Source organism: Eptesicus fuscus, chromosome 15, assembly GCF_027574615.1.
Source record: "Eptesicus fuscus isolate TK198812 chromosome 15, DD_ASM_mEF_20220401, whole genome shotgun sequence".
Taxonomy (NCBI): Eukaryota; Metazoa; Chordata; class Mammalia; order Chiroptera; family Vespertilionidae; genus Eptesicus; species Eptesicus fuscus.
The window spans coordinates 77,983,869-78,052,125 of record NC_072487.1 but is presented as its reverse complement, the minus strand read 5'-3'; the positions used below and the strand labels follow the sequence as shown (position 1 = coordinate 78,052,125).

The following is a 68,257-nucleotide window of genomic DNA, read 5'->3' as shown; positions in this document are numbered from 1 at the left end:
GTAACACTGTCACTGGGCACAAGCTGGCCCAGCCTGGCTGATACAATGTAACACTGTCACTGGGCACAAGCTGGCCCAGCCTGGCTGATACAATGTAACACTGTCACTGGGCACAAGCCCAGCCTGGCTGATACAATGTAACACTGTCACTGGGCACAAGCTGGCCCAGCCTGGCTGATACAATGTAACACTGTCACTGGGCACAAGCCCAGCCTGGCTGATACAATGTAACACTGTCACTGGGCACAAGCTGGCCCAGCCCGGCTGATACAATGTAACACTGTCACTGGGCACAAGCTGGCCCAGCCTGGCTGATACAATGTAACACTGTCACTGGGCACAAGCTGGCCCAGCCTGGCTGATACAATGTAACACTGTCACTGGGCACAAGCCCAGCCTGGCTGATACAATGTAACACTGTCACTGGGCACAAGCTGGCCCAGCCTGGCTGATACAATGTAACACTGTCACTGGGCACAAGCTGGCCCAGCCTGGCTGATACAATGTAACACTGTCACTGGGCACAAGCCCAGCCTGGCTGATACAATGTAACACTGTCACTGGGCACAAGCCCAGCCTGGCTGATACAATGTAACACTGTCACTGGGCACAAGCCCAGCCTGGCTGATACAATGTAACACTGTCACTGGGCACAAGCTGGCCCAGCCCGGCTGATACAATGTAACACTGTCACTGGGCACAAGCTGGCCCAGCCTGGCTGATACAATGTAACACTGCCACTGGGCACAAGCTGGCCCAGCCTGGCTGATACAATGTAACACTGTCACTGGGCACAAGCCCAGCCTGGCTGATACAATGTAACACTGTCACTGGGCACAAGCTGGCCCAGCCTGGCCGATACAATGTAACACTGTCACTGGGCACAAGCCCAGCCTGGGTGATACAATGTAACACTGTCACTGGGCACAAGCTGGCCCAGCCCGGCTGATACAATGTAACACTGTCACTGGGCACAAGCTGGCCCAGCCTGGCTGATACAATGTAACACTGTCACTGGGCACAAGCTGGCCCAGCCTGGCTGATACAATGTAACACTGTCACTGGGCACAAGCCCAGCCTGGCTGATACAATGTAACAGTGTCACTGGGCACAAGCTGGCCCAGCCTGGCTGATACAATGTGGTGTCTACAGTGCTGCATTGCACAGAGTCCCACGGAGTGAGGGTTTCTTGGGGTCTGTGCACACCAGCTGAGTGTCTGAGAGGAGGAGCGCCCACCTTGCTGATCACAGGACACACTCCAGGGAGCACTGAGCCCTGGGCCGTGGAAGGTCCATGAAACCATTGGTCTGGCCTGCTGAGGCCTCAGGGCTGAGTTCATGAAATGTCTGACCAAATGGAGCAGGCTCATTGTTAAGTTGGTAATCTAATAATAAAAGCGTAATATGCTAATTAGACCAGACGTCCTTCCGGACGAAGCCGGGGCTGTGAGGGAAGGCGGGTCCTGGGTGCCGGAGGGAAGCCGTGCCGGCAGCCCGGGGAAGGAAGGCCTACTCTTGCACGAATTTCGTGCACCGGCCTCTAGTTTTGTTATAAGGATCCACGTGGCCCTTGGCAGGAAAAGGTTCCACCCCTGGCCTGCGGGCAGAGGGCCCAGGGGTCGGATCGCGGATCTCACGGGGCTGTCGGTGAAGACCCCGGAAGGGACCCTCCTACGTGGAAGGAAGGTTCCTGCGTGACAGCCACTCAGTGGCTGGTGGCACTCAGCAGCTGGTGGCACTCAGCGGCTGGCAGCAGGCGGAGATCCGGTGGACGGAGGCGTGAATCCGAGTCCAGCCCAGGCTCGCGCTCTGGGACAGGCGCGCTGGAGGAACAGTGCAGGGCCAGCCCTTCCTCGGCCCCAGGCCTCACCCCTGGCCCGAGGACGGGAGGGGAAGGAGGGGGGAGCCAGGCTGGCACAGGCCATGCCCTCTGCCCTGCCGCACCCCTGCTTCCTCCGGGGAGGGCTGTGCGTCCCCAGGGAGACGCGAATCTGAGTCCGGCCCAGGACCTGCCCTCGGGGGGCGCTCCGTGAGGGCAGCAGCTCTCAGGACCCTGGCCGCTGCCTCCTTCCCTCCCCACCCCCCCCGCAGCCCTGAGGTGACGTTCCCACTGGGAGGGGCTGTGTGGCCTTGGGGACACAGGATCCCCACAACCTGACCTCTAGCCCCACCCCGACCAGAGGGCTGACTCCCTCAGTTGCCCTGCCAGCCGTGCAGGCCTGTTGGGGGCCCCACCTCCCTTCCCCAACCTCCCCTCCCCCTGCCTCCCCTCCCCCTGCCTCCCTCCCCCTGCCTCCCCTCTCCTCCCACCTCCCTCCCCCTGCCTCCCCTCCCCCTGCCTCCCTCCCCCCGCCTTCCCTCCCCCAGCCTCCCCTCCCCCAGCCTCTCCTCCCCCTGCCTCCCCTCCCCCTGCCTCCCCTCCCCCCACCTCCCCTCCCCCTGCCTCCTCTCCCCTCCCCTCTCCTCCCTTCCCCCTGCCTCCCCTCTCCTCCCCTCCCCTCCCCCTGCTCTCCCCTCCCCCCGCCTCCCCTCCAACCGTCACGCAGCAGCTGGACTCTCGAGTGGCGCCCTTCGGAGGAGGAGGACTCGGCCCGCACACCGGCAGATGCTTCTCTCCAAGCCATCCGCTGGCTGGTGTGTGAGCTCTTGCTCCCGCGTCTGACAGCTGGCAGCCGAGTGCAGCTCCAGTGCGGCTTCCGGGTGGTGTGTCGGGGCTCCGTGCAGCCTGGCCCATCGCCAGCGCCCCTCCGGCCTCGGGGCGCAGGGTGGGAGGAACCGGGGCCCCGAGCACGGAGGAGGGTGTGCGGGGCTGCGTGGGTGCCTGTGACCAGCTGCCCTGGCTTCCCCCCAGAGTGGGCACCTGCTCAGGACCCTCAGTCACATCCGCGGCTCAGTGTCCCTTCAGCCAACACTGGCGACCTCCACAGCCAGGGCCCTGATCCCAGCATCCAGGCCTCCCAGCCTCCCGGCCTCCCAGCCCTCCCGGCCCTCCCGGCCTCCCGGCCTCCCAGCCCTCCCAGCCTCCCAGCCCTCCCGGCCTCCCAGCCTCTGGGCCTCCTGGCCTCCTGGCCTCCCAGCCTCCCGGCCTCCCGGCCTCCGGGCCTCCCGGGCCTCCCAGGCCTCCCGGCCTCCCAGCCCTCCCAGACCTCCCGGCCTCCTGGCCTCCCAGCCTCCGGGCCTCCCGGCCTCCCAGGCCTTGGTGACGGTGCACGGAAACGCTCAGCCCAGGCCTGCGAGGGCTCAAGGAACACTCGCTGCGCCGGCCGGTGTGGCTCAGTGGGTGAGCGTCGACCTACGAACCAGGAGGTCACCGTTTGATTCCAGGTCAGGGCGCCTGCCTGGGTGCGGGCTCCCTCCCCAGTGGGGGGCGTGCAGGAGGCAGCCGGTCCATGAGTCTCTCTCATCACGGATGTTTCTCTCCCTCTCCCTTCCTCTCTCTAAAAATCAATAAAAATAAAAAACCCACAGAACGCTCACAGTGATGACCCGTAACGACCGTGAAGAGTGAGACCAGCACCCACCCCTGGGCCCCCACAGCGGTGGCCGGGCCCCTGTGGGGAGGAGGGCTGACCTAGCTCCCCCGTTGTCCCCCCGCACCCCCGGCCCCGGCTCTAAGCCTGGCTCTCGGCGCTGTCACCTCGGCGGCTGCTGCCCGTCTGTGGGCGCCCCCCCCCCCCCCCCCAGCAGCCGCCCTGGCAGGACCCGGGGACCCGCTGGCGCTGACGCAGCGGGAGAGGTTTGGCCGGTGCTGGCGGGCGGGTGGGCAGGCAGAGCTGCTTGGCTCCCTCCTCTCCTCCGGGCGGGAGATGGGCCCTGAAGCGGTTCACTGGGGAGTCACTCAGTCACGAGCATCTTCACTGTCAGGAGCTGACGGAGCGGAGGGCGTCCCGCCTGGTTTGGGGGGACGGTCATCACCCCCCGGGTCTGTGCGGCTCTGAGGCAGCTGGCAGGTCAGGGCGGTGGATGGGCCCGGCCTCTGGGGAGGGCTGGCTTTCCCACAAAGTCCCCGCCACCCCCCACCCCCATCCCTACCCCCCACTCCCCCCCACATTTCTCACACCCTTTAATGGATGGGCTATTTTTGACCAGCCCGTCCACACCTCTGTGATTTTCTGTTCCTCACGTGGAAACTGACAAAGATGCTACATATGAGGAGGCGGGAGGGCTCCCTAGACCTGGGGGGGCTGAGGGGCTCATGGGGTGAGGAGGGGGCTGGAGGGGGCCCATGGGGTGAGGAGGGGGCTGGAGGGGGCCCATGGAGTGAGGAGGGGGCTGGGGAGGAGGACCCTGTGGGGAGGACCCTGTGGGGAGGGGGACCCCATGGGGAGGGCTGGGGAGACCCGCCGGCCGCTGGCCTCAGCTGCTGTCGGCCGATGGACGGGGACGGACGTCTCAGTGGGAAGGGCCGTCCTCCCAGGGCTCCAGGGTCCCGGGGGGCGCGGGGCGCTGGCCTCCCCAGCTCTGGACTCTGGACAGGGGAGCGGAGGGGGCGCTGAGTCCCTGAGACATGAGGGGGTCACACCCCTCCCGCTTCCTGAGGCCCAGCTGGCCGGGGGAGGCACCGTGGGGCCCGACCTGGGACCTGCCCTGAGCGCCAGGAGCGGCCTGGCTGCTGCCGGGGGAGCTGAGCCGCCGTCTGCGGGGAGCCGGGGCCGGCGGGGACCTCCCCGGACACGGCAGGGAATCAGCGCTTCCCGGGTGGCGGGTCCGACCGGGTGCCCTCCACATCCTCCCGGATTCGTGAGGGGCCGGGGAGAAACCGACTTCCCTCCCCACCGGGCGGAGGGCGGAGCCAAGGGCCGGAGCGCCGTGCACACAGCAGGCTGACCCTCACTCCGTGCCTGCCGAGACCCCGCCCTGGGCCGCCCTGGGGAGTTCCCCCGATACACCTGCCCCCCCCCCACCCCCCCCAGTGCAGCCGCACAGATGCTGTTCACAGATGGTGTCCGGGACCAGGGACCAGACCGGGCTCACCCTGCTCCTAACAGTCCCGACCTCGCCCAGTGCCCTCAGCGGATGGCGCCTCAGAGAGTGACCAGATGGCCAGCGGGGAAGCGGGACTTCTTGCCTCTGGCCCCAGCTGGTCCTGTGTCCCAGGGGCTCCGTCTGAGCCCCCAGCCCACCCGGACATTGCAGAGCCCCTGGAACGCCACCCCCACCCCCACCCGGGCCCTCGGGAGCCTGGGCTGGGCTGCTGGCCAGCTGGGCTGACCTTCCTCTCTCGGAACCTGGTCCCTCCTTCTAAATGGAGCAGGCAAGGCGGTTCTGAGGTTTCTCCCCCGTCCAGGCCCAAGCCCCAGTCCCAGCCCGCACACGACAGGCCCCTGTGGACATCCCTCGGGCTGCGCTGCCCTGCGGTGGCCAGCAGCCTGGCCTGGGTGGTGTCCCAGGCGCTGGCTCATGTCCCCCCCAGAGGCTGCCCTGGGTCGGCCCCCCGCCCCCAGGTGCCTATCCTAAAGCTGTGGCCTGCCAGCAGCTTGCAGGGCGGGGAGGGAAGGCCTGGAAAGACTGCTCCGTCTCATTGGCCAGAGCTGGTCACATGACCCCACAGAGAGCCTGGGGCTGCCCCCTGGCCCCCCCTCAGTTCAGGCAGGAGGACTAGAGGATGGGGTCTGGTGACCACCAGGACTGCCTGCTTCTCACATGTCTCATAATTCTTAAAAATATTGTTATTGATTTCAGAGAGAGGAAGGGAGAGAGAAGCATCCATGATGAGAGAGAATCGTGGACCCGCTGCCTCCTGCACGCCCCACACTGGGGATCGAGCCCGCAACCCGGGCAGGTGCCCCGACCAGAGCCTGGGGGGTGGGGGGGAGGGCTCAGCATGCGGTGGGCTGTGCCAAGAGAGGGAAGTGATGATTTAAACGATGCTTCATTCCCAGAGAGCTCTGTCCTTTAACACACACTCGAGGCCTTACTGCAGCCAATTACATCCTGCGCTTCGGGGCCTCTGAGGGCGTGAGCGGGCTGCTGGGCGCCCGGCTGCCCCCGGCTGCGGGGAGAGGGACGCCGGCCGGCCGTCCTGTGACAGCGCAGCCGCCCGCCCGCTGACAGATTGCTCGGTGAGAAACGCTGACCCCGGGCAGGGCGGTGATGGATGGCCGCGGAGGCCGCTTCAATTTCCCAGCCTCACCTGCCCGCCGCGGCCGTCCTCCGCGGGGCGGGCCCGCGTCGTTTCCCAGGCCCTGTCCATCCATCACGCGAGCCGGAGGTCAGGGGGCTCGAGGTGTTGGCGCCGGGGGAGGGGCGGGTGTGAGCGCTTCTCAGGAGCCGAGATGGGGCTTTGCAAAACGGGAGGACCCTCCTCGGCCCCGGCATCTGGTCCTTCAGCAGCAAAGAGCGGGTTATCTGCTGGTGTCCAGAGGCTGGGCCGCCTCCCTGCCGGGCCAGGCCCGGGCGCGTGGGTGGCTCTTCCCGACCTTCCCCGGCCCCCACCTTCCCCGGCCCCCACCTTCCCCGGCCCCCACCTTCCCCAGGACCCACCTTCCCCATCCCCCACCTTCCCCAGGACCCACCTTCCCCAGGGCCCAGACCGGCTCAGCCAGGACAGTGTCGGGAACTCAGGTCAGAGCCTTCCCTCCGGGCCAGGCCGCGTGCCTCCCCCTTCGAGTTTCCAAAAAGGGACACTGTTTTCACTGCTGCCCGCCCGCCCGGCAGAGGTGTGGCACGTGTGTGGGAGCGTGTGTGTGTGTGTGTGCGTGTGTGCGTGTGTGTGTGTGTGCGCGCGCGTGCTCCCGTGTAGGCTGCTGGCTTCTCTCTGTTGGCAGAGAGCAGGCGGGGAGAGCGGAGGGATGTCCCATATGTTGGTGACAAAGCTGTCTCCTGGCGGTCAGGGCCCGGCACCCTCCTCGCTCCCACCCGCACCCCTGGGTCCTTGCCCCGCCCCCAGGGCCCGCCCCGCCCCGGGCAGGGCTTGGTCGGCTCGCAGGGGCAGCCCTTGGCCTCTCGGTAGCTCAGTCCCTCAGCCGCTGGGTTGGGCCCCAGGGGACTCGTCTCCGGCCCTCGGCCCTCCCCGAGGTGCCGGTTAGCGGCCTAAAATAGCTGCGTTGTTTTCTTCCGGTTGGAAAACGAATCCCTAGTCACCGCGAGAACGTTCAGAAAACCCAGGGAGGCTGAAGAAGGACTGCCGCGCCTCCAGCTGCCCGTCTGTCAGACGCCGTGCGCGTGTGCCAGGTGTGTGTGTGGGGGGCGGTCTGCACACGCGGTTGTGACCCGCCGATTCACGGAGAGAGCAGTGGACGTCCGTCCTCGTCCGTCAATGTTGCACCACGCGGTCCCTTTCCTGATCACACGGCGCCACCGCGGAGAACAGGCTGCCCGGCCGCCGGGCTCGGTGGTGAGCATCGACCTGGGAACCAGGAGGTCAGGGTTCGATTCCCTGTCAGGGCACAGGCCCGGGTTTCGGGCTCGATCCCCAGTGTGGGGCGAGCAGGAGGCGGCCGATCAGTGCTTCTCTCTCATCACTGATGTTTCTGTCTCTCTCTCCCTCTCCCTTCCCCTCTGAAATCAATAAAAATATATTAAAAAAAAAAAAAAGACTGTCGTGGCTCGTAGGAAGCATAACTCAGTGCCCAGCATTTGTACCCCCACCCCGCAGCCCAGTCTCCCCCCTCCCCCACCTCTCCCACTGCCCCTGCCCACCGCCCACTGCCCACTGCCCACTGCCCCTGCCACTGCCACGCTGGGGGCAGGGATCCTGGAACCTGGCCGGTCCTCCCTGGGTCGTCCATCCCCCCACATGTGTTTGGGGGTCACACTGCCGGCAGCTCCCCGGTTCCTGCCAACGGCAGAGTAATTAGCACCGTGGGATCCCGGAAGCTCAGCCTCCGAGGCTCCCTGTGCCCCCCCCCCGCCCTCCCCCACCTCCCCGTGACCTCCGAAAGTGAGCCCCAGCCTCGCCGTCCGCAGCTGACAGGGCCAGATGGCCGGCGGCCCTCCCAGGCCAGGGCGCCTCCCCCGCAGGAAGGACCCCGTGGAGGGACAGGTGGGGGCACTGCACTCAGCCCCGTGACCCCCTCAGCCCGCAGCCAGGCCGGGCAGGTGTGCGGCAGGTGCGAGCAGCAGGGGCTCGGCCGAAGGGGCGGCCCTCCCTCCCGGGGTCTCGGTGTCACGGCCACGCTGCCGGGGGAATCGCGGATGCGAACCCCGCCCACGGGCTGCGGGCGGCCACTGGGCTCCCGACAAGCACCCTCTCCTTTCACTCCCACCCCACGCTAAGCGGAGGCTGGGAGAGGCGGGAACCAGCCCCCCCCCCCACATCCCGCCATCCCCCGCCTTCCACCAGGCCCGTGGGTCACGGCAGGACCCCAGGGCCCAGCCCAGCAGGCTCTGCAAGCCTCGGGGCAGCGGGACAGGTCGGGGCAGCGGGACAGGTCGGGGCGGGCGGCTCTGGAAGGGCTGGACAGGACCCCGAGCCCCTGCCACCCCGCAGCCTCCTGTCAGGACTCGTCCTCCCTGCTCCTCGGGCCTGTCTCCCAGCGAGGGGTCCCCGGGGCAGCCCTTGGCCGGAAAGGGTGCGTAGGCCACGCCTCCGTCATCACTGAGCAGAGGGCGGGCGGGAGGAGGTCCTGGCCGGGAGCAGGGGCTGATGGGACTCTGGGCCCTGCAGGCCCGTCAGCTCTGCCGCAGGCACAGCGGGACCCACCTGCTTTCTCAGGACCCGCCGCTCTGGCGACTCCTGGCCCCGGTCATGCGGCCCCGGTGACCCCGGTTGTTCCTGAGCCCCAAACCTGTCCCAGGATGGAGGGGGCTCTGAGGGACACGGGAGGCGGGGGAGGGGTGTCTCTGTCCTGGGGGCTCTGGCCACCTGGAGACAGGGGCACGCAGGTGAGTCAGCAGCTCGTGGCAATGGCTAAACCGTGCCCCGCCCTGGGGACCCACGGGGCAGCTGGCGCAGGTCCCCAGTGACATCGGCTCAGTCCCGAGACCACACGGTGTCCTGGGGACTCGAGGGGCCCCCAGTCTGCTGGCGGCTCCCTAGGCTCTGGTGTCCTCTCCCTGCACCAGCGGCTCCCGCGGGGGCGGGAGGGCGTGGCCAGAGGCGTCCTTGCTTGTTAGCTCTTAAAGGTCCCGTGTGGGAGGGAGCAGGTGCCTGGAGCGCGCCCCGCCATCACCCCGCCTCCCGCCACCATCCACTCAGGTCGGCACCGGCACCCTCCCTGTGTGACCCCAAAGAGGTCGGGGCCTCCCAGACACACGGGGGGTGGGGTGGGGGGGTGGGGGGAGCCTGGGTGCAGGGATGGCAGGCCTGGGGGTGGGGGGGTGGGGTGGTGCCTCTGAGAGCAGGCCGGAGCCACTGAGGACCGTGGAGCCGGAGGGCAGGCCGCTGTGTGCTTCTGAAGACCCGGACGTGTCCTTGCCGGCCCTGCCGGGCCCTGGGCCCTCTGCACCGGTGGGCTTTCCCGGGACGTGCTCTCAGACGGGCACCCAGAGCCGGGGACGTGCAGGATGTCGGGGCTCCGCCTCCAGGCCCCACAGCCACGGCACCATCCGTGACCATGGCGCCCTCTCCACGTGCGCGGGCGCTCCCCTCCCAGGGTGCCCTCTGACACCCTAACTGGCGAGAATGGTGGCTTCTGCTCTCGGTGCTGGGGGTGGGGGCGGGCGGGGGGTCCGGGCAGGGGTCCCGCGAGCCTCCCGTGGGGGGCGGCTCGGCTGCAGCTCTGTGGGTGTGGGGGAGGGCACACCACGCCCGCTGGCTCACCTATCCCGGCCCCTGCTACAAGCTGGGCGCTAGACGGGGTCCCCGGCCCCTCAGGCCCCACGCATTCCCGCCTGGTCACAGCCGCGCCCGGCTCACCGAGGCCGCGCCCTGAGCCGCAGTTGGTCGGTCCACAGGTGCCGGCCTCACAGTGGGCCTGGCTTCCAGGTCTAAGGGGGCCCCCAGGCTCCCCCAGGACTTGCAGGTCCAGCCAGGCCCCGGCCAGGCCCCGGGCACCCTCTGGGGCCCCTGCCTCCCGCTGGCGGCCGCCGTGCCCACAGCCGCCGGCTGCCAGCTCCGCAGCGGCGTGGACTCTTAACGACGTGAGCGGGTAATGAAGGTGAGTGCGGGAATGGCTGACAGCAGGGCTAATGGAGCGAAAGGAAGCAGCCATTTCCCGCATTAACCTTTCGGGCTGACAGCCGAGCGGAGGCGGGGGGATGGCAGCGGGAGGCAGGCAGCTGCTGGCAGGTGGGAGTCCGGGCGCCGCGGGCTGCTCCTGGCGGATCCGGTTCAGGAAGCAGCCGTGCGGCCTGGGCATCCGGGGCGGGGGCTGGTCTGCAGGGGGCAGGCTGCGGGGTTGACCTTGAGGGGTGGGTGAGTCAGCTGCCCCCGAGGACGCTGGGGTCACAGGGAGACGGCGGGCAGAGCGCCCAGAACGCGGCTGCTGGAGGGCGCCCCATCGCGGCCCCTCGGGGCTCGGCCAGAGAGCTGCCCCAGCCCCCGCTGCCTTCACTTTCGGCTCCTTTTGTCAGAAATGCCCGCCTGTGCCCAGTGACAAATGTGTGCCCGGCCCAAGACAAGAACTCGAAGCCGGGGGCTTCCTGGAAGAGGGGGAGGAACCTGCCTGGGAGGGACAGGCAGCTGGGGCCTGGGGAGTCGGGGGCCGGTGGGGAGCGGTGACAGGGAGTGGGGCTCCCGCCGGAGGGGAGGGTGGGCTCAGCTGGGCGCAGGGCCCGACTTCTCACTGAGCCCCCCGCTTCGGGTTCTTGGGCGGGAATGGACCCCATGGAGTGACCCCTCCTCACCTCGGGGAGCTGACTCGTCCGGACCCCCAGAACCCTGGTTAGAGATGGGGCCCCACCGGCAGGGCTTTGGGCTGGGGCCCCACAGATGGGCGCCTGCAACCCCAGTTAGAGACTGCGTGCAGCGGGACCCCACTGTGTGACATGCATGCATGTGTGCGTATGTATATGAGCATGTGTACATATATGTGGGTGCATGCATGTGTGTGTACGTGTGCATGTGTGTATGTGTGTGCACACGTGCGGAGCTGCAGCCTGTGTGGCGGGCAGGGTGGGGCTAGTGGGCCCCTGGGCGCTGGCTAATCTGACCGTTTTCCGGGCGCTGGGACGGGGCTGCCCCTAGCGGCGGGGGCTGGCCCCAGGGCACTCAGGGTGGGTGTGCATGGCCCAGAGTGTGACAGACAAGGAAGGAAGTGTCGGGTGTGGACACGATTAGCTGCTGAAGATGGGGAGGTGGCCCGGCTCCCGCCACGACCTGCCGGGGTCAAGAGGTCATAGAGCCCGTGACACGAGGTGGAGCTCCGGCTGCCGATTCCCAGGGGCCCAGCTGGGGGCGGGGGGGCGTGGCTGCTTCTGTGTTCCGTGGACGTGGTCCCCACACTGGGGCCGGGCAGTTCCAGGCGTGACCTAGATGTGTGACCTCCCTCTCGTCCCAGGCCATGAAACCCTCACTGTGTGGGGCCCAGCTGGGTCTGACCTGGCCGGCCACCCTCTAGCCAGAGGCCCCGTCCTTCCTTCCAAACCCCCAGGATCCCGCCAGGACTGTCCCCCCCGCCACCCTGCCCCCCGCCCCCACCGCGCCTTCACGTTGGCGGTTCGTCTGCACCCGCCACGGTGCGCTCCGGGGGGCGGGCTCTGTGCTGCTCGGTGGCTCAGTGCCTGGTACACAGTCGGCGCCCACTGTGCGCTCCGGGGGGCGGGCTCTGTCCTCCTCGGTGGCTCAGTGCCTGGTACACAGTCGGCGCCCACTGAACAGCTGCTGACGGGGGAACTCCGGGGCCGGGGGTCCTGGGAGGAGGGCCGGCCGGTGTCAGGGCCTCCCAGCCCCTCTGGACCTTGGGCCAGCAGCTCTTCTGTGCGGGGCCTGGGGCACGGGGCACCGCTCACTCAGCGGGTGAGTGAGTGCCGTCAGGATGGCTGGATGGGAACAGAAGTAACCCCCCTTCAATGCTTGTTTTCCGAGGGCGGCCCTTCTGGCCCTCCGAGACGCGGCAGGACCCTGCGCGGCCGAGTCCGTCAGGAGCCGAGTGGCCGGGAGAGAAACGGCCCGGGAAGAGGTCCCTGATGGAGGCCCCGGATGGAGGTGCTCTCCCGACAAGCAGCCCAACCCCCCAGACGGATCTCAAACCCCAGCCCCCGATACAGGGGAAATGTATGGTCGCGCTGAGATGCCGGCTGCCTCTCAGCCCAGGAGGCATCAGGGAGAGGGGAGGAGCCCCTCACATTGAAGGTCACCTGTGGCCCCAGGAACCTGGTGGTTTCCACCCACACGAGCCTCCAGGAAGGGCAGCTGCGCAGGAGCTTCTGCTGTGAGAGGAGGGGCGCATGGTCTCAGGCTCCCGCCTCCCGGCACCCGCCCCGCGGGGCGAGGGGCCGCACCCACCTGCCGGGACGTGCAAGGCGGGTCGGCGAGGGTGGCTCTACCGCCCCGCAGGCGTGGTGTCACTCCCAGCCACCCGGAGGGCGAGGAAAGGAGGGTAGCCTCTCTGTGCAGCCACACCACGTGCCTGCTGCCACACTATGTGCGCGGCCCTGCTGGTGCAGCAGAGTGGCCTGTGGCAGGTCCTGCGGCTGCAGGGTCGGCAGTAAGTCCCAGCGGCCCCCTGGGGGTGTCAGCTCAGTTGTCCTTCTCACGAGGGGCCCTGTGTTGGGGGGCGGGGGAGCTGGCCGTCGGCGCCAGTCTCCGAGTGGGGCCGGTGGCAGGAAGTCCCGCAGCACTCACGCTGCATCGACGCTCCAGGAGAGGTGGGGGGCCCTGAGCCCGGACCGGCATGTACGCCCCCCTCCCCCAAGCCAGGTCCAAACACGCCTGCTCCTCCCAAGGCCTCCTTCCGAAGCAGCCCCGCCGCGGCTGCTCACCCAGGTCTGACCCCCCCCTCCCCTGCCCCCCCCCCCCCCCCCCCGCCTGCTGGGAGCTGGCCCCACGCCCCACGGCCCCTTTCTGCGTCCCTGCGGGCGCCACGAAGACAGCTTCATTTCCAGCCGGGCAAGCGGCTCATTCCTGCTCCATCCCGGGAGGGGCCGTGTCCCCGCTCCCCGACACGGACAGCACCCCCACCTTCCCCGCCAGCGACTTCCGGTCAGCAAGGGGAGCTGGCTGCAGGCTGCCTCCTTCCCGTCCCCCCTGCTGAGTCTCTGGGGGGACACGGGGCTCAGGACCCCTGTTCCCCGCCTCCTGCCCCCGAGGACCGCTCCGGACAGAGTCGGGGGAGTCAGAGCCGGAAGGTTGGTGCCAGGCGGACCTGCATCCAAACTGTGGCTCCTCTGCGTCCCGGGTGCGTGCTCCCCGTGTGCACTGAGCTCCCTCGCCTCAGTCTCCTCATCTGTGAAATGGGACCTGAGCGGCTCCCGGGTCCCAGGACCACCCCAGGGACGAACGGGGTCAGGCCTGGAGGCCCTTCCAGAGCCCAGAGGTGTTTGGGCTCCTGGCAGGGACCTGAGTCGGGCAGGAGGCTGCGGTGACGGAGCCGTAAACTCCAGCTCCGAGGGGTTCCCACGGCGAGGAGCATCTCGGCCTCTAGCCCGGCCCCAGCCCCGGGGCGGGGGGAGGGGGGAGCTGCCCATGCCTCTGGCTCTGCCTTCTCCACGTGCTGGCCTCGCCCTCGGGCTGGCCTCCTGCTCACAGCGGGGCTGCCCGGAGCCAGCCCTTGTCCCACGTCCCTCCTTCCATGCAGGGCACCTCACTGCCTCCAGCGCTCAGCACCGACAGGCGGCCAGCCTCGCCCAGGAGCCCCGCACAGCGGCTCCCAGCCCCCCCCTGCCCCCCACCCCCCTGCCAGCACTGGAGCGGGTGGACAGCGGCCCCACCCGGGCGGGAACCAGAGCTCCGGCCTCCCCCAGGCCTGTGGGCTCCTCCCCATGGGCTCCAGGTGGTTTCTCTCCTTCTCGCCAAATAAAACCGTTTCCCCCAAACCGCCGTGTCTGTCCATGGAGGAGGCGCTGGGGACGGATTCGCGTGTCTCGGCGCTGTGCCCTGCTGGCCTCCTGGGGAGCCGATCCCCCGTGCCCCCCCCCCCCCCACACCAGCCGCTTGTTCCGGGGAAGAAGGGAGGGGCGGGGAGGGACCAGCCCCCCACCCGTCAGAGGGACCAGGAGCTGCCGTGCCCCCGGGCTGGGGACTGGGTGGAGCTCGGGGTCAGGGGCCCGCGGGGTCCCGGGGAGGCAGCAGCCCGGAGGCCGGCCCTGAGGACAGCAGGTCCAGACCCGGCGCTGCCGCCAGTGGAGGGGGCGCTGCGGCCGACACCCCGCTCCCGAGCAGGTGCCGTGGGAGAGAGAAGTGACCCAGGCGCCTCGCCTCTGCGCCCCACGGAGCACCCGGAGGCCCCCCCCCTCCATCCTCTCCGTCCACAGGCCCCGCCCCAGCCGGGCCCGGGGCCCACGAGGCACTTCCTGTCGCCCTTCTCCCCGGCCCTGGGCCCCTCCTCCCGGGCTGGCAGCGTCCTGCTGGAGAGGTGCCACCCCAAGTGTGGGAGGCGGGCACCAGGCCCTGCTGCCCCCCCCCCCCCGCCCTTCCTGCCACCGCCCCGGGGCTGCCTCGCCGTGGCAACCTCTCCAGGCAACAAGGCTGCCGCCCCGAGGGGAGGGCGTGCTGGGCTCAGGTGCCAGGTGCCGGGGGAGTCGGCGCTCGCAGTTTATTGGTGGCTGCGGGTTCTGCTCTTCCTCCCGGGGAGGCTCATCTCCGCTGGAGGGGACCAGGGGGACCAGGCGTCTCCCCCGAGGGCGAGGCCCTTCAGGCTCAGGCCGCTGGAGGCTGAGCTGTGGGTCAGGTGGCCCCAGGCCCGCTCTGCCCGCCTCCCGCCCCTGACCTCCCGCTGAGTTCTGGACCGCGCCCCCCTCCCCCCAGAAGCCCTGGACAAATCTCACCAAGTTGTGGGGTTTGTGTTTTTGGAAAGAACCTGCTGGTTTGTTTTTTTTATTGTTGTTTTTGCGTTTTTCAATTACACTTTGGAAGGAAAGAAAATGTTAAAGGCACATTACAGCGAGATGGCGAGAGGGCAGACCTGCCGCGGGGGTGGGGGTGGGGGCTCTATCGGAGCCCTGGCCCTGCTCCCCACTGTGAAGTGGGGGGGTGACCGCGGTGACCCCAGGGTCGTCCTAACCAAACGCAGGCCAGTGCGCGGGGGGGGGGGGGGGGGCGACATTCAGCGTGGGCCGCAGGGACTAAAGCTTGAGAAGCGGAGGCTAAGTGAGTTATTTTCATGGAGAAAGAAAGAGGGAGGAGGGAAGAGGGAGAAGGAAGGGAGGGGGAGGGGGAGGGGGGAGGGCCGGCGCTAAAACATCCCACACGGAGGCTCACTCAGGAGGAGCCACCGCCCTCATCTCAAAGGGAAGAAAGCCCTTAGCCTGGACTTGAGCTCGAATCCTGAGAGTTGTTTCTGGAAGTTTCCGTCGTCTTGGAGAGAGGGCGCCAAGCCCAGCCCCACGGGGTCCCAGCTCTGACTTCAGGCCGCTGTGTGATGGCCGCGGCCTCAGTGGGCGCCGAGCTCCCAGGGGTCTGGGTGGCACAGGAGCTGCTGGGCCTGACACCGTGGCCGCCAGGCTGCAGGGCGGGTTCCGGAGGCCGCGTTGGGGCGCGGGCGGACCTGCCAGGGCTCCCGGAGCCTGAGGTGGGCCCCTGCCCCGTCCTTCCCACCCGTTTCCCTCCTCCAAGGCAGCTGGTGAGGGTGCAAACCCGGGGCTTTCCAGGAATTCGGAGACCATTGTGTCTCCGGGCTGGGCGGGGGGGGGGGGGGGGGGGGGGGGGGGGGGGGGGGCGGTGCCGTGGGCCTTCAGGGAAGCCCAGCCCCTTCCCAGGGGCAGCGGGCTCAGCCTGGCCTGGGGGGTCCCCGGAGCCTCCGTACGCCCAGCTGGCAGCTGCCTGCGCCAGGTCCCTGGGGGGATGCTGACCGGATGCCCTGGCAGCCAGACGCTCCTGGTCAGGGCGCAATCTGGACATCCCCCCCCAGGTGAGCCCGCCTCCTGCTGTCAGCCCCTCCCCTGGCCCAGGCCCAGCGTCCTTCCGCCCCGGGACGTGGGCAGCTCGGCCAGGCCGCCGCTCCGGCTGCGCATCTCGGTCTCCTGGTGACTTTGCAGGAAGGGGCCGCTCAGCGCCTCCGCTCCCGCAGCGTGCGGAGGGGGAGCAGCCCACACGGCCGGCCGGAAGGGAAACGCTGCCCTGCAGTTCCTGGCGGCGGCCCCTCCGTCTTCCTGCCGCTCAGCCGTCAGCCTCGGCCTGCCAGGCACTGCCCCGAGGGCTCAGAGACCTCCTCACGCCCTTCTGTGTGCGGGCACGCACACACAGGAGACGTGTAAGCACACGGGCATGTGTGTGTGACATGCACACCTGTGTATGGGCATGCACACACGTGTGCACGTATATGACAGGTGCACACGTGTATGTACATGTGTGTGCATGACTGTGTGAGGCCACTCACTAGTCCTTCCCGGACGTTCTGCCCGTGAGCAGGATGCTGAGGGTGACACCCAGCCAGGACCTAGGTCACTGAGCCGTTAGCAAAGCCATCTCCCGGGACATCCACGGTGTCTCTTCCAGGTGCTCAGCCTTGAGCTGGAAATCGCACGTCCCTCGCCGCACGTCCCTCGTCGCGTGGACGCCACAAGAGAGCCAGGGTCCGGCTGTGCCCTGACCGAGCCCGGGCTGCCGTGGAGACTGCCGGTGTCCCCACTGGGGAAGCGCTGGGATTCGAACCCAGGGCCGCCCCTTCCCTGAGCGGGCGCTGGCCGTGGCCCTGAGACCTCCTGCAGACGGGTGGGGCGCCCCCTGTGGGCTCACCTGGTGCCGGGGACACTGATTATGACACAGCCGCAGCCTCTGTGTCGCTCAGGTGATCACCAGCCCCGTGGGGCCGGCTCTGCTTCACAGACTGGCTCCCCGACATCGGGCGGCAACCCCTGGCCGGGGTCTGGGTTTGCACCTGGCTGAGCTCGGGCCACTGTGTTACTTCCCAAGCAGGTGCGAAAGCCGCCAGCAGGCGCAGGGCCCAGCTGGGGCACTCCTGATCCTTTATTATTATTATTATTATTATTATTATTATTATACTAGTGGCCCAGTGCACAAATTCGTGCACATTGAAAGGAAATTAATTAGAAGAAATCTATATATATAAAAGCCTAAGCGACCGACCGATCGGTCACTATGACGCGAACTGACCACCAGGGGGCAGATGCTCAATGCAGAGGCTGCCCCCTGGTGGTCAGTGCACTCCCACAGCCAACCTCCCGTGGCCCCTCCCCCCACTGGCCAACATCCCATGGCCCTGCCCCCCAGCAAACCTCCCGCAGCCCCAATGGGCCCCAATCGCCAGCCAGGCTGAGGGACCCCACCGTGCACGAATTCGTGCACCAGGCCTCTAGTATTTTAATATTGCTATTCGCCCTTTATAATAGAAGTGTCAACCAAATTCACGATCGACAATGACAGATTGAAACACACACGTGTGATTGGCGCCAGCGAGAGCTTTAAATGTACCGTATGAGCCAACTTAGCCTTTTATAGATAGAGAACAAACTTGCTTAGTTAGACGTGCTTCTGATGTAGCTAAGCTTTTCCCAGCCCAGTGAAGCACCCCAACTTCTCTTCCAGGTCATTGTCAGGAACACAGCAGTAAATATCAACACGAAGCAGATTATTATTGTAGATCATGCAGGGAGAACAAAGGGTGAAATATTTAACTGCAGCCGTGTCTGACTATATTCTGTGCAGTGAGAAAACCTGAAGTCATTTTCAAGGTCCACCGTTTCTTACTTCTGTTCAGTCGGGTCAAGTTTCTAAGCTTTCTAAATCTCCATTTTCCGGCTAATGACAAGAAAATAGGATTCCACTGAGTCTCCTATCTCCCTACTCCAGGACTTCAGTGAGGGTCAAATGAGATGAGGCACGGGAAACGCTTCACCGACATTTGGTTAAAGTGTAAAATGTCTGCACCTGGATATAAAGCAGGTCGTGTTCCTGGGCTGAAGAAACTGCAAGGAGGCTGGTCGCTAGGGAGAGGAAGCCGGGTGTTGCTACGTGATGTCATTATCCAGTCGGTCGGACACTTAGCCTTTTATATATGTTTATTTTTATTAACCCTCACCTGGGGGTATTTCTTCCATTGCTTTTTCAGAGAGAGTGGAAGAGAGAGAGGAAGGGGAGGGAGGGAGAGAGAAACATTGATTGGTTGCTTCCCACAGGCGCCCCCACTGACGGGGTGGGCAGTGAACCCAAAACCCAGGTACATGCCCTTGACCCGGAACCAGATCCACAGCCCTTTGGTGCACAAGCCACCGCTCTAACCACCGAGGACCCCACCAGGCCTGACCATTATTTTAGCAAACAGTTAGTGCCCAGCCTGGCACGCAGCAGGTCCCGCCCTCCAGGGGTTCCCAGCGCTGAGGACCGGATTCCTGAGGGAGCTGGAGGGGACGAGAGGGAAGAGGGCTGCCCTCCCCGCTCTGCACACCTGGCCCCTCCCCCCTCTGCACACCTGGCCCCTCCCCCCACTGCTCACCTGGCCCCTCCCCCCTCTGCACACCTGGCCCCTCCCCCCACTGCTCACCTGGCCCCTCCCCGCTCTGCACACCTGGCCCCTTCCCCAGCCGCACAGCGGGGTCAGCCCTCAAGCTGGGGGAGGGAAGACAGTCAATGGTTGATGTCATTTTACTGGGAACTGAGGCTGTGTCTCAGGACAAGGCAGGGACAAGGGGGTTGGACCTGTCCCCTCGCTGAGTAAGTGCGGGCCCCGGGCTGCTCCAAGCCTTTGTCCTCTCCTCCGGGGACATGGCCCCACTCGGGGGCACGTTCTGACAGAGGGGGCCTGAGAGTGCGGGTCTCGCCAGCACCATCCTCTCCTCTCACCCCTCCCCTCCCCGTGTTGCTCAGTGCCTGCTCGGAGGCCAGGTGGGCCGGTGAACACAGGATAAGCCAGGCCATCGGGCACGGCTGGCACACGGCAGAGGGCCAGCTGGCACGCCCCCCATCCTGGGCTCCTGGCAGATGCCTGGGCACCTGGCTTCTTTCTCCTCCGTGACCGTGGGCGGCGAGGGCGTCTGCTCCCCGCTGGCCTTTGGGAGGAAGCCCGTGGCTGATGCGATGGAGCCGGGCGTCTGGTTGCCATGGCGCTGCCGCCTGTGCTGGTGCCGCCAGCCCGCAGAAGTGGGTCACACGTACCCCGACTTCTGCCCCGTGAACTTCTGGTAAAGCCGTGATGAACCGGACCCTGTGGGAGCCCCGCCCCCCGCGGTGAGCCCCGCCCCCTGGCTGAGCCCCGCCCTTGGCTGAGCCCCGCCCCCGGTTGTGAGCCCCGCCCCCGGCTGTGAGCCCCGCCCCCGGCTGTGAGCCCCGCCCTCGGCTGGGCCCCGCCCCCGGCTGTGAGCCCCGCCCTCGGCTGTGAACCCCGCCCCTGGATGTGAGCCCCGCCCTCGGTTGGGCCCCGCCCCCGGCTGTGAGCCCCGCCCTCGGCTGTGAGCCCCGCCCCCAGGCTGTGAGCCCCGCCCCCGGCTGTGAGCCCCGCCCCCGGCTGTGAGCCCCGCCCCCGGCTGTGAGCCCCGCCCTCGGCTGTGAGCCCCGCCCCCGGCTGTGAGCCCCGCCCTCGGCTGTGAGCCCCGCCCCCGGCTGTGAGCCCCGCCCCCGGCTGTGAGCCCCGCCCCCAGGCTGCCTCCTGAGCTGCCGTCAAGGGCCGCCCGCCTGTGAGCCGCCTCTGGGGCCAGGTCTTCTCTGTGCGGAAACCTGGCAGCGAGGCCCGGCCTCGGCCACACGCCGGCATGGCAGTCCTTCCCAAGTCTGCCCGCCGTGCCCCCCAGTCGTCTGGTGACCCGGGACGCCGGCACACACCGGTGCACACGCCGAGGGGGCACTGCCACCTGACGCCCACATGCAGACGACGGGCAGGCGGCCGCGGTGCGAGCCTGGAGCGCGGCGGGCGGCTGGGCTGGCCGGTCTCCGAGCCCCGGTGTACAGAGCACTTGCAGCCACGTGCCTGGGACACGGGCCAGGGCCCAGGGCCTCCCTCCCCCCGCCCCCCTCAGCCCCTGGGCCTGTGCTGACGAGAGGGGGTGGGAGGTGAGGCCTGGAAGATGGGGTGGCCCAGGGAGCGGAGGAGCTGGCTTCATGCCTTATCCTGTTACATGTCTGAAGGAGGTGCACTCCCCCTGGATTCGGGCTCCTTGGGGGCCAGAGGGGTGTGGTCTTTGCTTGTGCCCGCCCCATCCCGTTGGTCCGAGTGGGTGTCTGTCTGCAGGGTGTGTTAGGAGAGCCGTGCGAACTCAAACGCCGTCTCCTTCGCTCAGACCTGGGCTCTGACCATCCTGCCTGCCTCCTGCAGCCCGGCCTCACCCTGAATTCACCCCTTCACTGGGCGCCAGCCACGCGTCCTCGGTTTTCCTTGCCCCCATCACTCCCCCCTGCTGCGCCCAGGTGTCCTCGTGGCCAGTCTGGGAGCGACCAAGCACTGAGCTTGCTCACGGCTAAACCAGCACCGAGCAGATCCCGCTCAGACGTGGCCCTCGGCACCACGCCCTGGGCCTGCCCCCAGGAGCCCCCTGGGCCTGCCCTCCAGGAGTCTGCAGGGCTCCCAGGGGAGGGCGGCTGGACTCTCCAGCAGACACCGGGGTTGTCTCCGTCCTGCTCTTCCTGGGGGGGCGGGGGGGGGTGGGACCTGGGCTGCTCCTCCGAGGGCCTCCTGCACCCATCCCGCGGTCTGTGGCCTCCGGGGCTGCCCTGGGCTCCCCGCCCCCTCCAGCCCTCTGCCAGGCGGGGGTTGGGGGCCCTGGATCCACCGCTCGCTGGGTGCTGGGGGCTCAGCCGAGTTCAGCAGGTTTTTCCACGGCCCGGCCTCGCTGCAGCCTCCTCCCAGCCCCAGCGGTAACTTAATTAGCTCGCCGTTTTCCGAACAGGAAGGTGACTCAGCACTTCTGCTGGGTCCCAATCTGTCGACAGCCCCCAGGTGTGTCAGCCCGGTCCTGGGGGAAGGCAGGTCTCGGGAAGAGCAGGTGGGGTGGGATTCCAGAAGCTCTGGCCTCCAGCTGGGACCTCCGGGTGGGCAGACAGTCCGCCCTCCCGCCAGGTGGCTGCCCTGGCCCCGGCCTGGGCTCTGGGGTCAGGATGCTCTAGGGGTCAGGATCCACCCAGAATGTTCCTCCCCCTGAAGGGGCGGGGCTCAGCCCAGGAGCTGCTGGAAGTTGCAAACCAAGGTCACCATGGTGACACTATTGATCCGGCATCGGCCTGAGACGCCCTAGGGTTTTGCCTGGGCTATTTGGGGTGTCAGGCCAGCGTCCCTCTGTCCTTGCTGGGGCTTCACCCAAGAGCGGCCAGGGGTGGGAGGAGGCCAGGAGGGCGCCCCTCCCCCTCTCCCCCTCTCCCCATCGGCCCTTCCCCTTCTCCACCCCCTGCCTCCCCCGAACCAGGCCTGTGCTGGGCAGGGGGGGGGGAGGGGGGGCCTGAGGACCTGATGAGGGTGTACCTGGAGGCCAGGTGAGGGGCCTGAGGGGGAGCTGGGCCCCCCGCCCCCGCCCCCGCCCCCACGCAGCAGTGAGCCCAGGCCACCAGGGCCCTGTGTGTGCATGACGAGGGACCCAACAGCCAGACAGACCCCGTGCCCGCTCCCCACCCCCCTTCTCTGCAGTCAGAGCCCTGCCCGGCCTGGAGTGGGCGTGGCTCTGGCAGGAGGGCGAGCCCAGCCTAAGGGAGGCGTCTGGGGAGGGGGAAGGGGGGGCTGGGAACCTCGTGAACCCTCACGATTTAGCACCAGCCTCTGGGAGAGGGGGTCACGGCTGACCATCCTGTCCTGTTAGCCCTGTGACTGCGCCGAGAGGGAAACTGGGGGGCCGTCCACGGGGCCTCACTCCTCGGCCCGGCCCGCCCTCCAGCATCTCGGCAGCGGCATCTCCTCCTCCGACCTCCGACCTCCGACCTCTGCTCTGGCCTCACATCTTCTCTCTGACCCGCCTCCTGCCCCCTCCTGGGGGCCCCTGGGATGGCATCGGGCCCACCCGTGGTCCAGGGTCCCTCCCATCTGAGGACCCTCAACTCCATCACGTCTGCAAAGTCCCCGAGGCCATGTCCGGTCGCGTAGCCCCGGCTCGGGGAGTGGGACGTGGGTGTCTTTGGGGGGCTGTTATTCTGCCCTCCAGTCACAGGCTCCTCTGCCTGCGTGTGACCCCGCGTGACCCCGTCGCCCCAGCTCAGCTCAGCCTGGGAACAGCACCCCTGGGCCTGGTGACCCCCCCCATCCGGCTTCCCTGCCCCCGCTGCTGCGAGGCTGATCCCCATTAAGGCCGGAGGCGCGGGCGCATCAGAAGAGCTGGGGCGCTTGCGTTCCTGGATGCAGAACGTAACAGAACACAATTAGGGCTGCAGAGAACCACCCGCCAACACGCTGATCACTCATTAGCTGCAGATGACACGGCCGGGCGCTCCGAGCCAGCGTCAGCCCCTCCCGGCCCAAGGGGGCCAGCCAGGTGGTGCCGGGGCCCTGGGTGCCCGGTCAGGGGTCCCGGCTCCTCCCACAGGAGCTGCCCACTGGGGTCTTCTGCCAGGGCCCCCGTGCGAGCTCTGCCCGCCCCCCCCTCGGTCTCCGGGGAAAGTGTGGTCGCTTTGTCCGGAGACAGAAGGGGCGTCTGTCCACTCGTCGCTCTGGCTGCGGCCAGGGCCCCGTGCGAGCCCCTCCCCCACGGGGTGGACCGCAGGGAGGGGTGCTGTGCCCCAGTTTGGGGAGGCCAGTGCCCGGCCCGCTGCCTCCGGGAGGAGTGACCCCCTGGATCGCTGAGGCTCGGCGACTCGGGCCTCACCCTCCACCTGGTCACTCGCCCTGCAGATCCGCGGCCCCCGCGGCCCCCGCCCGCGCCTCCGTCAGCGGGACCGGCCTTTAGCCGCTGCCGCCGCTGCGCACCCAGGAGCCCGAGCGTCTTGTCAGCCGGCGCCTGATTTATACACTCGCGGCGCTCGCCTCCCAGGCGCGCCATCCCTTCTACCGGGAGCAGCGGCAGCGCACTCCCCGCAGTCACAGCCGCCGGTCAACAGCGTCTTCTGCTCAGACAGGCGGGGCGCGGGGCGGGCCGAGGAGCGGGAGAGGCTTCTGGGCCCTGAGCTGAGGCGTGGGCACCCATCCAGCTGCACCAGCCGCTGGCCCGGGCGGGCGTGCCTGGGGACCCGACCCAGCGCGGCTTCCGCAGGCCGGGAGGCTTGGAGGCACCAGGGGCCGGGAGGGACAGCCTCTCCCGTCACATGGGGGGGCAATCTGCCGACACCCCGGGCTCAGTTCTCCCCGCTGCTTGCATTTCACCAGGGCCGGGAAGCTCACCACCTGGGGCTGTTCCCGCCTCGGCCGGGCCCCCTCCCTGCGCCTGCCCCCTCGGTGGCTCATCCCTGCTCATCCGGAGGGAGGCCGAGGGCGGAGGCCAGACCCAGGTGGCCAGCCAGCTCCCCGGAGGCACCGGGCCTGTTGGCCTCGCTCCCGGCGGCCTCCTTGCATTCCACGCCCGCAGCGCCTCACTGCCTCCCTCCGTCCTCGCCCTGTGCCTACCCGCGTGTACTCCATGAGCTCACCCCTCCCTGATTCTGCTCGGAAGCCCCTGAACCCCCTGAACCCACAGTCTGCTGTGGGGAGACACGACCCCGAGCCAGCAGCACAGCAAAGCCGTGCACGGCGGGGCCCCTACAGACGTGGGGTGAGCGGTCGCTGCCACCCCGGGCACCAGTGACCGGACCCCAGGCCGCAGCACAGAAGGGCCTTAGGTCCCTGAGCAAACTGTTCCGGGTCTCGGAGCGGGCGGTGCGGGTGCACGGCGGGGCCTTGCCCGGCTCAGCCAGCCTGTCCAGGAGGGGCACCCGGCCACGCCCCAGCTCCAGGCCACGCCCAGCTCCAGGCCACGCCCCAGCTCCCGGCCACGCCCAGCTCCCGGCCACGCCCGCCTCTCGTTTCTCATGCCTGGGGGCCTGGAGAGGTTTTCGGGGCACCATGGCCAGGCCACCTTGACGAGGAGGGTCTTTGCCCACTTCCCCAGGGCCGGGCCCAGTGGCCTGCGGCCCTGACCGCCAAGCAGGGAACATTCTAGAACCCTGAGGCCTTTGCTGCGCTCGCTTGGTACCCAACGGTTTTCATATCGGTACAACCCTCTGCTCCCAGGTTCCCACAGGGGTGCCCGTCTCTGGGCAAAATGAGCCTTCGTGGCAAAGGGTAACCCAGCAGTATCTTTGGGGACGGCCCCCAGCGTGCCCCAGACCCCAAGCCAGCGGCACCCCTTGGGGATAATATTGTTTCATTTACTTTTATTTTTTAAAATATATTTTTATTGATGTCAGAGAGGTAGGGGGAGAGAGGGAGAGACAGAGAGACAGAGAGAGACAGAGAGAAACATCAACGATGAGAGAGAATCATGGATTGGCTGCCTCCTGCACGCCCCACCCTGGGGATCGAGCCCACAACCCGGGCCTGTGCCCTGACTGGGAATCGAACCGTGACCTCCTGGTTCCTAGGTTGATGCTCAACCGCTGAGCCACGCCGGCCGGGCGGGGATAATTTTATAGTCGGGGGGATTGCATGACCCCAAGGGACCTCCGTCCGTCTCGCTCGCTTGAGGGATTTGCCAGGAGGCAGGCTGCTGGGACCTGGCGGGGCCCAGGGCAGGTGGGCAGGGGGCACAGTGCTGGCTGACCCAGGGGCTGGGGACACCGTCTGGGGCCAGGGTGGGATGTTCGTGAGGAGGTGTGACTGCATCAGGGCGGTCCACTGGGCACCTCCGATGCACCCGGATGGTGCGAGGCCCGGGGACCCGCCGTGTGAGTCACAGGCGGACGTCAGCTCTCGTCCGCCGAGCCCGCGGAACAGCGAGGCCAGCCCTGCTTGCAGGAAAGCAATTGGTGAGCATTGTCCTGGCGACAACTGGCTGCGGCTCAGGAAACAGTGTTGCCATAACTCACCGCTAATTTGTTTTGAGACGAACCCGATGCGCGATGCTCGCTCGCTCCGGCGGGATTTGCTGTTGCGTCTCTGTCTCCGCACCGCCGCCTCCATCCTTCATCTCGCATTCCGGCTGCTCTGAATAATTCACGCCGAGCGGAGCTGCGCCTGAGCCTGCGACCTGGTTCCGAGGAGCCCCCGCGCCGGGGCTGGGGGGCTGGGGGAGCAGCCCGCTGGCTTCCTCCCCATCGGTGGTGGTGGTGGTGGGGGCGTCTGTGGAGTGATTTCAAACAGTGAAGGCAAAGAGGGCGTGTGACAGGCCGCACCCCAAGAGCTCAGGGGCCCGGGGTCCTCTCCTTCTGTGCCGTGACCCAGCTCTTTAGTTGTGTGTTTTTTACTTTATTCTTGGAGAGGAAGGGAGGAGGGAGAGGGAGGGAGAGGGAGAGAGGGAGAGGGAGGGGAAGGGAGGGAGAGGGGGAGAGAGAGAGAGGGAGAAACATGGATGAGAAGGAACATCGCCATCGGCTGCCTCCTGCAGGCCCCGCGCTGGGGATGAGTCCACAACCCGGACACGTGCCCGCACCACGAACAGAACTCTGACCTCCTGGTTCCTGGGTCAGCGCTCAACTGCTGAGCCGCACCGGCCTCGCTCAACTCTTAGTTCTGAGAAGCGGAACGTGTAAGATAAGGCGAGATTCACCGAGAATCCCAGCTGGACGCCCCGAGGCCCCCGAGGCCCCAATACTACACGGTCTCCCGGGCGAGACCCGTGTGCGTCAGGGGGCGAACAGCCTCTGCTGGGTCCCAGGGCTCGCCCGGCCCGGCGGGCACCCGGGAGGGTCCACCAGGACCCGGTCCGTTGGAAGGGGAAGTGGTCGGCGTTTTGAAGGCCCGTTCCCGGCGTGAGCCAGCTCCCCTCTCGGCCTCCCTGGGACCAGCTCCTCACGCCCATCGCTTACCCCGGAGGGTCACGGACCACCTACTGTGTGCAGGCCCAGAGCCGGGCCCGGGGTGCACAGAGGCAGCTCCTCCCGCGGAGCGGCCTTCTGCAGGGCAGGACAGACGGACACCGCCGGGTGGGCGGACGCCACGTGAACGCCGTGGGCGAACACGCCAGCAGCGGGACAGCCAGCACGAGGCGTGAGGCTTCTGCTGGGTGACGTGGGCGGCGGCACCCGTGGGCCCCACTCGCGTGGTTTTGAGAGGAGTTAGAAGCAGAGTGGGCGGCAGGGGGAGGGGGGAGGAGGAGCCCTGAGCCCGTTTGTAGGAAACAGGGCAGGAGAAAGGGGCCTGAAACAGGGTGTCTTTCTCGCGAGTGCCAACCACCATGTTGCCGCCAGGCCGGGGCCGGTCGGAGAGCAGCGCCAGGGGCCGGGGGGCGCCTGCAGATGTCCGGGAGGCAGAGGGCTCGGGCGCCACCATGGGGGCCCCTCCCCGAGCGGGTGCCCTGCTGGTGGCAATAAACTCCCGCCGTGTTGGAACGCCTCTGGCCCGCGGCTTCATTCTTCGATTCCGTGAGACACGACCCCGGGAAGGATTCCTGCCCCCCGGTTCCGGCATCGGCTTCTGCAGAGTGTGCCCCGTGGCCCTGAGGGCGGCCGGGGCTCCGGGCGGCGCTCTGTGGGATGCTGAGCTGTTCTGTGAGTGTAGCAACCTGCCTGCGGCCGCTGGAGGCCCCGGCCCTTCCCAGCCTGAACCCCCCCACCTGAGCCCCCTAGCCCGAGCCTCCAGCCCGAGCCCCCGACCTGAGCCCCCCAGCCTGGGCCCCCTTCAGGGATCACGGGGCTGCCCCATGTCTGCTGTTCCTCCGTCCGGGGGAGGCTGGCCGCCGGCCTGTCCCCAAGGTCTGAGGCTCTGACACCGTCCGGAACCCTCTGAGCCTGTCTCCCCTCGACGGAGACCCCAGGGCGGGGCCGTGCCCTTCACTGTGGGGCGCGGCCACAGTGTTTGCACAGGTTCAGGCCTCGGGCTAACGAGAGGGCACAGTCCTCACGGCCACGTGCAAGGCCCAGCCTGGAGGGCAGAGCCTCCCAGCACCGTTATAGCCAACAGCTGGAGTTGTGAGCGTGAACCTGTGGTCCGAACACGTGGCCCCACGTGCCCGAGTGATGTGGGCTTGGTAGAGTTCAGGTGCCTGTAGCTGAGTGGGATGGAAACCCAGAGGATGCTGTGAACACCTTGACCCGCCCTCACTGTGCCGCGTGGCATCGGCTGTAAAAGAAAGACACGGCTGGTGGTCCGTGGCGCTGTCTCTCCATCAGAGAGGACAGCGTCCCACCCAGACCCAGCTTCATTCTCTGTCTGTCTTTTCTAATCCTTCACCGCCCCCTCAGGGTCCCCGAACCTGGCTGAGCTGGCGCCCTGGGGCTGAGTGTGCCACGGCCGTGCTGGCTCGCCACACTTCACGGAGTGGACGCCCAGGAGTGGACGCCCAGGGGGGCCGTGCCCTCAGGAGCTGGGCGCACCGTGTGTGTTTGCAGAACTGCCTTGCGGGCGGCCACCCCGTGGGTCTGCAGGGACCAGCGTGGAGGGCGGACAGCCTCCTGGGAGGAAGGACGGGGACGCTCTTCGGCCGCCGCCGCCGTTCCCGAAGCCCCACGTCGCAGGCCAGGCCGCAGCCGAGCAGCAGAGGCTGTAATTGGACGTCTCCCCCCCCCCTGCCCGGGTCAGCGCAGCTCCTGCGACGGGCGGACGCGGCGGTCCTTCTTCTTCATTACGGCTGCCACGGCCAATTTAGCGGGACAGCGGCGCCAGCGCAGGGGACACGCAGCCGCCGTGCAGCTGATGGAGGAGACGCTGCAGGGAGGGGCCTGGGGCCGCGGCGGTGGGCACCCTGTCGTGTCTGGTCGCTGCTGCGGGGACAGCCGAAGGGCTGCGCTCCTGTCACTGGCACAGAGAGAGCCCGCGGGGGCGGGGGCGGGGGCGGGGTGAGCTCGCCATCGATGGCCTGTGGAGAGGGCCCTCCAGGAACGGCCAGGGTTCCATCAGCGAAAGGAAGCGGCGCAGCGCCCGGCAACATCGCTCCCGCGACCCTTTCAGCCCTTCTCAGGCGATCAATGTGGAAATCTCCGTTTCTGTTCACAGCGCCGCCGGCTGCTGGGGGGGGGGGGGGTGCTCCTTCTCACCTGGCTGCGAGGAAGACACGCGGGGGGGGGGGGGAGGGGGAGGGGGAGCTGACGGACCTGCAGTCCTGGCAGCTGGCCAGACAGGCACTCAGCAGGCCCTCCATCGGCAAGCCCCCAGCCCCCAGCTGGCTGTGCTGACCTGTGCGGGGCTAACGGGCCTCTGGGCCCGTCCTCACCTGTGTGTGTGTGTGTGTGTGTGGGGGGGGGCTGGCAGGGCTCAGAGGGGGAGGCCCCACGCAGGAGGGGCGCTGGAGAGGGCACAGGCTCTCCGCCCGGGCTGGAACCCCTGGAGGCGGCCCATGGGAAGCCTGGCGACCACCGCCCCAAGATTGGGGGCACCCCCAGCATCGCCAAGTGGCCCAGTGCCCCTCCCGCAGGCCTGGGGCAGGGAGGAGGCCGAGGCCCAGGTGGGGGTGAACTGCGGAGACAGACGGGACGCAATGACGCGGTGCGGGCTGGGCAGGGGCCTGGGAGGCCCGGGGCCAGTGGGGATGAGGCTGGGACGCAGCCGTGGCCCCAAGCGGGCGGGCGCATGGCTGCTCCCGTTGTGCAAGGAGGGGGCTAACCCACAGGAGCGGCGCCCGGTCGGGCTTGGAATTCGCTGGTGTGTGCGTGCGTGTGGCATGTGTGTTCACGGGTATACACGTGTGCGTGTGTGTTGTACACATGTATGTGTGTGCACGAGGCAGGGCAGCAGGATGGAGGGCACCTGGCAAAGGGGAGGCCCCTATCTGCCGACGCCGGACGCCAGCCCTCGGCCTCCCCTGGCCGCCCGCTTCCCCTCGGCGGCCGCATCCGTGACTCACCAGCCCGGGGCCGGAGGACGAGCCAGATCCTTGCCCAGCTCACCGTTCTAGCACCTTCCGCCGCCTGCCGTGCGATGAATAAGCGTCCGGTGACTCACCAGCTGGAGCGCCGCCGTGTGTGCCAGGGGCCGTGAGGGTGGGAGGGCAGTGGGGGCAGGGCCGGTGCTGACCAGGGCCAGCTGCGCGGACTGCGTGTGTGACATCCGTGAAATGGGGGAGTCGGGCACCAGGGACCCCCCGAAGCTGCCTCGGGACGGGCCCTCCCGTGAGTCGGAGTCGCGGGGCCTCCACGCCTGGCTCAGAGCTGAGCTCCCTGGACGCCTCACCCCAACCGCGCTCGTCCGCGGGCCCACAGAACAGCCAGCAGCCACCCCCTCGGGCTCCGGGGACGGGGACTCCACGGCCGGGGCGGGCGTCACGGTGCCCTCGCCGCGGAGGAGCCCTCCCGTCTGCGGAAATGGCTGCTCCGGCGACAGCAGCCGGACCCCGAGGCCTGGCCACGGGACCAGAGTGGTTCCGACCATCTCCACGTCGGCCCCGCCACCCCGTGGACGGTGACCCTTTCTCGGAGGGGAGATCGGCCCCTGCTGCACCGAGTGGCGTGGAGCCGGGCGTGGCCGTGGGTGAGCACAGCCGGCCGGCGCGCCGCTGTCGGCGATGAGCCCTGGGCCTTCCCTCCCCTCGGAAGGAGGCTGGCACGTGCCTGGTGCCCTGGACTCCCGGCCCCAGAGGTGACCGTCCACGCAGCGGCCTCCTCCCCCCGCCACTCGGATGAGCTGGGCCTCCCACACACTCCACACGGCGTGGGGACGCGCCAGGAGCCGGAGGGGACACCCCGAGGCCCGGCTGCTCCAGAGCTGAGGACCGCACGCTGGCCCCCTGAGCACCTGGAAGGGGTGAGGGTTTGGTTCTGGGCCCAAGTTTTAGTAAAGAAAATTCACCCCAGGTGTCCCGCCATCAGCCGGCACCCCCCGTTCCTGGAGTTGGGGGACTCCGCGGTGGGCCGGCTGCTCTGTCGGCTCGCGGGGGGACCGTTCTTCCTGCGAGCTCAATGCCCTGGAGGAATATGCCCCTCGAAACCGCTCCGCCCGAGACGGGGAACCGCCCCCCCCCCCCCACCCCCCCGCCGGGCCCACGGGCGCTCTCCTCTCTCCGGGGACTCGGAGCAGGCGTCTGTACGTTGTGGTTCCGCCGTCGGGGAAATGACGAAGGCGCCGGCCGTGACTGCGCTCGTGACAAGACCACCCGCGGTGGCCTCGGGGACCGTGTGACTGAACCCGGGCTTCTGCGGGAACCCCAGCCCCGTCTCGGCGGGAGGGCACCGCGGGCCGTCTCTCCAAGGTCGTCTGTGAACAGGAAGTGGGGGAGGCGCCTCGCCGCTCCCGTGGCATCGCGGCTGGTCCCACGCCGGCCGGTGCGACACTCGACCCCCGAGCCCGCCGGCCGGGCAGCCTGCCTTCTGGGGGCTCCTTGCCCAGGAGAGGGGGTGTGCGGGGTGTGGGTGTGGGCGGGGAGCCTGGCAGGCCGGGGGTGGTGAGGGTGGGGTCCCAGGGGGGAGCCTTGGTTCCCGTTCACCCACGGGGGGAGGGGAGCTCCGAGATGATCGCTAGGCTCGGATTTGGGGGGACGGGTGGTCAGAGACCCGGAGGGAACGTGTCCACTGTCAACTCCGGGAAGGGGGACCCTCCCCACCTGAGGGGACACGTTCGTGTGCGAGGACCCGGGAGACCCATCGTTTCAACCCCCAGACACGACCAGAGCCACACGTCTCCGACTACGTTTATTGTTCCTTAGGTAACGAGAGCACAAGTCCCCTCCGCTTCTCCAGGATACACCTCCTGCACGCGGCCCCGGAAGACTCCCTCCCGCCGGAAACGGAGTCTCCCCGCGAGCCCCTCTCCCGGGGTCCCGGGGTCAGAGGTCGGACTGGACGAGCAGTCCCTCTGCTCCCCTCGGCGTGAACTTGGCTCTCTCTCTACAAGGGCGAACACTGAGGGTTATTTTTCTTTAAGAACCACCCGCGGACGGGTCCAAACTACGGCATCGCATGACAACACCCACTGCAAACCACGCACAGTCACCACCTCAAGGAACGAGACACACTGCACAACACACGACGGCGGGCGCGGCGGGCGCCGCCACACACGCGCCACGCGCCCGGCCGCCGCGGGCACGGACACGGGCACAGGCCACGGGGGCCTCGCACGGGGATCTGAGACACGACACGTGGCCGAGGAGCAGCGCCGGGAGGGGGACACGCTAGGGGAGCCCGTGTCGAGCCTCCGGACGCCGAGCCGACCGGGGAGCCCGGGGCACGCCGAGCCGCCCGCCGGCACCGCCCTCGCCCCGAGGACAGTCCATGCGATCCCGACGGCGGGCCGCCCTGGGCGAGAGCCGGCCGCAGACACGCCGTCCCTCTCTGGTATGTCATGTGACCAAAAGGGGGCTGAAGGGGGGGGGCGAGGGGAGCCCTGGGCTGCAGTTCCAGCTGCAAAGTTGGGGGGGGGGTCTCTCCCCAAATCCGTCGCCCTCCGGCCCGAGCCGGAGGAACGCGGAGGCCGTGCCCGCGCGCTGCCCCGCGCCACGCGGCGGCCGGGCGTCCCGCATCCGTGTGGCCCGCGTCGCGAGCGTCACTTTGGCGGCCGCTCTGGCAGGATCTCCACGCGGCGGGCGGGCGGGGGGGCGGGCCGGGCCGCGGGCGGAGGCCTACAGCTCGTCGGAGCGGATGACGTGGAAGAGGGTGACGTTGTAGAGGACCTGGTGGCCGTTGTTCCAGGCGTAGAGGGCGCGGTCCTTGGGGTTGTAGTCCAGCATGGAGATGTGCGAGTACTTGTTCTGGAAGGGGATGTCGATGTACTCGTAGGTGGAGGCGTTGGTCTGGTAGGCGTAGTGCACCTTGGTGCCGCCCGAGTAGCCGTTGGTGACGTAGAGCGTGCCGCAGATGATGAAGGCCTCGCCGGCGCTGCGCTTGGGGTAGCTCGTGTTCCACGTGCGCAGCACCTGCAGCGACACGGGGTCCAGCTTGCTGACCACGATGTTGCCGGCGTTCTGGTTGGTGGCGTAGACGGCCCAGAGCCCGCTCTCGTCCGCCATGAGGTCGATGTCCGAGTGGCCGCCCCAGGCGTAGTGGTACATGTTGTTGTAGCCGGCGTAGTCCAGGCTGCGCTGCTTGAGGACGCTCTCGGTGCGCAGGTCGAAGCGGATCACGATGTGGCTCTGGAACTTGTTGAAGTAGATGGAGCCGTTGTAGACCACCTGGCCCGTGCCCGACCAGGGGTGCGGCAGCCGGTGCGACGTGAAGTTGTCCGTGGTCATGAAGTCCTGCAGGGACCGGTACTCGCGCACGAAGCGGTTGTTGTGGTAGCCGTCCATGTACCACACCTGCGGGCAGAGCGGACGGGCGGTGAGCGGGGCCCGGGAGCCGGCGGCTCCGCCCAGGCAGCGCCTCTCCCGCCGAGAGGACCCGGGAGAGGACCCGGGAGAGGAACCGGGAGAGGAAGACGCCACGTCCCCTCCCACACCCTCAGGGCACTTTGTTGTTGTTGTTGTTAATCCTCACCTGAGGATGTTTTTCCACGGATTTTTAGAGAGAGTGGAAACCAGGGGGGAGTCCTGGCCGGTGTGGCTCGGTGGACAGAGCGTCAGCCTTTGGACCAAAGGGTACTGGGTTCGAATCCGGTCAAGGGCACGTACCTTGGTTGCAGGCTCCTCCCCGGCCCGGGCCCTGGTTGGGGCGCGTGCAGGAGGCAACCAATCGGTGTGTTTCTCTCACATGGATGTGTCTCTCTGTCTTTTCCTCTCTCCCACTCTCCCTAAAAGTCAGTGGGAAAATATCTGCGGGTGAGAATTAACAAAATAAAGGAAGGGGAAGAGAGACACATGATCGGTGCCTCGTGCACGTGCCCCGACCAGGGCCAGGGACCAAGCCTGCAACCGAGGTACGTGCCTTTGACCGGGACCCTCAGTCCACGGGCCGACGCTCTATCCACTGAGCCAAACCGGCTAGACCAGTGGTCGGCAAACTCATTAGTCAACAGAGCCAAAGCGGATGACGATTGAAATCAGCAGTACAACGATGGAAATTTCTTTTGAGAGCCGAAAACCGACTTCTGCGCATGGGCCACGAAGTTTCCATCGCACTGTACGTGCGCGCCCGCACGTGGTATTTTGTGGAAGAGCCACACTCAAGGGGCCAAAGAGCCGCATGTGGCTCGCGAGCCGCAGTTTGCCGACCACTGAGCTAGAGGCTCAGGCACATTTCCAAAGAGGACAGGACTATCTCCCCAGACAGAGAAGCGTCCGGCTTGGGGACCGGCCAGGGAAGGGGGTGTGGAACCGACGGCCCGGGCACCGAGTCTCCTGTGGGCGGCAAGGCCCCCAACCAGCCCTCTGCGGGTGCCTCCGGGCGTGGGTCTGCGGGCCCCCTGCTTGTTCACTGCTCTCTCCCCGCCAAAGGCGCACAGTAGGTGCTCCCACTTATTTGGGGGAGGGAGGAACATCCGTGTGTGAGAGCCCAGGCCCCGGGGCGCCTTGAGAAGGGCGTGGCCGCCCGGGCCCTGGACGAGGACGCGGCGCTGGGCAGCTCGGGTCTCCGCGTTGACCCATTTCCAAGGTCGCCAGCAGAAGCAGACGCTAGACTAGAAGGTTCCACAGTCAGAGCTGCGGTCTCAGCGTGGGAGATCGGGGGCCCGGAGCGCAGATGTCTCCTGGGGGGCACAGCCTGGCAGGGGCCAGGGGGCGAGGGCCTGGCATCGGGGCGAGCGCTTCCGGGCCTCGGTGCCAACGAAGCCCGTGGCAGTCCCTGCTGAGACCGGTGCAGGAACACCAGCCCCCGCCCCCCCCCCCCCGCCCCCCCCCCCCCCAGCACGCAGGGCACCCAGCTGGCGCTTAACAAGTGAGTCACGAAGCATGGGCGCCAGGCATGCCCAGCGACCCTGTGCTGCCCGCTCCGCACACAGGCAGCGGGGCCTGGCGGCCGGGCTGGCTCGTCCGCAGCCCCTGGAGCTTAGGCGGCCCCACCGGGGTCCCCGCCGTCCCCTCGCCCCCAGGCTTTGGCCACGCCCTCCCGCCACACCCCTCCCGCCACACCCCTCCCGCCACGCCCCTCCTGCCCTGCCCGCCCGGCGCGCAGCCTGCTCGGAGCTGACAGCGAATCTGTGTGTGTTTGGAGTGAGTTATCGGTCCCCTGCGTGTGTGTAATCAAAACTGGACGGGAGGATGGAGATGACGGAACAAAACAAAGGTGTCTTCCCGACCCCCGGCCGGGCCTGGGGACATGGCGCTCGTGGCGGGAGGTGGGGCCGCCGTCCTGAGCTCCTGCTCGCCAACTGCCAGCCCGGCGCTCTCCTCCCGCAGCCTCCTCCTCCCGCCCTCCTTCCCCGCCCGTCACCAGCCGCCTCTCCTGGAGGGCGAGCCGGTCACCCGGCAGCAGACGGACGTCTAATTATCCAACGCGCCCGACACCACCTCGACGGCGGGCGAGTCCACGCCCTCGCCACGCGTGCGGGGGAGGCACACAGCGGGCTCAGAGCCCGATCCGGTGTCTGGGCACAGAGAGGGGGTGGGCGCTGGGCGAGAGGCGCGCTTGCAGCGCCAACGTTGTTGGTTCCGCCCGGATCCCACCGGGTCTGCCCGGGGGGCTGTGTGTGCGGAGGGCGGCGGGCGCAGGCAGGAGGTGGGTCAGCTCCCTCCCCACACCGGCACCCTCGGGCCGCCCTTGGTCTGTGACCCCCCAGGGCGCCACGCTCCTCTCGGCACAGGCCCTGGCCTGCTTTGCCGGGGCGGGGGGCACGCTGGCATCGGGCAGGAGACCAGCGGGCCCCACTGGGCACCTGTCCGAACGACCCGACCCAGGCCGACGAGGGGCACTCACCCTGTTATCGCCCTCTGGGGCCAGAGGGTCGGTCATCCAGGACCCGAACCTGGAGCCGGACGTCTTGATGGTCACGGGGTCACTGATGCCCGTCAGCTTGCCGCAGGCTGCAAGAGAGCAGAGCGCGGGTCAGTCCTGGCGCCGGCCCCTCTGTGGGGTGCAGGGTCCCCTCGCTCCCGGCCTGGGATCGCAGCTCGATAGCGGCTCACGCCCTGGCTCTTCCTGCAGACACCGGGCCTCCCCGGAACCAAGAGCAGCTGAGGTGGGGGTAGTGGGGAGGGAGGGGCAGCCGCACCCCGCCCTTCCCCCCTCCCCCTCCCCCTCCCTCCTTCCTTATGCGGCAGCCCCAGCAGCGCCTCTGGGGGGAGGCGGTCAGCCTGCCAAGCTTGGTTTTCTCTGGGAAGTGGGGGCGGGGAGAAGGCGCTGGCCCGCCCGGCACCTGTGGCAGGCGGTGGGCTCCACGCAGGACACTGTGGCCACGGGGTCAGGAGGCAGGAATAGGCGGCTCGGCTCCGGCCCCTGCTCCAGCCCCTGCTCAGGCCCCTCCCGTCTGGTAGACCTCAGCAGGCCGCCGCCTTCCCACAGGCCACCTGGGGGGGCGGCGTGTCTCTTGTCGGGAGGAGGAGGAGCGGAGGCCGGAGAGCGGGGCTCTGGGCACCTGGGTCAGCGAGCATCGGACGGACCTTGGGCGTGACCTTGGGGCCCTCCCCCTCAGATGGAGGCTGCAGACGAGGGGGGCGTTCTCAGGGCCGCATGGCACAGCCCGGACTCAGCGCCGCCCTCCCCACAGCCCGTGGCCTCCGTGGCCCCGGCAGCCACTGCGCCGTGAACACCCCACCTGTCCCGCCGACGCTGACTGTGCGCACAGCCGCTGGTCGGCAGAGCGACCGCCCTCCGCCGGCCTCCAGGGCAGCGGTTTCTGAGCCCTGAGCTGGGAGGCGGTGGCCTCGCTGGGGATCAGGTGGCCTCTGTCCCGCCCTCCCTCCCTCCAGGCCTGGCCCAGGGACCAGGAGACCGACATGCCCTCTGAATCACGCTCGGAGGTGAGAGGGCGGGTCGGTGCCCGCTCAGCTACAGGCCTGGTCTGGCCGACTCTGGCCCCCACACCGTTGCTCCAGCTGCCCTCCATCGGGAATGCTACCCCTTCCCACCTGTCCACCTGGCGGGACCCAAACAGATGCCTCTTCCAGACCTCTCCCTCAGAGCCCCACCTCCCGTCCTCCCGACCACACCTCCTGGAGCCACAGACAGAGCGTGGGGGTCTCCTGGTCCCAAGCAAGAAGCTTGTTGCCCTTTCTGTCTCCCCAAGACTAGGCTGGGCGTGGTCCAGAGTGAATGAATGAGTGAGTGAATGAATGAGTGAATGAGTGAGTGAGTGAATGAATGAATGAGTGAATGAGTGAGTGAATGAGAGAGTGAATGAGTGAGTGAGTGAATGAGTGAGTGAATGAATGAGTGAGTGAATGAGTGAGTGAATGAATGAGTGAGTGAGTGAATGAGTGAGTGAGTGAATGAGTGAGTGAGTGAGTGAGTGAATGAGTGAATGAATGAGTGAGTGAATGAATGTGTGAGTGGCTCCTCTCTCGGGCCCTGAGAGGTAAGATTACCGCTCCCTCAGGAAGTCCTCGCCAGCCCATGGCTTCGCCATCCGTCCCCGCAGAGGGAGGGCGGCGCGTGGCGCAGAGTGTCCTGTGGGCAGTGACGACCCTGCCTTGGAGGATGGTGGGGTCACAGCGGGGAGGCAACGGGAGCTTCCAGCCGCACGCCTGGCAGGCACACACCTGACTCAGGGCACACGCCTGACAGGGCACACACCTGACTCAGGGCACACGCCTGACTCAGGGCACACGCCTGACTCAGGGCACACGCCTGACAGGCACACACCTGACTCAGGGCACACGCCTGACAGGGCACACGCCTGACTCAGGGCACACGCCTGGCAGGCACACACCTGACTCAGGGCACACGCCTGACTCAGGGCACACGCCTGGCAGGCACACACCTGACTCAGGGCACACGCCTGAGTGGTCAGTGGAGGCCCGGCTGTTCTTGTTCCTGTGAGCCCAGACCGGGGTGCGGAGAACACGGGGTTCACGTCAGCAAAGGCCAGGCCAGGGGCTGCCGCGGCCGGTCACTGCGTCCTGCCCGCCCAGGGCCTTCCGGCCTGGGGCTGCTCGGAAGGGGAGCAGCTGCTTCGGGAAACAAGTCCCAGGGCAGGGGTGACCCTCAGGGCAGGGGTGACCCGCAGGGCAGGGGTGACCCTCAGGGCAGGGGTGACCCGCAGGGCAGGGGTGACCCTCAGGGCAGGGGTGACCCTCAGGGCAGGGGTGACCCTCAGGGCAGGTGTGACCCGCAGGGCAGGGGTGACCCTCAGGGCAGGGGTGACCCGCAGGGCAGGGGTGACCCTCAGGGCAGGGGTGACCCTCAGGGCAGGGGTGACCCGCAGGGCAGGGGTGACCCTCAGGGCAGGGTGACCCGCAGCAGGGCCAGCCCCGCTCTGACCCCTCCGAGGTCCCCCCCCGCCCCGCCCACCCCAGAGGAGCCCTGAGACCTGCCCGGCCGCCCGCACGCTGGCAGCAGCTGAGGCTCAGGGCCGGGCTGGAGGTTCTCTGTCCAGACGGCTCCGCCAGGACCTCGGGGACCCACAGGCCTAACCCATGGCCGAGCCGCGGGGGCGGCTGGCACGTCAGTTCAGGAAGGTGCCCCCCTCTCATCACGCGCGCCCAGGGCCGTGCGGAGGAGGGCGAGGGGCGGGGGAGGAGGCTCGGGAAGTGCCCGGACAGGTGCCTCTCACGCCCTGTGCCCTGGACCTGGGCACCCGTCAGACTGCACCCCACCCCCAGGAGCAGAGGGCGGGAGGAAGGGCGGCCCCGGGACAGCGGTCAGCGCGGGCGCCACGCAGGAGGCCTTCCCGGCCTGTTCTCCTGGGAACCTCCGCGCAGAGTGGCTGCTGGGGCGCCTGCTGGCGGCTGAATAAAGACCGGCCAGGCGGCCTCCGGCTCTGTCTGCCCATCACCTGTCGGTCGGTTGTCTATCACCTGTCCTTCTGTCTGTCTCCATCAATCATCTACCATCTGTCTGTCATCTATCTATCTCTACTAATCACCTATCATCTACCTACCTGCCCACCTACCACCCCCTCCCCCCAGCCCCCCGCCGTGCCGGGCCCGGTGCGGAGCGAGTGATGTAAATGACACCCATGGCCTCGCACCGTCCCCCCAGGGCACCGGGACCCCTCCGCCTTCCGCCCAGCTGGTCACCGCCTCGGGAGAGTCACATGGCTGTCACCACGCTTACTGCCTCCCCCAGCCCGTCTCACAGTTGGTTCATCCCGTCCGCCTGGTGCTGGCTCAGTGCAGACCCCGGACCCCACCTGCAGACCCCGGGTCCCACCTGCAGACCCCCAGGCCCCACCTGCAGACCCCCGGACCCCACCTGCAGACCCCGGGCCCCACCTGCAGACCCCAGACCCCACCTGCAGACCCCGGGCCCCACCTGCAGACCCCGGGCCCCATCTGCAGACCCCCGGACCCCACCTGCAGACCCCGGGCCCCATCTGCAGACTCCCAGACCCCACCTGCAGACCCCAGACCCCACCTGCAGACCCCGGGTCCCACCTGCAGACCCCGGGCCCCACCTGCAGACCCCCGGACCCCACCTGCAGACCCCCAGGTCCCACCTGCAGACCCCGGTCCCCACCTGCAGACCCCCAGGTCCCACCTGCAGACCCCGGGCCCCACCTGCAGACCCCGGGCCCCACCTGCAGACCCCCAGGTCCCACCTGCAGACCCCGGGTCCCACCTGCAGACCCCAGGCCCCACCTGCAGACCCCGGGCCCCACCTGCAGACCCCAGGCCCCACCTGCAGACCCCGGGCCCCACCTGCAGACCCCGGGCCCCACCTGCAGACCCCGGACCCCACCTGCAGACCCCCAGGTCCCACCTGCAGACCCCCAGGTCCCACCTGCAGACCCCGGGCCCCACCTGCAGACCCCGGGCCCCACCTGCAGACCCCAGGTCCCACCTGCAGACCCCGGGCCCCACCTGCAGACCCCGGGCCCCACCTGCAGACCCCGGGCCCCACCTGCAGACCCCCAGGCCCCACCTGCAGACCCCAGGCCCCACCTGCAGACCCCGGGCCCCACCTGCAGACCCCGGACCCCACCTGCAGACCCTGGATCCCACCTGCAGACCCCAGGCCCCACCTGCAGACCCCGGGCCCCACCTGCAGACCCCCCAGGCCTCACCTGCAGACCCCCGGACCCCACCTGCAGACCCCCAGGTCCCACCTGCAGACCCCGGTCCCCACCTGCAGACCCCGGGCCCCACCTGCAGACCCCGGGCCCCACCTGCAGACCCCGGGTCCCACCTGCAGACCCCAGGCCCCACCTGCAGACCCCGGGCCCCACCTGCAGACCCCCCAGGTCCCACCTGCAGACCCCAGGTCCCACCTGCAGACCCCAGGCCCCACCTGCAGACCCCGCCCCACCTGCAGACCCCGGGTCCCATCTGCAGACCCCAGGCCCCATCTGCAGACCCCGGGCCCCACCTGGAGACCCCCCAGGTCCCACCTGCAGACCCCGGGCCCCACCTGGAGACCCCCCAGGTCCCACCTGCAGACCCCGGGTCCCATCTGCAGACCCCAGGCCCCACCTGCAGACCCCCAGGTCCCACCTGCAGACCCCGGGTCCCATCTGCCGACCCCAGGCCCCACCTGCAGACCCCGGTCCCCACCTGCAGACCCCGGACCCTACCTGTAGACCCCGGTCCCCACCTGCAGACCCCCAGGTCCCATCTGCAGACCCCGGGCCCCACCTGCAGACCCCGGGCCCCACCTGCAGACCCCCAGGTCCCACCTGCAGACCCCCAGGCCCCACCTGCAGACCCCGGGTCCCACCTGCAGACCCCGGGCCCCACCTGCAGACCCCGGACCCCACCTGCAGACCCCGGGCCCCACCTGCAGACCCCGGGCCCCACCTGCAGACCCCGGGCCCCACCTGCAGACCCCGGGCCCCACCTGCAGACCCCACTTCGCAGTCTCTCTGAACATCAAGGTCTTTAGAAAAGAGAAAGGAACCGGAGGTGGAATCAGGAGGCTGCCCTCCAGGAGCCTCGTCATCCTCTCTCCTCCCCAGGGAGCCCTTAGCAGCTGAGGGGACCACGTGACACCCCGAGACCTGACGCCCTCGGCTGAGCTCACGCAGCTTCTCCACCAGGCCGGGCGGGCGGGGCACCCCCCAAAGGCCTCCGCTCCTCACCGTTTGTCACGTTTTGCTCTGAATTTCCCTTTTGCTCCGTGATCCGCTCATTGAAAAACGTGGAGGTTTTATCTTGGGGCCAAAATCACACCTGCCCTCCCCCCACATGCTCCGGCGTCAGGTGCTTCTGAGGCCCGGAGAGACCCCGGGGAGGGTCTGGAGAGAGAGGAGGCAGTGAGCTCGGGGCCATCCGGGCAGAAACCCCAGACCACGCCCCGCGGGAATAAGCAGAGCCCAGCGTCACTGCGTTCCAGGCGCCCCCGCGCTCGTGGGATGCCAGAACGGAGCAGCAGGCACGGCCGGCCGGCCCACCCCTCCTGGGACCGTCCCAGGTCGCTCAGCTCCTGACACACCAGGACCTGGTGCCAGGAAGCATGTCACCGAAAACACGCAGCGGCACGCGCTCCTGGGACACAGAGTGCACACGTGGCGCCGATCCGATCGCCACGCCACCCTCTCAGGCTTCTCTCCAGAGCGGGCGACCGGCACATGTGCCCCCCGGTGCCCGGGGCAGCTCTGGGCTGGGAACCCGGTCAGAGAGTCGCCGCTGACGCGATCCCCGCCCTCGGCACCTCTGATCGGTCACGGACAATAAATAGCACCAGCACCGACTCTTGGGGGACGTCTTACATTTCGAATAAGGTACTTGGCGCGCGCGCGTGTGTGTGTGGGTGTGGGGGTGGGGGGGGAGGGGGGTGAATAAAAAGAGAACTAAGGACATCAGGTAAAACCAAAGGATGAGACGAAAGTCCCCGAGTTACTCTGAAAAAGACACCGCGCGGTGAGCAGCCTTTGCTTTAAACCCGGTGATGAGAAGGGCCAGCGTGTCTTCAGGAAGGAAGTCTAAGAAGTGGAACTGGGATTTCAGTGGGCTCGGCACGAACACGCTAAGGTTTGTAAAAGCAGGCCCTGCCGTGTGGCTCAGTGCCGGAGCGTCGGCCCTCACGCCGAAGGGCCGCAGGGTCAGGTCCCAGTCAAGGCCACGTGCCTGGGTTGCAGGTCGAACCCAGGTCCCGATCGGGGAAGTGTGGGAGGCAACTGATTGGTGTGTCTCTCTCACATCCATGTTTTCTCTCTCTCTCTCTCCCCCCCTCCCTCCCTTCCATTCTCTCTCTCTAAAAAAATAAAAAATCAATGGGAAAAATATCCTCGGGCGAGTATTAGAAAAAAAGACTTATAAAAGCAATGAACAGGAGGGTCGGGAAGGCGAGAGGGTGTTCCATCACCGATGAGAACTCACGCTGCCCCTCCGCGAACCAGTGGTCACCCGCCCGGTGGGACCGAATTGGCTCCTCCGGGCGGGGCGGTGCCTGGGGCCCTGGCTCAGCCTGGGCCTCACCCTGGAGGGAACCGGAGAGCAGTTTCCAGCCCCAAGCCACGCGTGTCCTAGGAGCTCACCCCCCACACACGCACGCGCGTGCACGCACACACTCCTCGGATGGTTTGCAACAACGAACATCCTCCTGTTTTTCCAGATGCGCAACTCAGCGGGGCGTGCGGCCGGCCTCTGCCCGGGGCGGGACCTCGCGCTCCCCGGGTGCAGCCTGCGGGCCTCACCTGGGCGCCTCCAGGGGCCCTGCCCCAGCCCTGCAGCCCTCCGCTCCCTCCGGAAGCCGGGCGGGCGCCGTCCGCTTCAGCACCGCGCCCTGGGCCGGCGCGGGCCGCGCCCGCCCCGCAGGGTGCTGGGCCTACCTAGCTTTTGCATGCACGCACGGAGCCTCTCCTCGAGATTGGACACTCTGCTCTGCAGGTCATCGTAGTCATAGGCGCCAATCTCCGCTTGCAGCTCGTTAAGCACTGACGTCAGATTCTGGGCCTCCTCTTTAAACTGCAAAACCAATTTGGCATCGGCCTTGTATTCTTCCAACACGGGGATCAAAGGCCTAAGTTCATCCATTTTCGCTTTTATCGCCTGCAAGGTCAAAATAAGCCGGGTTCAGCGCGACGCGTGCAAAGACTCGCCACACCCTGCCTGGGCCCGGCCGCGCCCCGGCGAGGGGCGGGCACACTCCCGCCTGCTCCCAGGCTGCCAGGCTCCGGCCCCAGCGCGAGCAGAGCGTATGAAACAGTCTCCAGGACACCATCGTCTTTGGGAAAGGTCTTTATTGTCAGGCAGAGAGCAACATCTGAAGGTTACATGCGTTAGGTCACATACACGTTTCCTTTTTTTTTTTTTTCTTTTTTCAAAAAAAAAAAATGCATTGACAAGGGTTCAAAGGATCCATGAAATGCATCTACGGTCGCATGCAAAAAAGAGGATCGTGGCCGGATTCCTTAGTGAAATGGCGCTAAGTGTCGGGGAAGGGCAGTAAAAATGCAGGGTGCAAAAAGCTGTCTGGCCCTCGGTCATGGGTACATGGTTACATGCCTCTTCAGTCACTGCGGCTCTGAAAAAACGCTTTAAAGTTAGCCCTGCAAGCAAGAAAACGAAAGACCGTTGAAGAGCTGCCTCACTGGCCTGCCTTACACACACAGCCACTCACAGACAAATAGGTGCACGGTCATTAAAAAAATAAAAGTCACACTTCGGCGCTCGGGCTCGTCCGACCGGCCTTGCCAGTTACCTAAATCCCTCACCACACGGCGCCGGCAGGTCTAATGCAATTACAGCCTGGCCGAGGGCGAGGGCCGCTCGCCTTCCCCCAGCGCCCCCGCGCCCCCGATTCGGGGCCTGGGGGAGATGGCTCTGTGGGTGGCGCTAGCAGCGAGGAGCTGGCCCTGGCTGCGGGAGACCCGTCCCCCTGAGAGGACTCTGCCTTCTCCCCCCCTCGCCCCCCCGAGAAGGGCGTGCCGGCCTTTGACGGAGAGACACAAACTCTTTCCGGTCAGGCAGGTCGAAATCGCTTCCCGGATAACCGGCGGCAGAAGCGAGGGCGATAGGACGCCCGCCTGCCTCGGGCCAGAGCGCCCGCTCCCTCTCCTCCCCGGGTCAGGCCTGAGCTGTCTCGTGCGTGATCTAGATCTGTAGCTCCATCAGCTCGCCATGGCGTCTAGAGAACGGGGGCCTTTAAGAGCCAGCCCGTGCTTGCTTCGCGCCGAGCTCATCAAAGGGAGACGCGGCGTGGAAGGGACAGGTCGCCCGCGTCAGCAACTTTCAGGCGCGCGGGCTGTGTGATCGACCGGCTCGTTCAGATCCGGGCCAGCGTTCTAATTAACACGCTTGTCTGCCTTAATGAAGGCGCATATCACTGCTCCATTTAGGAATTGGGCAGCGCGTCCGCTCTGGGGTGTGTACATACATGTATGTGTATATATATATACATACATAGTCACACGTATGTATATATAATTCCAGGTCACACTCCGGCCCTCAGGTCCGGAGTCACCGGAGAGGGGGAGCACTTACCGCCAAGTGAGTAAGAGGTTGGAGTCTCTCTCTTTCTTCCCCGTGACCCCCCCCCCGCCCCCCGCCCGGGGAGCCGAGCCACAGCTCAGTGAGGTGGGACGGGGAACGGCCCTGCGCGGCCCCGGCCCCAGCCCCGGCACGGCGCTGACCCAGGAAGCTAGTCCTCGGCCGAGGTGCCTGGCCCCCAGCAGCAGCGGAGCTGGCACGTGGCCGGAGCTCGGACCCGGGACCCCTGGCCTCTGACGCTAGCAGGTGCTGGGAACCGCGGCCCCGGCCTCCCTTTCAGGGCGCGAGCAGGCAGCTGCCTAGTCTCCACGGACAGCAAAGAGCGAGCCTCCTCGCTCGGCTCCCCTGCCCCCAATCCCCCCAATCGCTAGTTCTAGAGGGAGGGGCCCCCCCGCCCCCAGGGCAGCAAACCCCGCCCCGCCCGGGAGGGGGCGGGCGCACGCACCTTGAACTGCCTGGCCAGGTGCTGCTTGTGGCTCTCCTCCACCTGCTTGAACTTGGACTCCAGGCCCTTCATCTGGGTCTCCATCTTCTCCACGTACTGCAGGTCCCGCTGGGTCCGCCGGTCCAGCACCTCGATGGACTGGGACATGTTTTGCACCTGCCAGAGAGGCCACAGGTCACGGAGGGGCCGTGGCAGCGCAGCCGACCTCACTCGCCTCCTAATACGCCACAGGGACCTTCCCACACGCCGGGACCCAGCGCGGCCGCGGCATTATTCACTCCCTCATCACCGGCACCGGGGATGGTGAGGACCCGGCGCTTCCCCACACAGCGAAGGGGTCTGGTGAACACCCCCTGCCACCTCCCGAGGCCTGGAGCCCAGGGCGCACACAGGGCAGGAGCCCGGGTCTCCTCGGGCGGCCACAGCTCCGGGCGTGCGGCTGGGAGAGTTCTTCCCTCCTTTTTTGGGGTGCGGTGTCTACTGTCTTTATTCTGCAGGCTGAACCCAGTGAGGCGGACATAAACACCCACGAAGAGGAGCAGCATTGTGGGGCTCCCCCAGCCTGGGCACAGCTTCTCGTGCCCCCTAATCTCACTGGGTGCCGGGCCGAGAACGGCGGGGAACGAGGCACAGGGGACTCTCGGTCTGACCCGGCGCCGGGCCCGCCTCCCCGCCTCCTGGGCCACCCATCAGCCCACACCATCCCAGGTGGACACTGCTCTGCAGACATGTACACTCGGGCCCGGAGGCGGAACCCATCACCCACAGATGACGGGCGGCTGTTCCGCACGCCCCCCGCCCCCCCCCCCCGGGCACGTCGGGATGGAGTGTCGCCTCCGGACGGAACTTGAATAGCCACAGGCCGCAGGGAGCTCAGAAGGGACGCCTCTGGGCGCAGCCACCTGCCCGCGCCTTTCGTTTTCAGGAAACTGCCTCTCGATTCGGTGCAAATGCTCGCGGGGCGGCGGCTCGAGGCTCAGGCTGGTCGCCGTGGTGGGCGCGCGGGCTCGGAATCGAGTCCAATCGCGAGGGAGGGAGGCACCTCCGCAGCCGCGAATCCCCGTGTCTGAGCTTCTGCGGGTTTGGAATACACCCCCCCCCCCCTTTCGGGAACAACCTCATTCGGGTCTGAGGCTCAGCTTCGCCTGGTCAGCGGGAGGAGCCGGCAGCGTGGCCCCCACGCCTTCCTGCCTCTCCCCGCCCGCCCCCCAATAAAGTAAAAGAGCCGCAAAGGCCCCTCCACAAGAGAAACTGGCATCGTTCGCTGCGGCGTTCTAAGAGCCGGGAACTTTGTGACATTATCCGAAAGCAGCTACACAGACGCTGTGGAGAGACTCCGGTTCGCAGAGGGCAACGCGTGCTGGCTCGATGCTCTCGGCCCTCTCTCCCGGGACGCCGTATGGACGGGAAGACACGCGGAGCGGCCAGATGGTTATGATCTCCGAACGCATAGTAATCTGGCCACTCAGTGTGTGTGTGTGTGTGTGTGTGTGTGTGTGTGTATTAGAGGCCCGGTGCATGAATTCGTGCGTGGGTGGGGTCTGGCCAGCCTGGCCAGGGGGAGGGGACATGGGCAGTTGGCCGGCCTGCCTGCTGGTCGAACTCCTGGTCGAGGGGACAATTTGCATATTAGCCTTTTATTCTATAGGATAGACAGGGAGTGGCCAGATTATTATGCGATCAGAGATCATCTGGCCACGCAGTGTGTGTGCTCTAGCACCCGCCGTCCCCCTGCCCCCTCACCTGTCTTGCTCTGTCACTTGGAATGACTGCAGCACCTCTTTTGAGAAAAGTTGCAACGCTGGGTTTCCTTTGCCCTTCAAGGCCCAGCCCCAATGGCGCCTCCTCCAGGCAGGCCTCCCTGATGAGCTAAGCCAGAAGTGGCTGCACACGACGTGGAAACCACCTCACCCTGTTGGCCACCTGTCTCAGCCACCTTGCTGGATGGGGGAGACTCATGGAGGGAGGGGGACGGGTCCCCTTCACTCCTGTAACCTCAGCACAGGACGCAGCCACCTCCTGCACAGGGGCGCCCCTGCAGCCGTGTGGCTGGGAGGGAGGGACCCCGCCCCACCCGGGGGCTAAGATTCCTGGCTGCAGGTGACGGCTACAACTGACTGAGTCCCAGGCTTGGGTCTCAGCATCGAACGGGGCAGCTCACGGCACAGGGGGCTTTTCATTCGCCAAAGAAGCGGCGCCTTGAACGCATTAAAAATGTCAAACACTAAATGTTAAATTCAGAAAACACGTTAAAGATGCCCAGCTACTCAGCTGCCTGACACCAACACAGACGCCCGCCACAGCCCTTCCCCAGGGGGCCCCACCTTGCTGGCCGGATGCGAATGAGGTCACACCCGGGGCCCTCACCCCGAGAAGATGGAGCCTGCAGCCCCTCTCCGGGCGCATCCACCTCTTCCTGCCTGGGGGGTGGGCGGCGGTCACACCGGCCTCGGGGAGTAGCTGACGTGTAGGGACCATTTTCAACGTCCCGGCTCCGTTCCTTGCCTCACACTGGGAGGCGGGTGCTGTTTTACACGTAAGGACACGGCTCAGAGGCGTGAGGAACGGTGCCTGCCCTCACACAGCCGCCGTCAGCCACGACTCAGGGCCCGGCCTGACCCCCAGGCCCGCACTTTCAAACTCAGGCCGCACAGGTCTTCAAAGAGCGCGGAGCGGGGCCGCCCGCCCATCCCCACCCGCCCTCCGCCCTCCGCCCTCCGCCCTCCGCCCTCCGAGGGTCTCCGTGGTCCTCGCCCTGACCCCAGGCGCCTCCCAAGGACCCCAGGCCAATGGGAACCAGAGCTGAGGGCGAGGGCCCAGCTCCCCCGTGAGACGCCCGCCCGCCCGTGGGGGGCTGTAAGGCGGAGCCCTCGTGCGGAGTGGAAGTGGATGGGGTGCGCCCAGAGACAGGGCACAGGTGCACAGCGCTGGGCCCGCCCCCTGCTCCGCCCAGTGCCCTGGCCTCGCCCTGCCCCCGCCCCCCCATAAGGAAAGAGGAGGGGAGACTGTGGGCAACCCAGCCGGAGGAGGGAGAGGAGAAGGAAGAGGAGGAGGAGGGGGAGGAAGGAGAGGGGGGAGGGGGGAGAGGAGGGGAGCAGGGGGAGGGGGAGGAGGGAGGAGAGGAAGGGGGAGGAGGAGGGGGAAGGGGAGGGGGAGGAGGAAGGGGGAGGGGGGAGGGGGAGGAAGGGGGAGAGGAGGGGGAGGAGGGAGGGAGAGGAGCAGGGGGAGGGGGAGGGGGAGGAAGGGGGAGAGGAGGGGGAGGGGGAAGGGGAGGCGGAGGGGGAGCAGGAGGCCCTGCCCCTTCTGCAGGCAGAAGGCAGAGCAGCCAGGCCCTCAGGGCCAAGGGCTGTGCCCGGGAGGGCAGTGCCACAGGCGGAGCGAGGGCGGTACGTGTCCAGGCGGTGACGCCGGCTGTCCGTGGGCAGGAAGAAGAGCCTCATGCCAGGGCTCGGGAGCTTTCTGGAACCCTGGCTGGCTTCCCCTCGGGAGCGGGAGGTGGGCCTCAGCGCCGGCCCTGCCCCCGTGGCCCGCGGCCCGAGGCCCCAGGCTCCATCCTCGGAGTTCTGAGGAAGGGAAGGCTCGGGAGGCTGGTCTGGTCTGAGTCCGTGTTTGCGGAAGCTGCTAAGGCTTCTGACTCTGTTTCTAAGTGACTGACCCGGCGGCAAAAGAACGGCCCTCTGCCCCTCAAGGGCACAGCCCCCGGGACCGGCTGCTGCCCGCCCCGCCCCGCCCCGCCGCCTCCTGCCCGGGAAACACGGGCCCTGCCAGGCCCTCCTGGGGGCCGTGACGGGGCGGCTGGGAAACGGGGTCCAAGAGGGACCCGCAGCTCCACCCGCAGCTGAGCGAGGGTCTCAGTGAGCTGGGCTCCGACCCAGCAGTGCTGCCCTCCAGCACCCCCCCATGCCCTCTCCCACCTCACATCCAGGCCCTCTCCCCCCTCACATCCAGGCCCTCTCCCCCCTCACATACAGGCCCTCTCCCCCCTCACATACAGGCCCTCTCCCCCCTCACATACAGGCCCTCTCCCCCCTCACATACAGGCCCTCTCCCCCCTCACATACAGGCCCTCTCCCCCCTCACATACAGGCCCTCTCCCCCCTCACATACAGGCCCTCTCCCCCCTCACATACAGGCCCTCTCCCCCCTCACATACAGGCCCTCTCCCCCCTCACATACAGGCCCTCTCCCCCTCACATACAGGCCCTCTCCCCCTCACATACAGGCCCTCTCCCCCCTCACATACAGGCCCTCTCCCCCCTCACATACAGGCCCTCTCCCCCCTCACATACAGGCCCTCTCCCCCCTCACATACAGGCCCTCTCCCCCCTCACATACAGGCCCTCTCCCCCCTCACATACAGGCCCTCTCCCCCCTCACATACAGGCCCTCTCCCCCCTCACATACAGGCCCTCTCCCCCCTCACATACAGGCCCTCTCCCGCTCACATACAGGCCCTCTCCCCCCTCACATACAGGCCCTCTCCCCCCTCACATACAGGCCCTCTCCCCCCTCACATACAGGCCCTCTCCCCCCTCACATACAGGCCCTCTCCCCCTCACATACAGGCCCTCTCCCCCCTCACATACAGGCCCTCTCCCCCCTCACATACAGGCCCTCTCCCCCCTCACATACAGGCCCTCTCCCCCTCACATACAGGCCCTCTCCCCCCTCACATACAGGCCCTCTCCCCCCTCACATACAGGCCCTCTCCCCCCTCACATACAGGCCCTCTCCCCCCTCACATACAGGCCCTCTCCCCCCTCACATACCGGCCCTCTCCCCCCTCACATACAGGCCCTCTCCCCCTCACATACAGGCCCTCTCCCCCTCACATACAGGCCCTCTCCCCCCTCACATACAGGCTCCTCTCATGCCCCCAACTGAGGGAAAGGCTGTGGCTTCATGGCTGTGTGCGTGTGTGTATCTGTGTGTATATGAAGTGTGTGCAGTGTGTGTGTACCTATGTGTGTATGTATCTGTGTGTATGTGCAGTGTATGTACCTATGTGTGTGTATATAGCTGTGTGTATATGAAGTGTGTGCAGTGTGTGTGCATCTCTGTGTGCGTATGTATCTGTGTGCACGTGAGGTGTGTGCAGTGTGTGTGCACCTATGTGTGTATGTGAGGTGTGTGCAGTATGTGTGCATCTCTGTGTGCGTATGTATCTGTGTGCATGTGAGGTGTGTGCATCTCTGTGTGCGTATGTATCTGTGTGCATGTGAGGTGTGTGCAGTGTGTGTGCACCTATGTGTATGTGTGGTGTGTGCAGTGTGTGTGCACCTATGTGTATGTGTGGTGTGTGACCTGCTCTCTCAGGGTGGGAAGAGTCCCCTCGCTGGGGGGCGGGTGATGAGGGGAACAGAAGGCCCCCATTTCTCCTTCCCTCCATGAACCCCGACCACCGGCCCTCCGGGAACCCAGGGTCCTGGGGGGAATGCGCCAGGAGCTGCGTTGGCTACGCCGCCAGCAGCAGCGCCCCCGTGGGGCAGAGGCTGCCAGGCCCGGGGGTGACTGCGGCCCCCGCTCACCGCTGTCTCCCGGGATGAGCGGGGCCTCTGTCCGGACCCAGGTTTCCACCGCTCGAGATGGCGCGAAAGGTCTCACCTACGTCACGCGGTTCTTGGGAAGCCGGGGAAGTAATGGACGGAAAGTGTTTACGGGACTGCGCGCCTGTCCCCAGGCGGGCGGCAAAGCTGACGACTCAACCTGCGTCTGTGCCAGGAGCACGCAGCAGGGGTGGGGGGCTCCTCGGTGGGCAATGCCTGGCTGGCCACGCGCCAAGTCCAGCCACTCAAAGGCGGGAAAGTCCCCGGGGGAAATCCGGGGGGCCTGCACCCCGTCCGGACGCTGGCTGCTGGGGACCAAGCCTCAGGCTGCAGGTGAGGCCTCCCCGGGAGACGGCATGTGGGGAGCCCAGCGGCTTCTCAGTGGAGCCTGCAGTGACCGGAGGGTCTGTCATCTCCTCCTGGGCCGCCCTGGGGAGTCCCCATCTACTCATTCATTCATTCACTCACTCATTCACTCACTCACTCACAAAGAGTCTCAATGGGAAGAGTGAGTCGTGCCGCTGGGACGGACCTTGCGGGCTGGCCACGCCTCGGCGGCGGTGGTGGGGGCACGCACACTTGTGCACACGCACACACACACACACGCACACAGGTGCACGCACATGCCCCGTGCAGACTCACCTTCTCCAGCAGCTGCCGCAGCTGTTTCGTACGGGCGTCCCGCGAGCACATGGTCTGCTGGGGGGCGACCACCGTGCAGATACACCTGCCCTCGCTGTCCTGGGCGGAGCTGTACACCTGCCAGCTCTCCTCGGGGTTGGTGGGCAGCACCTGGGCGGGGGGAGGGGGAGGAGAGAGAGTGAGACATGAGGTAGGACATGGGGAGGGCTGTCCACGCCGACCCCGGGCAGAGCAGACAGAAACGGTCTAAAGACGCTCTGACGAAAGGGGATGGTCCCCAAGAACAAAGGGTCTCCCGCCAGGGTCCCCGGGGCCGGGAGGGAGGCCGACGGGCACGCTGTTCGCAATCTTTCAAATTCACGGGAGAGTGGCGTTTTGGCGTCTGACCAAATCGATCCATTAGGCAGAGGGAGGGGCAGCCGGGCCGGAGCCGGGAGGGGAGGGAGGCAGGAGGCGGCTGGTGGGCCCAGTGGGCGCGTCACTGAGAAATACGATCTCCTCCCCTGAGGGCGAGCAGGGGGACTGGTGCCTGCTCACTGCGGCTCCCCGGCTCCCCGAGCTGGAGATCAGCCCTCACCGTTGGACCACTAATAGCTGCGACCCAACCGCTATAAGCCAGGGTGCGAGGACCGGGGCCCAGCCCACGCCCTCCCCGCCCGCCTGGCGCCGGCTGCCCTAGAAACCCCAGGCCCCCGCACGCATGGCGCGGCCGCCACCCACCCGCCGTGTGGCGACGTCTCCAAGTTCCTGGGGACAGGCGTCACACCCCATCTCAGTCCCGAGGCGTGCCGAGGGCCACCCGCCAGCCGGGGCTGGGACGGCAGGTGTCACCTTGCAGCCGGCTCAGGTGGTCCCCAGGCCAGGTGCCCAGGGCGGGGCCCCCTCCCCGTCCCCTCCTCGCCCGCAGCCGCCCGCAGCCTCAGGTCACGCCGCTATTTTTAGCTCGGGGTGGGGAGAAGTTGTGCCGAGAAGGGAGTGCGGGCACATCTCATTCCATTCACTTCCAACCAGCGGCTCAGAAGCAGAGGCGGAGCGGCAGGAAGGAGGAAACACTGCAGGTGCCCTGAGGGTCTCAGGAGGGGGTCCCCGGAGCCTCCTCCCCCAGCTCAGCGCCCTTGACAGCAGAGGGGAGCTCGGGAGCCTCGTGTCCTTCACCTCTCCTTCCAGCTGCCGGGGAGCCGCCGGGCGCGCCCCTTCCCTGGGCGCCCTGCCCACGCTCACGGGGTTCCAGCCCAGCCTCCCTCCGGTCAGCCTCCCTCCGGTCAGCCTCCCTCCGGTCAGCCTCCCTCCGGTCAGCCTCCCTCCGGTCAGCCCTGCCCAAAGCCGGGCCCCCTCCCCCGGCCCTGAGCAGGGAGGCAGGGGGAGGGGTGCGCGGGGGCAGCTCGCAGCTGGTGGCACCCAGGGGACGAGCCCCCGCCCCTCCACACACTTAGGACCTTGGCGCGGGGACGGGGAGGAAAGAGCCCCCGGGGCTTTGGGGTGCAGGCGGGAGGGCGCCGGCTCCGGGCGCGGCCTGGCCGGTCAGGTCCGGCTGTCACCGAGTAGGGAGGGCTCCGTGCGGAGTCCGGGCGCCCCCGGCGCGCCCCCACCCCTCACTTGCTGAGTGACCTTGGACAATCCCCAGGTCCCTGCCTCCTGTCCTAACCTTACCCACGAGCGACTGGGACTCCAAGCCCGAGTCCCCGCGCCCACCCGGGAGGGCACGGGCAGAGCCAGGCAGCGTGGCCCGAGGGCCGGCGGCGCGAGTGGCCGGGCCGGGGCGCGGGGAGCCGGTCGCCGCCGCAGCGCAGAGGAGCCGCCCCCGACCCTCCTGCGCCCCAGCGCCCGGCCCGGGGTGGGGGTCGGGGGGGGGCACCGCGAAGGCGGGCACTTACGCCGGTGCTGCGGTCCAGCGTGCCGCCGCTGGCCGAGAGCCGCGTGGTGTTGAGGCCCACGAGCGAGGGCAGCGTCTGGGACATCCAGTTGGTGATCATGGCCATGGTGCTCAGCACGACCCCGATCTTGAGCAGCGGCACCGACATCGCGCCGGAGTCGCCTCCTGCGCCCGCGCCGCGCCGGCGCCGGCCCCGCGCCCCCGGGCAGCCTTCAGGCGGCGGGCACCGCGGCGGGCAGGGGCGACCGGCCGTGTCCCCGCGCCCCCTCGGCCCGCCGCCGCCCGCCCGCCGCCGCCGCCGCCGCCCCGCGCGCCCCGGCCATGGTGCGCCGCCTCCGGGCGCAGAGAGAGGGGCCTCCGCGCGCCCCGCCGCTGTCCCGGTGCCGGTGCCGCCGCCGCGCCCTCCGCGCCCTCCGCGCCCTCCGCGCCCTCCGCGCCCCCCGCGCCCGCCGCCGCCGGGAAGCGCCGCCCGCTCTGGCTCCGCGCGCCGGGCAGACTGCGCGCGGGGGCCGCGGCCGGGAGGCGGGGACACGGCCGGCGACGGCGACGCGCTCAGCCCAGGAAATGGGTGGATTTTTCCTCTCGGCGGCTCCCCGCCGCCCCCTGGCGCCGGCTGCGAGGCCTGCAGACCTCGGGCGCCGGGAGCGGGGATGGGGGTGCGGCGGGGATGGGGGGGCGGCGGGGAAGACAGACGCCGCGCCCGAGATCACAAAAGTCCTCGGGGCGGAGGTCCTAGCTGCACGGGGGGGGGGTCCTCCCTCACCCCCAGGCGGCCGGGGACCCTCCAGAGACCCACACCCCAGGGCCCGCTCCTCCCCTTGGGAGAAAGGGCACCCAGCGCTGAGGGGTGTGCACACGGAGCGGAGCAGGGGGCGCTCAAGGGGCCCCACACGAGCAGGTGGAGGTGGGCCTCCCCCGCCCCCAGCACTCCCACACTCCCGCCGGGGGGACAGTGGCCTCCTTCCTGATGGAGCGGGAGGCAGGGGTCGGCCTGCCCGGTGCCCCCGAGAGCGGGACACCCCCGTCTGCTCCGTCCCCGTCCGCCGAGGGAACCCGGCCAGCAGGGGCCCCGCCGGGGAATGTGCTTTCCTGATGGACCCCGGGATCTGCGGCCGCCTCGGGCCTCGGAGCCACCGATTCCAACTGCTGGGGCAGGGCGCCACCTCCCCGTGAGGGCCGGTACCGCAGGCTCTGCGGCGGTGGGTGCGGAGGGTGCCCAGGCCGCATTGGCCACCACCACCCGCCTCCGCCCACGCACACGGGACGCAGGTCCGGGCCACTCCCCGCAGCAGCAAGGGCAGCGGCCACGCACGTGCTGGAACCCGCCTCAGGGGCCGCGCTGTTTACAAGCGACACCCACCCCACAGCCTCCGGCGCCAACACACACTCCTGGCAGCCAGCCAGGTGCCCGAGAGAGACCTGGAGGACCGTCATCGGTGCCCGCGCCCTGGCCCTGGCCGAGGTAACGAGCCCTTCCCAGCCTCAGTTTCCCCACCTCTAAAATGGGTCTAATAAGTGACCTTCCTCTCGGGGTGCTGTGAGGGCTGAGCTGAGCTGGGGCAGGAGCAGGCGTGGCGCCGAGAGGACCCTCCGCGAGGGCAGAGGGGCATTGCCCGGGTCCTCCCGCTCTCTTCAGCGCTGCTTTGGCGGAGGGGGGCGTACACCTGGAGGGCTGGTGTCGGGCCTGGCAGCACGCCCAGGAGCATGCTGGGAAGGCGGCACCTCGGATGGCAGATGGGGAGGAACCCCCTGGTCTGGGAGCGCGTCTGGCTTGATTTCCTGGCAGCATCGTCCTGAGGGGACGGCAGTGGCATCGCGATGTGCAGAGTGCCACCTCGGCTGCTGCGCGCTCCCGGGAGCAGGCCCAGGGCCCGGCCAGGAGGGGGGTGGCTGTGGAGAGGCGGGAGGCCGGAGCCGGGGCCCTCCCACCCTCTGGGGCCTGGAGATCCTGGCCCTGACTATTTCTCCTGAGCGGGAGGTCGAGTTGGGGAGCCAGGAAGGGCTGGTGGCGCCCCTAAGGGCCGGCCAGGAAGCAGCCTTTCAAAATGCTTTTGGGGGGCTCCCACGGGCTCCTCCATGTAGCCCGAGTCTGGGAACGCCTCCGCCCCCGGGACTGAGCCGACCGGAGGGCACAGCATTGGAGGGCGGTGGGCGGAAGAGCGGACTCACCCCCCGGGCCCCTCACACCCGGGGGTCTCTCCTCATCACCCGTCTGTGCATCAGGGTCCAGTGGATCCACTGCGCCCACTCTCCGCCAGATGCAGCGCGTGGACTGGACAGGGTGTGCGGGCAATGGTGTGCCCTCCAGCCTGCACCCCGCTGCCCTCACCCAGCCTGCACCCCGCTGCCCTCACCCAGCCTGCACCCCGCTGCCCGCACCCCCAGCCTGCACCCCGCTGCCCTCACCCCCAGCCTGCACCCCGCTGCCCTCACCCCCAGCCTGCACCCCGCTGCCCTCACCCCAGCCTGCACCCCGCTGCCCTCACCCCCAGCCTGCACCCCGCTGCCCTCACCCAGCCTGCACCCCGCTGCCCTCACCCCAGCCTGCACCCCGCTGCCCTCACCCAGCCTGCACCCCACTGCCCTCACCCCCAGCCTGCACCCCGCTGCCCGCACCCCCAGCCTGCACCCCGCTGCCCGCACCCCAGCCTGCACCCCGCTGCCCGCACCCCCAGCCTGCACCCCGCTGCCCGCACCCCAGCCTGCACCCCGCTGCCCTCACCCCAGCCTGCACCTCATCTGCCCTCACCCCCAGCTGCCCTCACCCCCAGCCTGCACCCCGCTGCCCTCACCCCCAGCCTGCACCCCGCTGCCCGCACCCCCAGCCTGCACCCCGCTGCCCGCACCCCAGCCTGCACCCCGCTGCCCTCACCCCAGCCTGCACCTCATCTGCCCTCACCCCCAGCTGCCCTCACCCCCAGCCTGCACCCCGCTGCCCTCACCCCCAGCCAGCACCCCGCTGCCCTCACCCCCAGCCTGCACCCCGCTGCCCACACCCCCAGCCGGCACCCCGCTGCCCGCACCCCCAGCCTGCACCCCGCTGCCCTCACCCCCAGCCTGCACCCCGCTGCCCGCACCCCCAGCCTGCACCCCGCTGCCCGCACCCCCAGCCTGCACCCCGCTGCCCTCACCCCCAGCCTGCACCCCGCTGCCCTCACTCAGCCTGCACCCCACTGCCCTCACCCCCAGCTGCCCTCACCCCCAGCCTGCACCCCGCTGCCCTCACCCGCTGGGAGGCTTGGGGGAGTCTCTCGCTCCCCCCATGCGGAGGCGGAGCCCCCTCCGGCGGCCATCCGAGGCCCAGGGGAGAGGCGCCGCCTGTAAAGCACTCGGAAGGGTCATCGAAGCCGCGAGCGCCTGCGTCTAATTTGACTGCGAGGCCACGGCATTTCCACAGGCAGCGCTGGCGTGGACGGGAAGCTGGGGATGAACGGATGGGCCGCCGAGGAGGCGTCTAAGTCCCAGTTTGCTCGCGCCGCCCTGGACGCCGGCTCCGCTCTGCAGCCCTGATCACATCGCCGCCGGAGGGGCAGGCACGGTGTCCGGACCCCGTGAGCGCGGCCTCCCTCCACCCTAGGGTGCCGGGGTCGGTGCACTGCCGGCCCCCTAGTGAGGCTCAGAGGACGGCGAGACCTGTCCAAGGTCACGTGGCCAGCCGGCGGTTCCAGGGCCACCTCCGCCCTTCAGACGCCGCGGCGTGCGGGCCAGCTCCGTGGCCGTAACAGAGAGCCAGGTGGGTGGCTGGTGCCCACAGGTGCCCGTGGCGCAGCTCTGGAGGCTGCGAGGGCGAGATCGAGCTGCCACACGGCCACGCAGGGGCCTCCCGGGTCCTTCCTCACACGCGGGCCCCTCCCAGGTCCCGTCCTCACACGCGGGCCCCTCCCGGGTCCCCTCCTCACACGCAGGCCCCTCCCGGGTCCTTCCTCACACGCGGGCCCCTCCCAGGTCCCGTCCTCACACGCGGGCCCCTCCCGGGTCCCCTCCTCACACGCAGGGAGGGAGAGTGGCTCCTGAAGTGCACGGCGAGGCCCCGACCCACTCAGGGGCAGGCGCTCCCACAGGCCCCTCTGCTGGGACCACCTTTGGGGTGAGGATTGCAACATGACTGGGGGGCACACGACATCCACACCATAGCACGTGGCCACTGGGAGACCTCACGGATCTCGGGACCCGCACCATTCCATGGCGCCTGGCACCCACCAGACACATTTCTGCCAGAACTTCCCAGCCTCATGGGAAGGCTGTGAGTGGCCCTCCCTCCCCCATGATTCTGGCTCTGCCTCCGGTGCTGGGCCACCAGACGTGACCCGCTGGGCGGCCAGGCCCGTGTCCTCAGCCAGCCCTTCCCAGCCTGGACCTCGGCGGGCTCCGGGCTGGGCACAGACTCGCCGGCACATGTGCGAACACGGACGCCAAGCACCACCGCCCCGGGGCTCACAGCCCTCCCTCCATCACGCGGGAGCACCTGCTGCCTGGGACACACGCGTGGGGCCAGCAGACCCACGGAGCCCACGACAGCTGTGTGGCCCCGAGTGTCTCCGCCCACAGACAGGAAACTGGGTCCACGGGGACTTGCCTTGGTCCAGCCAGTTACCTCTCCGCACCCCCACCTCCCCCCACCGCTCCTTGGCGAAGTGACACCCCCAAAGCACAGAGTGTGGGTGCTCCTTTGCTGTTTAAAATATGCATATTTTCCTCAGGCTATGTGCCCCTGGGGATGGGGCAGGGAAACGGATGGGGAGAGAAGGAAGGAGAGAAGAAAGAGGTGGAGGAGGAAGACAGGATGGAGTGGGGAGGATGGGGGAGGGAGAGGGGTGGGGAGGGAGGGGAGGGAGGGAGGGGTCCCTTGCACCCTGTGCCGCCCTCTGCACGCACTGTCCCTGCGGGGAAGGAAGTCGGGAGCAGGGAGAGGACGGGCCTGGGCCGGGCAGCTGGGGCGGCGCCCACAGGCGCCCCGGACCCTCCGGCGCCATGGGGACCAGCAGAGACGGTCCGACCCAAACGCCCCTGCCATTCGGCCCCTCCGTGCCTCTGAGTCTGGGGGCGGGGCGGGGAGGCCGGGAAGGCTGCCACGCTTCCGGGAAGAGGCTTTTCCTCCGCTGACGGCCGGGCGCCTCGCAGGGCCTCCCTGCCCGACGCGGGGCTTGCGCACGGCCTGACGCTGGGCCAGGGACGCTGAGGGGGCAGCTGCCACGTCTGAGCCCGAGCCTTGGGAGCCCCGCGCCCCGCAGAGCCGCCGCCACCCCGATGCCACGAGGAAGGGTGCCCAGCCGGGTGAGACGCCCGTGGCCAGAGCTGGCCAGCGCCGTGGGCAGCGCCTCCCCAAGCCCCTCCCACAGCTGCCACGGCCACTGGGGAGGTTCCGCGCTGCTTTCGTGCCCGCGGCCTCGGGCAGCCCACGCCCACGTCCTGCCGGGGCCACAGGCCATCCTCCTGGTCGCCTGGAAGGAAGGGGCCCCTCTGGCGGCGCTGGCAGAGCAGGGACAGGTCACGCGGCGGCCCTGGCCCCTGGCTGGGCCCCACACATTGCGGGCCCTGCTCTCCGGGGAGCGAGGGGACGCGCCACGGCCGCCGAGAAGCAGCCTGCTCTCTGGGAGCGAGTCGTCGGCCCGGACATGAATAATTGATCCCCACGCGAATGAGAAGGGGGGTGTCGTTATAGGAACGCCTGAGAGCCGGTGCGGGGGTCCCGCTGGGGATGGAGGAAAGGCCCCGGACGCGGCCTCTGCCGGGAGCAGGGACGTGGGCGCCCTCCCGAGTCTGGTGGTGGGTCCCTGCCCCGAGCTCGGGCTCTGCCCCCACCATCGCGCCGACCAGGGCCCTGCCTGCCCGGACCTGGCCGCTGCGCCAAAGGCTGCCACTGTCTCCGCAGAAACCCCAGGCGTCGCTCATGGAGTCACATGACACTCCCGCGCCCTCTCCCCCCCACTGTGTCCACGGGAAAGATGCGGGTGCGGATGTGGGGGGGGCGTGGGGTGGGCACAGCTGTGTGCGAGCAGCGGCTCTGTGTCTCCGAGCGCAGCCCTGCAGCCGACCCCGGGCGGTAATCACCCGCTTCGTAAGCGCACGGCTGCTCCTCGGCCCGCAGACGCCCACGGCCTCCCTGGAAGCGGCGGGACCCGCGCTTTTTCCAGAAGCCCCGCGCGAGCCCTGTGCACGCGAGAGGGGTGTCTGCACGAGGCCTGGGCCCCAGAGGGCACCTCGCCGGCTCCCTAAACCCGCCAGGGGCTCTCCAAGGTGCCGCCCCTCCCGCACGCGCGATGTGGACGAAGGCTGGGGGTGCGCACCCTCCGTCTCTCACCTGCACCTCCCGCCCAGGCCCCCCTCTCCCACAGACCACCAGCCAGACACCCTGACCTGTCCCCAGGTGTCTGCCCACTTCCTGCGCCCAGGTCCCAGCGAGCAGAGCCACGGCGCTCAAACACGGCGCGAGAGCAAGGCCGCCCCGCTGCCCGTCCCCGAGGCAGCTGTCGCGAGGTGTAACCCGGGCACAGGAGAGCGGGGAGGCCCCGCAGAGCAAGAGCCGGGCCCGGACTGGGACCGGGAGCCGGGAGCCAAGCACACCGAGTCCTGTGCTTCCTCCTCGGACCTCGGTCCGTGCCCCGCTGTGCCCCTGCTAGAGGCCGCGGCTCAAGGCCGAGGCTCAAGGTCGGCAGCAGGCGAGCATGTGGCCTCGCAGCCGGAGACGCGGCTCGGCGGGTGCTCGGACGCGGCCTGCAGAGGCCGGCAGGCTCCGGGGACACACCAGGCGCCACCTTGTCGCCGGCGCTCAGAGAACGAACCGCTTCCTCCCCTTTTCATGTCTCTTTCTTAACGAGAACACGCACGCGGGGTCACGGGTGCCAGAGGGGCCTGGGACCGCGCTGGGCTCTGCCACCGCCTCCCGGCCCCAGGCGGCCCCCTCGCCCTCCCCAAGCCCCGGTGTGCGTCCTTCGGGACTGACCCAGATGCCGCTCCGGGCGGGGGTTTGACGGTTACACAAAAGGTGTTCACCTCGCGACGGGCTTCCTCCCGGCGCCTTGGGCTCCGGGCCAGTGTCTGAGCCAAATGACGAGCTAAACAAAGAGGCGTGCGTCCCCCCCCCCCCCGCCCCGCTCCCTCCCCTCCCCCGGCCACGCCCGCGTGGGTGGCCTCGTGGCTGCAGGTTTCAGAGTGAACACCATCCACAGAGCAGCCTTCAGGCCGAACCCTGGCTCCTTCTGGCTCACGGCAGCCACGCACCCGATTCGGCGTGGCGGGCCGCTGGTTCTGTGTTACCCCACACGGGGTGTGAATACTGACCGCAGGGCCCGTGGCTTTGGTAATAAATGCCACCCAGAGCAGAAACCCGCCTTTCAGTGGGTTCCCCGTGGCCTGAACTGACTGGTGCTCCCCGAGCCCCAGACGCCACCCCCACTCATGTGCAGGGCAGGGTGGGCGGCACCTGGGCAGGGGGGCAGAGTTGATGGGTCCTCCAGCCCAGGTTCAGGGCCCCGCCGGTGGTGACACGTGCTGTTTCATTCTTGTTACACTTGTCGGGGGCCTGGGCCGGGGTGTCCGCGGCAGGGGGAGCTGAGGGTGAGGGTGAAGGGCTCCTCTGTGGCCCCGCCCCCTCCCCCCCCCCCCCCGGCCCTGAGGGAGGCCAGGGTCCGGTTTCCTCTCTGCTCAGGGGCCTAGACCAGCAAACAGTGAACCGGACTCGGGGGCTGAGCACACAGCGGTCGCCCCCTGACGCCTGCGAACACACGGCCACCACAGCGGGTGCCCGGGAGGCTCTGTGCCCAGGCCCAGCGGGGACCCCACCAGGTGTCGGGGACGTTCTGTCGTTAAGAAAGGTCATGCCCGGCCCGGCCGGCGTGGCTCAGGGGTTGAGCATCGACCTATGAACCAGGAGGTCACCGTTCCATTCCCGGTCAGGGCACAGGCCCGGGTTGCGGGCTCCATCCCCAGGGTGGGGCGTGCAGGAGGCAGCCGATCGATGATTATCTCTCATCATTGATGTTTCTCTCTCCCTCTCCCTTCCTCTCTGAAACCAATAAAAATATATTTAAAAAAAGAAGAAAAGAAAGGCCATGCCCGGCCGGGGTGAGCCAGGCTGACAAGGAGGGCTCTGCCTCACCCGTGCACCGACTCCCGCACCTCGCCTTCCCCGCCGTGCTCACGCCCTTGTGTGCAGCCCCCCCGCCCCTCCTATCCCGCCCGCAGTCCTGCCCCGGCTCACCGGGCGCCGCCTCCTGCAGGGCTGACTCCAGCTCCACGGAGAGGGCCCCCCTCCCTCCACGCAGCCTCCGCTTGGCTCCGACTCGCTCCTGCCTCTTAAGCAAACAATGATGGCAGCGCGGTCCAGATGCCAGATGGCGAGGCCGGGCTCGCTCGGCGCCCAGGTTTGCCCACGTGCAGCCCGACCAGCTGGCGGCCGAGCCTGTGTGTGAGGAGGGACAGGGAGCGGCGGAGGGAACAGGGCTGGGGTTCCCGCAGGGAGACCTCCCCCAGACCCAGCCGGGGCAGCCCTCCTGCTCCCACACGGTGGGAGGTCAAGAGCCTCCTCAAGGTCACGGGACAGTGCCTGGTGGGACGGGGGGAAGGCGGGGGGAGGGCAGCTGGGCTCAAGGTCGTGGTTACACAGCGTCCTGGCTCTCTCAGGCCGTCACATAGGAGGGCCGCGCTTCTCGCTGAGGGCAGCCGAGTGGACCGGGAACGCAGGCCGCCCCCCCTGCCCCCCCCGCCCCCCGGGACAGAGGGAGCCACGCCTCCTCCGGCCGGGAAACGCCGCCTTTAATGGAAGTCACGGAACAAGACCACCTCGAACGTCTTCCTGTCTGAGGTCAGAGTTCACTGGGGCCACAAGCGTGGCGCGTAGTAGGCCATCCATCAACAGCTGGCATTTGACCGAGAGGCCGGTCGTGCACGCTGTGGGGAGCGCAGATGGCGGCATGTGCTCGCTCCCCCGCCCGCCCGCCCGCCCGCGTGTTCCCAGCAGCATGGAACGTGCAGGTAAGACCCACGCACACGCTCCGACTCGCTCCCACTTCCATAGACGCAGCTACTCCGTCAACTCCGTGTCCCTCGTGTTACCTAACGTGTGTGTGTGTGTGTGGGGGGGGAGGGGAGACAGACCACCCAGCGGGGGGGTGGGGGAGCGGGGGCTGCTCTGCTCTGGGTCTCCCGGAGCCCCCAAGTGCAGCGTCCATTGACAGAGGTGACGGGCGTGGCTCAGGATGCCCGCCCTGGGGCGCCCTAGGGTCAAACCCCCGTGGGATGAAGAAAGTGAGATTCTTGGGCACGGACGCCCCATGGAGCTCTCCATTCCGAGCACCCAGCCCTGCCCCCCACCCACGGCCAGGGCCTCGAGGTCGCCTGGCCCGGCCCTGACAGGTCCCCCTGGATGGGACAGTGCAGGGGGGTGCCTGGAGCTGGGGGCCGGGGCGGATACGCCCTGACCGCTCCTTGGACTTGAAATCCTGCATCGGGTTCAGTCCGCCTTTGTTTGTCCTAAAATCCACACAATCAGGGAGGATGGGCCTCAGCGGCAGGCCCAGGCAGCCGCCCCCCCCCCCCGCGGGTGGGAGGTCCCCTGGCTGGCGGCCAGGGACACAGGGAGGGACACGGTCCCCGGAGAGGCCCGGCAGCTCAGCTTCGGGAAGGACCCTCCAGAGGAACCCCCTCCCTGGCCCAGGGGAGGCGGCCGGAGCTGTCCAGGGTCCTGAGGGACCTTCCCCTGCAGGGTGAGGGTGCAGCTGTGTGGTTGGGGGGCGGGGGACTCTGGCTGAGATGCAGATGGCGGGCACCCCCCTTAGCGTGGACGGGCTGACATCCAAACCACCGAGACGAAGTTCCGACTGAAGTTGAACCAAAGTTTTCCCCAAGAACAGGGCCCTTTACCGAGACGAGGGCGGGACTGGTCTGGGCTGCAGGCTCAGGGACCCAGCCGTCAGGAGCCCTGAAGGCGTGGGGGGTCCTGGGGCAGCCACTCCCAGGGCCACGGGAGCCAGCCCTCATGTCCCTCGATGTCTACATAGGGCACATGCCTGCGTGTGCTCCTGTCTATGCGTGTGAGTGTGTGAGTCACGTGCGCATGTGTCCCTGTCCGTCCACACGTGCACCTGTCTGTGCACAGTACACAGCCCCCCCCGCCCCCCCAGGCCTTCCTGCCACCAGACTGCTCTCGGCGGACACCAGGCGGAGCCTCTCTGGGGACCCGGCCGCTGTCTGGGGCCTCTGAGGTCAGAGGAGCAGCAAGGCACCCCCCCCCCCCCCGTGTGGGGTGGAGGCCGCACCTGCCGGGCAGAGCGGGGGAGCAGGCATGGACTTCAGGCAAAACCTGGGGGTGCTCCGAGCCTCTCGCCTGCGACCCACCTCCAACCTCCCGCTCTCTTTTGTTTCCTCTTTTGTTCTGAGAGGAAGGCACGCGGGAGGGAGGGAGGGGGAGGGAGGGGAGCAGCTGGGGCTGGGGGCGAAGGCGCCGGCACCCGCCCGCCTCCGGGGCTTGCTGCTCCTCAGGGCCGGCCTGTCAGCCCAGAGCGTGGCACGGGGGCGTCCAAAGGGCATTTTAATGTCACCGCCAAGCGGCCGGCTCCCGCCGCGAGCAGCTCATCCCCGCACCCGGTGCCAGAGCAGCGCTCCCGCCCGCCGCCGCCGCCGCCTCCCAGACCTCCGCGCCCTCCGCGCCGAGCAGCAGCTCTAAAATGGAGAACCCGGCCGGCGAGGGCTCTGTGGGCGCGCTGTCCGGGGGCCGGCGAGCCCACTGGGCATGCCCCGCGGTCCCGCACACGCACACGGCCGCCTGCCACTCACACTTCCTGCCGCGCGTGTGCCACCCCCAGGCCCTCCACATCGAGCCCGGCGGGCACCCCGGCGGGCACCCCAGCCCAGCGCTCGCTGCCTGCCCTTCCCGGGTCTGGTCTCAGAGGCAGGATCGCCGGGCTGGGCAGCCCCGGGGCGGGCGGCGCTGTGCCCACAGGCGGGAGGCGGGCGGCGGGGTGGGTGGGAGTTAGCTCAGCTCAGCCTCTGCCAACGGGGGCTTGGACATCCTGCTCGCTGCCCCCCCCCAGATGACCACAGCCCAGTGCCCCCTCCTGCCGCCCTTTGAACTTCTCAGCAGGGAGGGGGTCCCCCACCGCAGCCCAGCGGGGCCGAGCTGGGGTTCTGGGGAGCTGGACCCAGTCTCGGTCTGCACCCCTCCCTCCATCCCAAGTGTGGCCGCGGGCGCCCTGGCGTCCTCCCCGCCGCGGGGCTGGGCGCGGGCAGGGGGCGCCGGCTGCCCGAGCTGCCCCCGACTTTGCGGGCTCCCGGGCGCCCGGCCGGGAGGAAGATGGCGTTGGTGCACGTACTTGGGTGAGTTCGGTGCCCATCAGGAGGAGGAAGAGGAGGCTCAGGAGCTTCCGGGCCGGTGGCATGTCTCGCTGCTGCCGCCCCCAACGCCCTGGCGTGCGGAGCCTGTGCTGCCGGCGGCTGCGTGGACGCGGACGCGCTCCCGGCTCTGCTGGCTCCGCTGGCTCCGCGCGGCGCCCGGCGGTGTCCCCGCGCCTTCAGCACCCGGAGCCGGCGGCGCGCGGGGTTCGCTGCGCGGGGCGGCCGCTCTGCATATTGATCGGAGCCGCTCGGGCCCGGCGGGCGGGGAGGGCGGGCGGCGGGCGGGGCGGGCGGCTCCTCCGGCCCCTCCTCCCGCGGCTCCGGGCGGGCGCGGGGCTGGGCGGCGCGCTCAGCGGCGGTGCCAAAAGTTTGCGGGGCAGGCGCGGGGCGGGGGCGCAGAGGGGCCGGCGCCTGGCTCCGGCGCAGGGAGCGGAGGGCGCGGCCGGCCGGCGGGGAGGCAGCCGGGGACAGGATGTGACATCAACGAGGCGGGGGAATTTAACTCGAGGGAGATCCCATCGCGATGGGCCGTGGCTGCGGGGCTCCAGGCCCTGCGGTTGGGGACCCCGACTCCAGCAGCCAGGGCGGGGCCGCAGGGTGGGCGCCTCCAGGAGGGACAGAAGAGCCGGCCACGCCCTCAGGGCCACGTTTGCTGAGAGCGGCTGAGGCTCGGACCCAGGCGGTGCTCCAGGGCTGGGAGGCGGGCAGGGGGGTGGGGGGTGGGCACACAGGCCTTTCTCCTGCTCTGGGTGGGGGCTTGGGTCCCATTCAGGGTGTGGGCGAGGGTGTGTGTGTGTCCTGGTTGGGTGCGTGCACGTGGGGGTGGGTAGGCACGGGTCCGTGAGGGTCCCTGGGGGTCCCTGTGGGTCCCTGTGGGTCCGTGAGGGTCCCTGTGGGTCCCTGGGGGTCCCTGTGGGTCTGCTTGGGTTTGGATGGGACAGGACACAGCTCTGCCTCCCCAAGAGGCCTGGCCGCGCCCCTGAGCGCCCACCCTCTCCCCGCCAGGCCTGGGCCACCATCGCTGTGGGCACAGCTTCCTGATCCCCTCCCCTCCTCCTCCTCCCCCTCCCCCCCTCCCTCCCCCCCCCCCCCCCCCCTGCAGTCCTTCCACCCCGGGAGCTGGTCCGGGGACCACACTTTCCACGTAACCCTTCATTCGGGGAGGAACCCCCCACCTTTACTCCCCGTGTCTGTCCAGCTAATAAACCCCACGAGGAAGAGAGCTGACGGTGGAGGCTCCAGCCCCACCAGCCCCAGAGGCACAGCTGTGGGCGATGTGGCCCGTGTCCTCGTCACAGGAGGGAAGGAGCCCGCGGGTGGGGGAGGGGGCTCACAGGGCCACCGGGGAGCTCCAGAGCGAGGCCCAGACGCCAGCCAACTCCTGCTGGTCACCGTGCCACCCGGTCACCGTGCCACCCGGTCACCGTGCCACCCGGTCACCATGCCACCCAGTCACCGTGCCACCCGGTCACCATGCCACCCGGTCACCATTCCACCCATGTGCCACCCGGTCACCGTGCCACCCGGTCACCATGCCACCCAGTCACCGTGCCACCCGGTCACCGTGCCACCCGGTCACCGTGCCACCCGGTCACCATGCCACCCAGTCACCGTGCCACCCATGTGCCACCCGGTCACCGTGCCACCCGGTCACCATGCCACCCGGTCACCATGCCACCTGGTCACCGTGCCACCCGGTCACCGTGCCACCCATGTGCCACCCGGTCACCGTGCCACCCAGTCACCGTGCCACCCGGTCACCATGCCACCCATGTGCCACCCGGTCACCATGCCACCCGGTCACCGTGCCACCCGGTCACCATGCCACCCGGTCACCATGCCACCCATGTGCCACCCGGTCACCATGCCACCCATGTGCCACCCGGTCACCATGCCACCCAGTCACCGTGCCACCCGGTCACCATGCCACCCATGTGCCACCCGGTCACCGTGCCACCCGATCACCATGCCACCCATGTGACACCCGGTCACCATGCCACCCAGTTACCGTGCCACCCGGTCACCGTGCCACCCATGTGACACCCGGTCACCATGCCACCCAGTCACCGTGCCACCCGGTCACCATGCCACTGGGCCCTGGAGGAGGCCCCTCTGGGCATTGGGTGAAGGAGCTGGGCTTGGGGACCTGAGAGAGCAGGTGTGGGGGCTGCCACGCCCCCTCTCAAGGGCGCTGCCAGGGGGAGCTCTGTTCTCTGAGCCCCGAGGGCCAGGCTCCAGGGGAGCCACGGTGGGCTGGGCCGCGGGCCTTCCTTGTGGTGCTCGGCCGGCAGGTGGGCGGGTGCTGAGACAGAGCGGGGACCAGAGCCGGCTGTGGGGTCTTGTTCTCCCTGCTCTCCTGTCTGTGCCACCCAGCGCCCTCAGGCTCGCTCAGCGACGAGAGAAAGCCACGTGGCGGCCCGAGGGGAGACCGCAGGGACGGAGGGAGCCCGCGCCGGGAGCTGAGGGCTGCGTCGGCCGTCCTGCTCCACGTGAATGAATCGTTCCCTTAAAACGGTTAAAATGTTACTAGATCGGCAATTTGTAACCACAATCGAAAGAAATAATGATGTGTGATGCCCCAAACCACTGAATGGCACGCTTTCACTGGGTGGGTCGTAAGGCATGTGAATTATATCTTAATAAAGCTGTGGGTTGTTGTTGTTTTTTGATGGCAAGACTCATTGTATTGCTTAAAATTTTTTAAAATTGATTTCAGACAGGAAGAAAGAGGGAGAGATAGAAACATGAATGATGAGAGAATCATTGATCGGCTGCCTCCTGCACGCCCCCCACTGGGGATGGAGCCCGCAACCCAGGCACGTGCCCTGACCGGGAACCGAACCGTGACCTCCTGGTTCAGAGGTCAACGCTCCACCCAGAGCCCCGCCGGCCGGGCTCGTTGTGATGGTTTAAGAATACAAAGTGCGGAGCCCAGTGTCACGGCAAGACCGGAACAGCCCCGGCCGTCAACGCGTGACGACCGCGAGGCTGGCATTGTTCCGAGCGAGTGCGGAGGGAGGCCACGGGCGAGGTGGGAGACCCGGCCCTCTAAGCCCCAACCCCCTCCCTGTGACCTGTGACCCTGGGCGAGTCAGCCCCCCACGCCCCTGCCTGCGCCTTCGGCACGTGGGGCTGGCCGGCGAGGGCAGCTTCCCTGGCATCCGTGGAGCGGGTGAGCCACGGCCGTGCCAGGAGCCTCAGGTGCTTTGCGGCTTGGAAGTCCTGGGCGGCGCCCGAACTTGCCCGAAGGATGGAAAACGGAAGCGACACAAGGAATGGAGGCGGAGAAAGAAAGTCCACGGAGACCGGCTCCACTGAGCCACGTCGGCCACGCGCTGGCCAGAGAGACGGTGTTCCGTGCCCTTCCTCTGGCCTCCCCTTCCCGCCTCTGCGTGTCCAGTGCCTCAGGGCCTGTGATGTTGGTATCCCCTGCCACCCCACCACCCCGGTCGTTGGTCCTGGGGGTCCACCAGCAGGCTCCCCGGGGTCCTGGCTTCCAATCGCCCCTTTGGGCTGCCTGACGTCCGGGCCCGAGGTGCCCACAGCCAGGGCCAGGCCACGGCTCTCTGCCGACTGGTCAGACTCCTGCCTTCCTTCCCAGCGGCCGGCTTTCCCATCTGGGGAGCCGTGGAGCGCTCAGCGTGGCGGCTCCGTGGGGAGGTGGGCGCGGGGCCCGGGCCTGAGGGTTCGGACCGTCGGGGCAGCAGCCCTGGCCCTTCACGCCAGCCCTGAGCCCCTGAGCTGTGCTGCGACGTGCCCAGCGGGTACAGAGCCATCGGGCACCGCTCTGCGCCTCAGCCGGCACATCGGGTCCCAGCCCCCCACCCCCTCCTGCTGTCCTCCTGGAAGGAGCCGTCCCGCTGACTCAGGGAGCCGCAATGGATGGGCTTCCTGCTGCTTTAAGAGCCTCCTTCCTCGCCAGCCTCATTATAATGTGACAGAGCAGTTGCCAAGGTAACGGCACTAACCCTCCTCTCTCCTCTCTGCAAATTCCTAGCAAATGAGGCCGGACCCACGCGAGGTGTCCTTCGGCCTGTGCTTGGAGCGGCCGGGGGCCCAGGCACCCCTCAGAGGCCCCGCCCGGCCTGGCCCTCCCTTCCCAGCCTCCCCGCCCCACAGCTCCCGTTAAACGGAGGCTCCTGAATTGGGCACCTACTGTGCGAAGGCCCCACCTCGGGCACAAGCAGCACACGCCTGGAATGAGGAAGCCGGGAGAAGCGGTGGTGGTGGGCATGGCGCAGGCGTAGGAGCGAGGAGCGAGCCTGGAACCCTCGAATGGCCCAGCAGGACCCGGGACGGGGGACTGTTCCCCCTGCTTCGAACCAGGGCAGCCTGAGACCCAGGCCGCCATGACCCCGAGTCACGGCCAGAGACGGGGCTGAAATGCAGGGCCCCCAGCTCCCCGGTCACCCCCTCTCTGGGGTCAGAACTCACCAGGCCCAAGTCCAGGAACCAGTACCCACGGGGTCCTGGGAGCCGCTGTCCCGCAGAAGGAGGCCGGGGCCTCGGGGCAGGGGGTGTCCCCCGTGTCCCCCTGGCACTGTGGCCCCAGGAGAAGGACCACATTCCTGCCTCTGGGGTCCCAACCGCCACGTCCACACCCGTGCCCGAGGCTGTGGGCACGCCCCCCAGGAGCCCCGCTTTCCGAACACGGGGGGCAGGATGGCATCTTCGGGGGCAGCCGCACCCACAGACCCTCTGCCTCCGCCTGCTGGGGCCGTTAGGTGCTGTCCACCCGCGTCCGGTCAGCAGCCCTTCCCCGTACCCTCCTCAGCTGCCGCTGCGTGGCCGGTTTGCGTTTTAGCCTCCCCATCTCGCTCCTCCTCGGAGGAAGCCCATCCTCTGGCATCTCGAATTGAGCACCTGGACTGACTTTGCAGAACCGCCCGCCGGTGCCCACGAGCAGCACCTGTCCTTCCAGCGGGACCCAGGGAGCCACCGGCACAGCCACCGCTCCCCCCAGCGTCCGGAGCCCTGCCAGCCGCTGGCTCGAGGCCCAGGGCGCTCCCCTACGGTCCGTCCCTCTGAGGCCATCCTGGGGAGCCCGGGCGTCCCCATGGCCCGGTCACTTTGTGATCATGGACGCGCCTTTATTCTGTTACTTATGGTAAATGACAGTGATGGATTTCCAGGGGTTGAACCATCCTTGCTTCCTGGCAGACACCCCGTGTGGTCAGACGCTGC

General features: G+C 68.2%; 1 protein-coding gene across 2 annotated transcripts; it reads right to left on the bottom strand.

Annotated features, from left to right (window-relative positions):
• Nucleotides 1–31,205: 31,205 nt before the first annotated feature.
• On the bottom strand, nt 31,206–63,242 carry OLFM1 (olfactomedin 1). 2 transcript variants are annotated; one of them, XM_008152478.3, is made up of 6 exons: nt 63,052–63,242; nt 49,870–50,019; nt 43,682–43,837; nt 41,577–41,796; nt 34,628–34,734; nt 31,206–32,136 (listed from the first exon to the last, which is right to left on the bottom strand). In XM_008152478.3, exons 1-6 carry the CDS (start codon nt 63,115–63,117, stop codon nt 31,462–31,464), a joined length of 1,374 nt encoding a protein of 457 aa, XP_008150700.1. In that variant the 5' UTR covers nt 63,118–63,242; the 3' UTR covers nt 31,206–31,461. The 2 variants fall into 2 exon arrangements, with proteins under 2 accessions (XP_008150700.1, XP_054583262.1); XM_054727287.1 differs by lacking the exon at nt 63,052–63,242 and adding an exon at nt 51,744–51,981.
• Nucleotides 63,243–68,257: the final 5,015 nt, after the last annotated feature.

Bases quoted from the DNA above. Each gene is read 5' to 3' on its own strand.
- OLFM1 (XM_054727287.1), bottom strand. From the start codon at position 51,890: ATGTCGGTGCCGCTGCTCAAGATCGGGGTCGTGCTGAGCACCATGGCC. The intron at 43,838-49,869 runs GTGAGTCTGCAC...CCTCTCTGGCAG, and splicing joins TGCGGCAGCTGCTGGAGAAG to GTGCAAAACATGTCCCAGTC. The intron at 32,137-34,627 runs GTGAGTGCCCCT...CTCTGCCCGCAG, and splicing joins CCCCAGAGGGCGATAACAGG to GTGTGGTACATGGACGGCTA.